The sequence below is a fragment of the Lactuca virosa genome, chromosome 5, assembly GCF_052849685.1.
Source record: "Lactuca virosa cultivar CGN04683 chromosome 5, Lactuca_virosa_CGN04683_v6, whole genome shotgun sequence".
Lineage (NCBI taxonomy): Eukaryota > Viridiplantae > Streptophyta > Magnoliopsida > Asterales > Asteraceae > Lactuca > Lactuca virosa.
Genome location: NC_136430.1, coordinates 353,975,082 through 354,047,170, shown reverse-complemented (window position 1 = coordinate 354,047,170; position 72,089 = coordinate 353,975,082). Strand labels below are relative to the sequence as shown.

At 34.0% G+C, this 72,089-nt stretch overlaps 1 protein-coding gene and 1 pseudogene across 2 annotated transcripts; one reads left to right on the top strand and one right to left on the bottom strand.

Annotated features, from left to right (window-relative positions):
• Positions 1 to 20,134: 20,134 nt before the first annotated feature.
• LOC145115762 (palmitoyl-monogalactosyldiacylglycerol delta-7 desaturase, chloroplastic-like) lies at positions 20,135 to 44,816 on the bottom strand. 2 transcript variants are annotated; one of them, XM_079052121.1, is made up of 5 exons: positions 44,195 to 44,816; positions 43,665 to 43,805; positions 43,436 to 43,576; positions 20,529 to 20,638; positions 20,135 to 20,437 (listed from the first exon to the last, which is right to left on the bottom strand). In XM_079052121.1, the coding sequence occupies exons 1-5, from the start codon at positions 44,702 to 44,704 to the stop codon at positions 20,233 to 20,235; spliced, it is 1,107 nt and encodes a 368-aa protein (XP_078908247.1). In that variant the 5' UTR covers positions 44,705 to 44,816; the 3' UTR covers positions 20,135 to 20,232. The 2 variants fall into 2 exon arrangements, with proteins under 2 accessions (XP_078908247.1, XP_078908248.1); XM_079052122.1 differs by having other exon boundaries at positions 20,529 to 20,635.
• Positions 24,670 to 27,240, top strand: LOC145115340 (inorganic pyrophosphatase TTM1-like; annotated as a pseudogene).
• Positions 44,817 to 72,089: the final 27,273 nt, after the last annotated feature.

The following is a 72,089-nucleotide window of genomic DNA, read 5'->3' as shown; positions in this document are numbered from 1 at the left end:
ACATTACATATACATTATTACAGTTATGTGAGCCACGTAACGGGGCATGGCACCACCTGCCATGACCGTTTTGTATCCAGAATCTCCTTAATTGGGGAGCGTATGAGTTTGTGTATAGATCTATACTGGATTGACTATCCTACACCTTGCTGCTCGCTACAGTGGGACTTGCAAGTCTACGGGTGCCAAACGTCATTTCTTACGACGTCTTACATCGTCGTTTTTCTATGAGTCGGTAGCAGGGTACAGGCCGATCACATGGTACTTTAAATAACAATTGGTTTAAGGTAGTTAGTACAGCAGTAGTTACTTAATACAACACTACAGTACTATTCCATTTTCCCATTACATTCACTTTGTGAACATTCACACAATGAACAGTAATGTAAAAACTATATTTTTGGTTAATGATAGTCAGATTTGGGAAAATACATACTCCTACAAGAGACACACACACAGACACTAGATGCCTTGGTAGAAGGCTACTTTTAGTAGGAAACATAGGGTTTTCTAGGAGAATTCAAACTTTTACAAATTTATACAAACATCTTACAAACATCTTACAAATGCTTTCATACAAATACAGACACTAATATACTTATGATCTCACCAGCTTTAAAGCTGATAAACTCTTTCAAAATAACTTGTATTCTCAGGTCACCAGTAGACAGGTACCGGTGCCAGGTATTGAGAAGATGGAGCTCGTTCAAGACTCATCTTTTATTTTGATACACATTTTTGGTGTCTATTTAACTTGACAGAACACACTTGTATGAAATTATATTATTAATGCAATGGATGATGTTGTTGCTTGTTTACTACTTTGCATTGTTGTGATACTGTACATGACGTCCTCCACCCCCGAACGTTTCCGCCATTCCGGTTTTGGGGTGTGACAGATTGGTATCAGAGCATTGTTTATAGTGAATCGAGTGTATCAACCCATAAAAGATATACGAACTATAAACACAGCGGGATTAAAATACTCTGATAAAGAGTTTATACTTTTAAATAATAAAATATTTAACCAAGTATACATACCTGCATTCATACTAGAATCAGTGTCACTAGGACAGAACAAAAGTATTACGATTGTTGGGCAGCACAAGTAGACTTAGAGACATATGGTCAACCCTGGGAAGATGTAGCCTGATCAACTACATTATCCGAGGAGTGATTAGCATGTGCCTAAGTGTGGTTGTGAGGTTGCAACAAGTCTAAAAACTTACCAACACTACTACAATGAGAACAATAGAACAGAACATAAACTTAAAATACTATAGGAGTATTTTGTGTTACTTTAATTACTTATCGGAGAACTAAAGGCTTTTATTAGTATATCAATAGTTGCTGAGTGGATACGCTAAGGTTATATGTATCTAGGATATCATAGACTTAGAATCTGTGATCTTTGCTTTACTTCCTGTTCCTTGTTTGGTTGTGGGCTTAGAGTTAGGGTCACTTATTCGAAGGTCTATCCTGTCTTGGTTACATATGACTCGTATGCACTACGCAAATGTTGAAGTAACTGATAAAGATCATCTTATAATTATCTAATTAGTACGTCTATTTAGTTATTTCTTTATCCCTTTTCTCGCGTAGATATCATGGCCGGATTCCATATCCCCGGAGACCCGTACTACCCCAACAACGGCAATGCAGGATGGCTGGGAGAGGAGCCAGAAGATGATCACCCAATCCCATTGGATGATCACGAAGCTGAAGGCTTTTCTGATGATTCTGACTCGGAGCCAGAAGTCAACAACCAACCCCCAGCTGCTCAAGACCTAAACCCAAACCATCGTCCAACATTTCAAGGACCCACACCTCTGTAGGCCACAAACTTGAATAGATGGAGTCAAGAACAGGGTCAACCCATTCCCTACAATGGAGACAGAAGCTTCTACAACCTCACCGAGGGAGGTTCAGCTGACAGGGTCCTACCCATCATAGTTCGTAGGATTGCTCGGAACACCGAGCAAGGTCGAGCGACTATCGACCGAGTCGTGGAGATTGACGCCAACTCTGGCGTTAACACAGTCCGCATTCGCCGACTAGAGTCTGCTCATGAAAGGACTCAGGTCCGCAATACAGTTCTACAGAGGGAACTTACTGAAACCCAAGCTGAAGTCAGGGAACTTCGAGCTCAGCAGACAAGGTCTGAAATGCGTATGAGGGGCATAGAACGTCTTCTGTCGGATTCAAGAACTCACTCTAGTAGTTCTTGTCGCCGATAGAGTCTCATCGACTTCTCTTTTGGATATAACTTAGTTTATGTAAAAACTCTAGTTAATTTCCTACCTTTATAAAACTTAGACCTGTTAGGTCTTGATTAGGTCGTAGTGCTGTCAAAAATTTCCCCATCTTGGTTGATGTAAGACCTACTCCTAGGTCATTTTTCCCGAACTCATTACATCTGTAATTCCGGTATTATTGACAGATATCTAATCTCATGGAAATTATACCCAAATGCTTTCATCTACAATCAATCGTGCTATTCAATTGTGCTATTGGGCTATGGAGAGTTAGTCCATGAGTCATTCTCATCAATTTTCCTATTAAATCCTTAACAATATCTTCATATTTCTAAACTTATAGTTAAAAGATACTTCCACGTCGATCAACAAGACGCGATCCTCCAGCACCAACACCACCTGCTCCTCAAATCGATACGGCAGCACTAAATGCTGCAGTAGCTGCGGCTGTGGCAACGGCCATGGCTCAATATCATTCGTCTGGTTCCACTGGAGGAGGAACTCCGGTTCAATCTAATCATGGTGAAATCCATGTGCGCTTGAGAGAGTGCTCCTACAAGGACTTCTCCAACTGCAAGCCAATGTCCTTTAAAGGGACTGGCGGAGTCATTGCCCTCTCGCAATGGTTCGAAAAGACGGAGTCGATCTTCGAGATTTGCTCCTACTCTGCAGCGAGTAAAGTTAAGTTTGCTGCTTGCACTTTCGAAGGAAAAGCCCTGACATGGTGGAATAGCCATGTCAAGTCACTAACTCTTATAGTGGCAAACGACATGGGCTGGGAAACTTTGAAAGACCTCATGATTGAGGAATACTGCCCGAGGGGCGAAATCCAAAAGCTAGAGGAGGAACTGTGGAGCCTAACCATGAAGGGCTCCGACATAGTCTCTTATACCGCCAGATTCTGCGAGCTGGTGGCCCTATGTCCCAACATGGTTCATACATAGGGAAAGAAGATTGAAAGATACATATGGGGGTGGTGCCTCCATTCCAGGGAAATGTTTTGGCTTCAAACCCCACTACATTCGGCAGTGCCAAGCGATTGGCACAGCGTCTCATAGACCATGGGGTTCGTACCCCGGCCGCAACAACGACCATGGCCATCTCAAAACCCGCCAAAACCGCTGATTCCAAGCGGAAGTTCTGGGATGACAAAAAGAAGAAGAAGGCTGCCAAGAAGCAGCGGGTCGTGGCAGTTCATGCTGCGATAGCACCTGCCGTTGCTGCTCCGGTAAAGCAGTACGCTGGAAGTTTGCCTAAGTGCAACAAATGCAACTTCCACCACGTCGGTGCCTGCCGGGAAATGCAGTGTTTGAACTGCAACAGGAAGGGGCACATAGCCCGTTTCTGTAAAGCTCCGGCGAGGCCAATGAACCAAGTCCCCGGCACAGGAGTGGGCCAAGCTTGCTACGGTTGTGGCGAGGTAGGCCACTACAAAAGAAACTGTCCGAAGGCAGGGAATGCCGGTGGAGTGGCAAGAGTTCTGGCCATAGGCCACGAGGAAGCGGTTGTCGACCCCACAATTGTCACTGGTACGTTTCTCCTCGACAACTCTTATGCATGCATACTATTTGATAATGGAGCGGAGAGGAGCTTCGTGAACCAAACATTTGCTCATTTACTTAAGCAAAAATCACGAGCACTTAAAGAACCGTTCACTGTAGAAATGGCTAATGGAAAGACGGAGAGCACTAGCAGTATATTCATAGGGTGTACCTTAACACTAGATAGCCATTCATTTTCAATCGACCGCATGCCGGTCTCAATTAAAAGTTTTGACGTCATTATCGGCATGGATTGATTGAGTCATCATCGTGCCGACATCATGTGTTATGAAAAGGTTGTTCGCCTTAATCTGTCGTCTGATGAAACTCTAGTAGTTTATGGCGACAAAACCGGCATGAACCTTCGTATCATCTCGAGCATTCAAGCTCAAAAATTCTTGCGAAAGGAATGTCGCACATTCCTTGCTCATGTGGTCGATGTGAGCCAAGAAACGAAATCCATTCAGAACATTCCAGTAGTACGCGACTTTCCCGACATCTTTCCAGAAGAACTCCCAGGATTACCTCCGCAACGTCAAGTCGAGTTCCGAATCGACTTAGTTCCAGGGGCTACCCCCGTAGCCAAATCGCCCTATCGTCTAGCACCTGCAGAAATGCAAGAACTGTCATGTCAACTTAACGAACTGCTCAGCAAGGGCTTTATAAGACCAAGCTTCTCACCGTGGGGAGCTCCAGTCTTGTTCGTTAAGAAGAAAGACGGATCGTTTCGTATGTGCATCGACTACAGGGAGCTCAACAAACTGACCGTCAAAAATTGTTATCCTTTGCCTCGTATTGACGATTTATTTGACCAACTTCAAGGGGCGAACTTCTTTTCAAAAATCGACTTAAGATCCGGATATCACCAGCTACGAGTGCTAGGGGAGGATGTTCCGAAGACAGCCTTCCGAACTCGTTATGGGCACTACGAATTCGTAGTGATGCCGTTCGGATTAACAAACGCGCCTGCTGTATTCATGGACTTAATGAATAGGGTGTGTCGTCCTTACTTAGATCAGTTCGTCATCGTCTTCATCGATGACATACTTATCTACTCTCGTAGTAAGGAGGAACATAGTCGACATCTGCGCCAGGTCTTAGAAACACTTCGTTCGAAGAAGCTCTATGCGAAGTTCTTGAAATGCGAATTTTAGATCCGACGAGTCGAATTCTTAGGGCACGTGGTTAGCGAGGAGGGAATACACGTGGACCCTTCCAAAATTAAATCCATTGAGACCTGGTCAGCACCGAAGACGCCTACAGAAATTCGTCAATTTCTAGGCCTCGCTGGCTACTATCGCAGGTTCATTCAGAACTTCTCCCGCATTGCGAAACCTCTTACAACACTGACCCAGAAGGGCGTGACCTTTGACTGGGAAGAGAAGCAGGAGAGAGCATTCCAAACGCTCAAAAGAGCCTTGTGCACCGCACCAATACTATCCCTCCCCGAAGGGATAGAAGACTTCGTTGTCTATTGCGATGCGTCAAATCAAGGACTCGGATGTGTTCTAATGCAGCGAGGTAAGGTCATCGCCTATGCCTCGAGACAGCTGAAGACACATGAGGTCAACTACACTACCCACGATCTTGAACTAGGAGCAGTTGTGTTTGCTCTGAAGATCTGGAGACACTACCTGTATGGTACAAAAAGCACTATCTTTACAGACCATAAAAGCCTACAACATATATTCGACCAGAAGGAGCTCAACATGAGACAACGACGGTGGGTCGAACTACTCAGTGATTACGAATGCGAAATTCCTTATCATCCAGGTAAAGCCAACGTAGTAGCTGACGCCCTAAGTCGGAAAGAATATTCTGGTCGTAGAGTCAAATCATTGACTATGACTATCCAGTCACACTTGTCCACGCAAATTAAGGAGGCTCAGCGACGCTTTGAAACCTGAAAATATGGCGGGTGAATCCCTGAGAGGGATGGATAAGAACTTGGAGGTCAAGGGTGGCAGAGCATATTATTTCATGGATCGGATCTGGACCCCGAAACTCGGTGGTTTCAGAGACTTGGTCATGAACGAGGCGCACAACACTCGTTATTCCGTCCACCCAGGTTCAGATAAGATGTATATGGATCTTAAAAAGTTATACTGGTGGCCTAACATGAAAGCAGAGATTGCTACCTTCGTGAGTAAATGCCTTACTTGCGCCAAGGTCAAGGTCGAATACCAGAAACCCTCCGGTCTTCTACAACAACCGGAGATACCGGAATGGAAGTGGGAGCGGATCACTATGGATTTCATAACCAAGTTGCCCAAGACAACGGGTGGACTTGATACCATATGGGTCATCGTCGATAGATTGACCAAGTCCGCACACTTCCTGCCTATCAAGGAATCAGACAAGATGGAGAAGCTTACAAGAACTTACATTAGGGAGATTGTACGACTGCACGGTGTTCCCATATCCATTATCTCAGACAGAGATAGTAGGTTCACTTCGAGGTTCTGGTAGTCGCTACAAAGTTCCTTAGGAACTAGGCTGGACATGAGTACAGCCTACCATCCACAGACCGACGGGCAAAGTGAGAGGACTATCCAAACCTTGGAAGATATGTTGCGAGCCTGTGTGATCGACTTTGGGAAAGCATGGGATACTCATTTATCCCTTGTTGAATTTTCCTACAACAACAGTTATCACACGAGCATAAAGGCCGCTCCATTCGAGGCCCTCTATGGTCGAAAGTGCAGATCCCCTCTGTGCTGGGCTGAGGTGGGTGATACTCAGTTAGCTAAAGGACGAGTTCCTGACAGCACTCTCACGGGTCCGGAGATCATTCGGGAAACGACAGAGAAGATCGTTCAGATTTGTGAACGATTGAAATCCTCTAGAGACCGACAGAAAGGCTACGCAGATAAACGAAGGAAACCGTTGGAATTCCAGGTGGGCGACCGTGTTCTATTGAAGGTCTCACCCTGGAAAGGATTGATACGCTTCGGAAAGCGTGGAAAGCTAAATCCAAGATACATAGGGCCTTTCGAGATTCTCGCGAGAATCGGCCTTGTAGCTTACAAACTTAACTTACCTCGTGAACTCAGTAACGTACATTCTACTTTCCACGTCTCGAACTTGAAAAAGTGTCTGTCCGACGAGACTCTTGTAATCCCACTCGACGAGATTGAGATCAGCGAGAGCCTCAACTTCGTGGAAGAACCTGTAGAGATCATGGACCGAGAGGTCAAGCAAACAAAGCAAAGTCGTATCCCGATAGTGAAGGTTCGTTGGAACACCAAGCGAGGACCTGAATTCACTTGGGAGCTAGAGGATCAGATGAAACTGAAATATCCTCATCTTTTTGCTTAGTTATTTGTAACTACTTAATTGCTTAAACTCTAATTTCGGGACGAAATTCCTTCTAACGGGGGGATGATGTGACAATCCGAAATTTTTATCTTGTACAACCATTCGATTCAATAGAAGTCAGAACAGTTTCTTCTAACTTTCAAGCTTTTTGGAATAAGTTTGAGTGTTTTAAAGTTAGTACTTCAGGAGATAACAGGAGAGAGGATGCCCTAGGGTTTATTGTGCGACAATAATATCCCAAAACTCCAAGACTTTGGAGTTTACGGCCTAAACAAAGGTGTTTACGGCCGTAAACCCTAAAAGGGGGTATAAATATGACACTTAGTCATTATTTACCACTTTTCACATTTTCAAGATCCAAAACCCATTTCTCTCTCAAGTATCATCCGACTTTTCTTCAAGATCTTCAACTTTGTAAGTGTCTCTATCCCTAAAAAGTTGATATCTTACTTAATCTAGTGTTCTTACATGATTCCATCCGTGAAATCATTCCAAAAGTGTAGATCTTCAAGTTTCACCAAGAACACCAAGAACACACACTAGTGTTCTTGGACTTTTAGCACCTTTTCAAGCTTCTACCTAGTAAGTACTTCTATGCTAGTGTATTATAAGACTTGTTACACTTTTAATCATCAATAAAACACCCAAGAATCAAAGGATCAAAGGTGTTTACGGTCCAAGAACACCTTGGACCGTAAACCCTAACAAAGGGGCCAAAGTGGCCCTAGTCCCTTACCAAGCCTTGGAAACAAGTCTAGACCCCTTCCTTGATGTGCTAGGAACTCAAAGCAACAAAACGACCATAAATCATTTGGGTTTATGGCCGTAAACGCAAAGAGAAGTGGTCCAGGGACCGTAAACTCCATAAAGGAGTGAAATGGTGCCCTAATCACTTCCTAAGGCTTAAACATGAAGTAGGAATGCTTCTTATGACCTTTAAGGCTTCAAAACACAAAATGGTCAAAGTACCATGAGTTTACGGGCATAAACTCATGGGTTTACGACCGTAAACTCAATGTGAGTTGGTCCCAAAACCGTAAACTCCAAAAGAGTTTACCATTGGACCCCAAACTCAATAACCAAGTCCTACAACCCTTAGATGCAATCCTTAGCACTTATAAGCACTTAAATCAAGTGTTTTACATGTCTTAGGATGTCTTAACTTGGTTAATTAGTTGATTAATGACTAATTGGATACATATATGTGTAATTATATGTTAACTAGGATCCTTGTGTGTGTTCAAGTCTTCACTTGACACTTAGCATCCTATACATTCCGTTCATCCAAACCACTCACTACAGGTGAGTTCATACCCCTTAATTAACCTTTTAAATGTTTTAAATGCTTTTATGGGGGGATACAAGTTGAACAATTATAGTTATTATATCAATCACATGTGATTAATAACTACCAAACAAGTGGATTTCTTACTTTTCAAACTGTGTTACCAAACTGTTTTACTTCAAACTGTTTTACAAACTCTTTTTCATACCAAATGCTTTTGTCAAACTCTTTTACATGTCAAATACTGTTACTTAAACTCTTTTAAACTTATATTTTGTTAAAAGTGTATCTATATAGATATAGTTATATAAGTAGGATTGAAAGGACTTAGGACTGATAGCTCACCTTACTTCCTGTTCCTTGTTTGGTTGTGGACTTAGGGTATCAGGGTTATTTGTCCGAAGGTCGTTTGAATCCTAGTTATATATTATGTATATGTATATAGATATAGATATAAAAGGTTATTTCTTTCCAGTTCAATACCTTTGGGTAGCAAGGGTATACAAACATGTTCATACATACAAACAACATTACTAGTAAACTATAATAGGTATAGTTTAGGAAGTTACAAATCTATTACTAGACCAATGAAACATACAATGAGTCAGTTCATACATGTGTCATAACTTATAGTGATGAGAAACAAACATAACTTATAGTGATGAGAAACAAACATAACTTATAGTGATGAGAAACAAACATAACTTATAGTGATGAGAAACAAACATAACTTATAGTGATGAGAAACAAACATAATACATAGTGAAGAGAAACAAACAATAACATACAGAGAGAACATACATACAGGCTAGACAGAGGAAGAACACACAATACAGCTAGCACATACATTACATATACATTATTACAGTTATGTGAGCCACGTAACGGGGCATGGCACCACCTGCCATGACCGTTTTGTATCCAGAATCTCCTTAGTTGGGGAGCGTATGAGTTTGTGTATAGATCTATACTGGATTGACTATCCTACACCTTGCTGCTCGCTACAGTGGGACTTGCAAGTCTACGGGTGCCAAACGTCATTTCTTACAACGTCTTACATCGTCGTTTTTCTATGAGTCGGTAGCAGGGTACAGGCCGATCACATGGTACTTTAAATAACAATTGGTTTAAGGTAGTTAGTACAGCAGTAGTTACTTAATACAACACTACAGTACTATTCCATTTTCCCATTACATTCACTTTGTGAACATTCACACAATGAATAGTAATGTAAAAACTATATTTTTGGTTAATGATAGTCAGATTTGGGAAAATACATACTCCTACAAGAGACACACACACAGACACTAGATGCCTTGGTAGAAGGCTACTTTTAGTAGGAAACATAGGGTTTTCTAGGAGAATTCAAAATTTTACAAACTTATACAAACATCTTACAAACATCTTACAAATGCTTTCATACAAATACAGACACTAATATACTTATGATCTCACCAGCTTTAAAGCTGATAAACTCTTTCAAAATAACTTGTATTCTCAGGTCACCAGTAGACAGGTACCGGTGCCAGGTATTGAGAAGATGGAGCTCGTTCAAGACTCATCTTTTATTTTGATACACATTTTTGGTGTCTATTTAACTTGACAGAACACACTTGTATGAAATTATATTATTAATGCAATGGATGATGTTGTTGCTTGTTTACTACTTTGCATTGTTGTGATACTGTACATGACGTCCTCCACCCCCAAACGTTTCCGTCGTTCCGGTTTTGGGGTGTGACACGAATTGCTGCCCGATTTTCATTAAATCAGGTGACTGTGTAGTTACTTTCACCTTACACGTAGATATGAAGTATTTTACATAAAATACATGTTGTGTGAATATATATTGTTTGTTTATTTGAGATGGGTGTTGAAGGAATGATTTATACAGGTTTTTAAATAATTTAAACTGTATATGTTTTTTTATCTACGAAAAATATTGGGTAAAACATGGGTAGATGAAATAGTGGGTGTGATGAAAGGTGAGTTGAATAAAGGAGATGATCAGTAATATTGATCATGAGTTGAGGGTGAGTGGTGAAATTTGAGAGAATCACTTACCCAAAATGTTGGGCCCCGTCATTCAGCAGAGTATGGATGACAACCCTGGACTATTCTAGACAGTCTGTGGAACACTAGCAGGCCCGCAACCTGTAGGTGTAATGAACTATATGTTCATTTGATGTACTCTAAAAACCCATTGACATGTATTGTAGGGGGGGGATACCTGTAAATAATACTGTCGATAAATGAGAGCTATGAATTTAGCACCTGTTGTATAAACCCTGGTGATGGTGTGACCTTGTACCTATTCCTTAGGATGAATCCTTAGGAAGGAGTGATAGTTGAATCTTAGGGTAAACCCTTAAGAAATTAATAAGATAATGGGGTTGGGGTAATTTGGTTGACTGATTGATGTTTAAGCATAATAAATTTATGTATTGTGGATTGAAAACCCTATATGCTCACCAAGCTTCCAAGCCTGACCCACTCAGTTTTTTTTATATTACAGGTAGTGGACCCCGAGCATAGTCGGATGATGATGATGAGTGATTTATGGATTATAGGCCAGTAGTTATGAATAACTGTTGTAAGGCTTATAATGTCTTGTTTATGCTTTTGATCTGTATCGGAACATGACATCCCGAGGTTTTAATATAAAAGGAAATTATACATTTCTTAAAGAAAGGTTTTGACAAACTTTTATCATGTTTTGTTTTTGGGGACCAATTCCGCAACATCTTTTAAAAAGATTCTCTGATTTTATTTTAAAAAGCATAAATTAAATCGGTCTTTTCTGGCCGAGAAATTAGGGGATGTCACAGTTGGTATCAGAGCATTAGTTTAAGCGAACTAGGAAATTTGTAGGATTTCTAGATTTAAACTTAGAATGCTAAGCGATGATTGTGAGTTGAGTGTGTCTATTATATTTTAGGTAGTACACATAAATTGACACGAGCACTAGTTTATTTTAGGAAAGATGCCTAAAATGCTTTTATGTGCTAAATGCTATATGTTTGCCATATATGCCATTATTTGTTCGGATCTATGGTCTGTTGCCGACCGGATCTGGAAACCTTATGTGTGTAGGATTCTAAACGTATGACTACGATATTAGAACTAACATATAAACGTTTCGGAGTAATAACAAAGACTTAACGTCTAACGAAAATGAAGATCTAAATTCACCTACGATTGGTGTATAGATCGAAATGACGAGTACTCAAAGTGGGTTCGGAAGCGATAATCCACAGCCTGAGCCAATCACGATGGCTGGGGTGCAGGCAATGGTGCGTACGATGTTGGATGAACAGATGGAAGAAACAAAACGTTTACTTCAACAAAGTAAGGATGAACTTACTATGCCAGTATGTCAGGCATCTGTTCTCGAGGCAACTATCAGGGTTGCCAAGTCTGTTGAAGATATGATCAATGACAGGACCGCTAACAAGATTGAAGTTGGCAAGAAGAGGAAATTTGAGGGGTCTTCAAGGCCCAACAAGAGCAATATATCCTCAAAGTCTGGCAAAAGAGGAGGTAAAGGAAAATGATGTGGGAAGTGAAAAAATAAACACTCTGGGGATTGTGACAGGAAGGTGAAGTGCTTTAAGTGTGGAGAAATAGGGCATTACGCCAATAAGTGTACGATTCCCAAGGAGGTGTGTTATGTATGTAAGGAAGAAGGCCATATTTCTAAGGACTGTCCGAAGAAAAATGAAGTAACAAGGCCAAGTGCACCATCAAGGCCAAAGGAATTTCAGGATATCCTTGACGAAGCAATTAATAATGCTAGGAAGTAGAAGTAAAGACTTGATACCCGAAGATCAAGTTACGAAGTAGTAATGTGAATAGTAACAAGTGGTTTAGCCTATTAGAGGCATAGTATAGGGTAAACTTGAACCTTTGTGTAATCGTTTCAAGGAAATAATATAAACCCTGGTTTTGTCATCTGATGAATGGAATGGTTGGTGTAATTTTTGAAGTTGTCCCAATCGTCTGGAATTTCCATCACCAACCAAGTTGAAGCAGAATTGATGATTGAAGATACGCATGGAAGAAGTCCTAGTAGAGTCTAGGAAAATTTTATGATTAATTGGACACATTCGTATGTGTTAAATTGTTTTGTGATTTTAGGACTTGGGGACTGGGAGACCGTACTTGGGACGAGTATGAGTAGGTGTGAATAGTAGTAGAGATCTATACTACTGGAAGCACAGGACTCACACTTGGACCAGGGAAAGTCACAAGGTTACCAAGGAGCTATTATTTGATTCTGTCTTGTTCTAGTCTGTCGTTACCATCGTTTCGGTAATGACTAAGAAAATGATTGTTATTCCGACCTTAGAGGTCATATCGAATCGAGTCCGATTAGGATAAGTTTATTATGTGGTTCATAGAACCAAGTTCGATGTAGCGTTTGACTTAAGCCAGAAGATTGAAGTGAAAGATGATCAAAGCGATCAATAGAAGTATCGCACTCATTGATTAAAGAAGTTGGTAGTTAGATATGATACATGTTGAACTGTGATTGTATCACATTAGAACATGAAGGAAGGTATAGTTTGTTCCGAAATTTGTCCCTAGGAGATTTGAGTCTAAGTAGTGCAGTATACAATGAGAGATCATTAGAACATGACCCATCGGTCTGTTACAATAAACGAAGGAAAATACTTATTCTAAGAAGAAGAAGGAGTCCTCAATAAGGATTTATTTTGTAACTTGAAGGTTACGATTGAAAGTCCTATGGAGATCTGAAGCTTTTTAGGATTAGCTGGATATTATCGCTAATTTATCCAAGGCTTTTCTTCGATCGCGACTCCATTGACAGCTTTGACCCACAAAGGAACTGTCTATACTCGGAATGAGAAGCATAGGAAGCTTTGAGAAGTTAAAGAAGACGTTGTGTGAAGCACCGATTCTTTCGTTACCTGAAGGAGTTGATGACTTCACAGTTTATAATGATGCCTCTCGAGTTGGGTTAGGTTGTGTTCTGACCCAAAAGGATAAAGTGATAGCGAATGCATCAAGGCAATTGAAGGATCATGAAAGGAACTACCCCACTCATGGTCTGGATTTGGTAGCGGTAGTGTTCGCCTTAAAGATATGAAGAAGGAATTGAACATGAGGCAACGGCGCTGGCTAGAATTACTCGAGGACTACGACTGTGGGATACTTTACCACCTTGGTAAAGCAAATGTTGTTGTTGATGCTCTCAGTCGGAAAGTAAATCTTGAAAAGAAAAGGCCAAGAGCGTTGAGAATTAAAGTTGTCTCGACAATTGTGAAAGCTCAAGAGGAAGCTTTATAGAAAAATGACCGGAAGGAGGAACGTTTGGGTAAAACGTTGGTGTTTGATACAAACGGTCAAGGACTGAAGGTATTCAAAGATAGGATTTGGGTACCTAAGGCGGGAAGAGTAAGAGATCTTCTGATGGAAGAAGCTCACAAAACCATGTACTCGATTCATCCCGGCAGTACGAAAATGTATAGGGATCTAAAACCCTATTACTAGTGGCCGACGATGAAGCTCGATGTTGCTAAGTATGTGGACGAGTGTGTAACTTGTGCTAGGGTTAAGGCACAGCATCAGAAACCGTATGGGAGTTTAGAACCTTTACCTGTACCCATGGGTAAATGGGAAGATATCACTATGGATTTTGTGACTAAACTGCCCAGAACAAGGAATGGTCACGACATGATTTAGGTGGTCGTTAATCGCTTCACTAAGAGTGCGCATTTCATAGCCGCTAACGAGAAATGGTCTATGGATAAACTTGCGAATTCTTATGTGAAAGAAATTATGAGGTTTCACAGTGTTCCGTTAACGATTGTATCCGATCGTGACAGCCGTTTTACCTCAAGGTGTTGGAGCAGTCTGTAAGAGGAATTGGGTACCAAGTTGTGTTTGAATACATCTTACCATCCGCAAACCGATGGTCAGAGCAAATGAACGATTCAAACGTTAAAGGATATGCTGAGAGCATGTACCCTGGAATTCCAAGGTAACTGAGATGAACATTTACCTTTAGTAGAATTTTCCTATAATAAAAGTTTCCACTCGAACATCTAGATGGCACCTTATCATGCTTTGTATGGAGAAAAGTGTCGAACGCCATCATGTTGACTGGAAGCTGGGGAAAAGCAGCTTATGGGACTTGAAATAGTCCATCAGACTGCTGGAAAGTTGAAAGTGATTAGGGAAAGGATGTTAGCTGCTCAAAAGAGCTATGCTGACAAGAAAAGACAATTGATATCATTCGAAGTTGCAGATTCGGTTTTACTTAAAGTCTCGTCATGGAAGGGACTTATAAGGTTTGGTAGAAGGGGAAAGTTGAGTCCAAGGTCTATTGGACCATTTAAAAGTTTTTCAGAGGATCGGGAATCAAGCTTACAAGCTAGAATTACCGAAAGAACTAGAGGGTATTCATAACACCTGTCATGTGTGTTATTTGAGAAAGTTCACGGGAGGTGTGCCCGACATAATTCCCATTTCTGAATTAAGGTTGGATGAGAGCAAGAGGTTAATTGGAGAACCTGAGGCAATCGTTGACCGTAAGACTAAAAAGTTGTAACGTAAGATAGTCGATTTAGTGCTTGTGCGTTGGAAACATATAAATGGGCCAAATCCCACCTGGGAAACGGAGAGTGACATGGTGCGTCGCTACCCGTAGTTGTTTGTCGTTGTGTGATTCCGGGGACGGAATCATCCTAAGGGGGGAGAGTTGTAACGCCCGTGTTTCTAGGCTAGGCATTAATATTGACATAATGGTCTAGGTTAACCTTTGTAACTCATTTAGAAGAAATGAAAAGGAATTATATGAATTTTATGTGAATTATGTGTTTTATGTTTAATTATTAGGATTTAATTAATTAAGAATAAAAATGAGCGTCAAAAATTAAATTTTAGATAAAGCCGATATCTATTAAGAAACTTGTAGTGGGCGTGACAAGGATTACGGATATATAAAGAATGCCGAAATCCGAGTTATAACGAAGAAGTTATGATCTGTCGAAGTTTCACGATAAACCGGCACGGTGCCGAATGTCGTAAAAAGTGAGTTTTTGATAAACTACTTTTTAGCCTTAGTAATGTAAATGAAACTCGTAGTATTCGTTAAACCGATAAGTTCGATAAAAAGAACGCCCAAATCTGACTTCGTATGAGGAAGTTATGATTTTTCGAAGTTTCAGCTTAGCAGTAGACAGCTAAAAACTCGAATTTTAGATCGAGTGATTTTTAGCCGACACAACCTAAACGAGAATCGAAGGTCTCGTAAATAGTAGCACAACGGTAAAGAGTCTGACGAAAACGGACGTCGGATGAAGAAGTTATGAATTTTTAACGAATTTCCTGTCCCGGTCTGTTAAAAATAATAATATAAAAATTAAAATCAAAATTATCCGACGAAGTCTAAACGGAAGTTCTAGAGCGTAATTTTACCTACGCGTGCATACAAAGAACGTCAAAAACGGAACTCGTATGCGAAAGTTATGGATTTTAGAAGTTTTGGCGCGAAAATCGAGGAATAATGCCAAAACCGGGAATTTTCGCACACGTGGACTTCGGCCACGTGTCCTCGCTTCGCAATCCGACGCGTGTCCAGAACCTGCTGAGTCACCGTAGCCACCTGGCGAGGCGTGTCATGCTCTTCGCGAGTCCGAGGTTCGGTCCAATATGAGGCTGCCCCGTGTCCGGTCTCGGTGTGTCATCAGCAGCGTGTACGAACCATAGAGCGGTCCGAAGTGGTCCAATCAGAAGCCTCCAGCAGACCCTTCGCACATGCAGTCACGTGCGAGCCATTTCCCTGCGAGCCTTCGGATCTGCGACGCGTGGCTCCTTCTCAACCATCGGATCAGGAGGCTCGCCCCTATAAATAGGAGGGTGCGAGACCTCCCGGGTATACTTTGAAAATTTGTCATTTTTAGCCCTTTTTCAATATTTCTTTCATTCTAACTTCCCCCAAAGCTCCGGTATCAATTATAAGCCTCGGAATACGCCACGAAGTGCCCGAGAAGCCCGGAAAATTTATCTTTTCGGTTTTGAAGCCCGACCCTTCGTAGAGCCCGATTTCTCAATAAAACTCTCGGTTTTATTAGAAACGATCGTTTTAGGAAACGAATTGCTGCCCGATTTTCATTAAATCAGGTGAGTGTGTAGTTACTTTCACCTTACACATAGATATGAAGTATTTTACATAAAATACGTGTTGTGTGAATATATATTGTTTGTTTATTTGATATGGGTGTTGAAGGAATGATTTATACAGGTTTTTAAATAATTTAAACTGTATATGTATTTTTATCTACGAAAAATATTGGGTAAAACATGGGTAGATGAAATAGTGGGTGTGATGAAAGGTGAGTTGAATAAAGGAGATGATCAGTAATATTGATCATGAGTTGAGGGTGAGTGGTGAAATTTGAGAGAATCACTTACCCAAAATGTTGGCCCCCGTCATTCAGCAGAGTATGGATGACAACCCTGGACTATTCTAGACAGTCTGTGGAACACTAGCAGGCCCGCAACCTGTAGGTGTAATGAACTATATGTTCATTTGATGTACTCTAAAAACCCATTGACATGTATTGTAGGGGGGGATACCTGTAAATAATACTGTCGATAAATGAGAGCTATGAATTTAGCACCTGTTGTATAAACCCTGGTGATGGTGTGACCTTGTACCTATTCCTTAGGATGAATCCTTAGGAAGGAGTGATAGTTGAATCTTAGGGTAAACCCTTAAGAAATTAATAAGATAATGGGGTTGGGGTAATTTGGTTGACTGATTGATGTTTAAGCATAATAAATTTATGTATTGTGGGTTGAAAACCCTATATGCTCACCAGGTTTCCAAGCCTGACCCACTCAGTTTTTTTTATATTACAGGTAGTGGACCTCGAGCATAGTCGGATGATGATGATGAGTGATTTATGGATTATAGGTCAGTAGTTATGAATAACTGTTGTAAGGCTTATAATGTCTTGTTTATGCTTTTGATCTGTATCGGAACATGACATCCCGAGGTTTTAATATAAAAGGAAATTATACATTTCTTAAAGAAAGGTTTTGACAAACTTTTATCATGTTTTGTTTTTGGGGACCAATTCTGCAACATCTTTTAAAAAGATTCTCTGATTTTATTTTAAAAAGCATAAATTAAATCGGTCTTTTCTGGCCGAGAAATTAGGGGATGTCACACAACTTACGTTCAACTTCAAATTTGATCTTTTTTAATGGCACAACATGCTTAGAATCATGTGCTAATATCATGTTCATTGACTCTGTCTGACAGTCATAAGAAAAACGGGCCAAGCAGGTGAAAAAGCTTATGCATAGAGGACTTCTAGGTCTTGAGAAGGTTGATCCCTCCTCACTTTTCCTAGAAACTGCAGGGATCACTTATTCCCAGTACAAGAATTCTGAGAGGATTCTTGGAAATACATTTGGCATGTGTATACTTCAGGTAGATTACAATTGACATTCACTTTAAATCAAGTTCCATGGTATCTTCTACATGTTTATACTCAAATTCCCCCATTTCCATAGGATTTTGAGGCTTTGACTCCAAATCTTCTAGCAAGAACCATAGAAACAGTGCAAGGTAGTGGGTTGGTTATTCTATTGATTCATTCTTTGTCTTCGCTTACTAGTCTATACACCATGGTCATGCTATGATCCATAATTCATTACGCCAGTTGCTTTAAGCAAAACTTATCATGTTCATGTTGTGATTCAGAATTATCTTTTACAACCATTTGCAGGATGTTCATGACAGATTCCATACAAAATCTCATTCTTTAGCAACTGGATGCTTCAATGAACGTTTCCACCTTTCACATGCATCATGTGGATCATGTATAGTTATGGATGATGATTTAAATATCTTACCAATCTCATCTCATATGAGGTCAGTCACACAAGTTCCAGTAGAAGAGATAAACTTCTAATCTCTCAAGCATTATAATTTATCTTAACACAACAAATTTCATACTTTCTAAAACCTTTTTTTTCCTTCATATTCAAAGGACTCTGAAGGGATCTCAAAAGCAGAACGTGACTTAAAAGATCTAAAAGAGCAATTAAATGATGAATTTCCTATTGGCCCATTGATTAAAAGGTGTTGCACATTGGACCGGGTATTGACTTTTTATATTAGTACAAGTTTACCAGTTCCATAATTTGTAAAATTTATATGAATTTACTCAGGGAAAAATTATGATTACTTTTATTGATGCAATTTTGGACAAAACACTTCGTAGCAATATGGCTTTACTTGTTGGTAGGGTTAATTAAATTTATTTATCATAAATGGAGTTAAGAAGGTTAATGAAGATAGTGAAATTAATGATAATGGAAAAGCAAGCCTTTTCAACTTAAATCACATGGTTTATAAGAATAGAGTAAATCAAAGGGTAATTATTTCCTGAATCCCTGAGCGAATTGTCCAGATATCATATATATTTTCATTTTTTGGATTTTTACAGTATATATATTATGTCACGTGGTGTAGAATGAAAGTTTTTTTTTTTGAAAGGGAACTTCCCTAACGAGGGTTTTCGGGCCAGATTTCGCGCACCGACTAATCCCCCGCTGCAAACATAAAGCTTTGTCTCATGCCCTGGAATCACTGCAGGCGAACCTCCATGGCCACAAGGGCTGAGTGGTGCCAGGATTTGAACATGGGTCAATAGGTTATCCACCATATCTTCCACATGTCTTACCAAGTCACCACAACCCAAGTGGTTTGGTGTAGAATGAAAGTTACAGTCCACAAAATTGAAATAATTATTTCCAATCATATATCAATAGTATCTACAAATGCATGATTGTCATTTGAAATTTATTGGTTGGTATCATGGATGTTGCAGTTTATTGGGAATGTCCAAGGAGATGAACCTGTAGCCATGAATTTCTCTTATTTCCAGTAAATTGGAGGTGTGACTATCATAAGAAGGATCCCTTGGTAACGTTTTGGCATATATAAAATTTAGAAGGTGAATAGATAACTGACATTTGTATTTATAAGTTTTATTCCTGGATTTGACTTGAGTTGATTTGGGATTGACACTGATTGTGGAAAATGTCTACCTATTGAATTGTTTTAAATTGGCAGCAAAATATGAGTCCATAACGACCACATTGTATTAGTTATTTATTTTAGCAAAGTTATTTACTTTTCCAATGGTTTGAAAGAAAAGAGATCAGCACACGATACTTTCATTTTTGTTATACCGATGGCCTAATACCATAAATAGAAACGTACTTTCATCTATCGACTTTTTATTCAACGACTCTAAAAAACTTTATGCTATGCTTTCTTTTATAAATAGCTTCATGACACTTCATAGCCAAATTTTGTCCGGACCCATCCAAACCCACGCCATCGACACGAGGGGTCTTCCTCTTCCATTAGTTATGTATTAATCTTTAAATATTAGTGTTAGAAAAACTTGTTTTTTATATCAAAGTTTGTACTAAATTTATTTCGCACATTGCTTCAGGAGAAAATTTATTTCGCACATTGCTTCAGGAGCGTTGCAAGGGTTTACAATATGTCATGAACTTAACATGCATTCTAAGATAATAATGTCATTTCGCTCCCGCAACATTTACAATAACGAAAAGAAAAGAATAGTAACACAAAACATGTATAAACATATATGTTCTTTATTAATTCAATAATAACAACTAAATCAATGTGTTTCAATAAGAGATAACTATTAAAAGACTCAGTGTACCTCTAAATGTTTTTTTAAAGTTAGATACAAAAGAACTACAAATAAAAAAACCTGTTAGAGGACTTCCATAACTAAAACTAGAGTAAGGGTGATCAGGTTTTGTAACAAACTATCCTTCTTTGAATATCAATTTGGTATGGTCGTTTAACATCAGTCGCCACCCCGATAGTTTCAAGGAGACGTATCACATACCATGTCATATCAATTTGCCACCATTCTAAACCAAACTTTGCTGAGTACTGAAATGCATGATGATTATTGTGCCATCCTTCTCCAAATGATAGTATTCCAATCCACCTATTTAGTGTTTATGGTTGTTGGTTATCTTTACAAGCATATATAGCTAAAAATGAAATCATGGTTACTTTTAATAGAAGTTATTGTTTACCAAATATTCCGAGAAAGATCAGTTGTGGCCCATGTCTGGTGTCCTAATCCATGACAAACGGCGTTCACCAACCATGACATATGGTACAAGCATACTACCCTCATAGCCTGCTATTGAATAATATTTGTCACTAACAATTTCATTTTCTATAAAAAGAACTTTAAACATTGTTAATGACAATTAGGTATGACAATTAAATCTACATAAACCAATGAAAATCTATTTTTATTTCATAAAACAAGCATTTTAGTCGAGATATGTTGAGCTCAATTTTCGTTTTATCATGAGCTCAAGCTCGGGAGGTGCAAGGTGTATGCTTTGTTGCATGAGCTGAGTTGATCTCAAAAGCACGATCTTCGAGGACAATTTCCCTGGTGGTGTTCCAAGGAGCACTTGGTGGCGGCTTAAAATTGTATCTTTAGGCTATGTTTGACGTACTAGCTGAAAAGCTAGTTATTAGCTGAAAAGTTGGTTGATAGCTGAAAAGCTGGTTGTTAAATAAAAAACTAGCTGATAACTAAAAAGTTAGCTGATAAAAAACGGCGTTTGGTAAAACTAGTTGAAATATATAAAATGACATAAAATGACATTTAAATGAATGTGTTTCTATAATTAATTAAGGGGTATATTTGAAAATTTTAAAAAGAGCTCCTAAAATGCTAGTTTAAGTAGTTTTTTTTAAAAAGTCGTCTTATAAGCTGCTTTTTGATTTGTCAAACATAACAACTTAAAAAAACTCGAAAAATAAGCTTAACTTATCAGCTGGTTGTGACATGTCAAACGCAACCTTAATATAATAAATATATTCACTTATATATTATTTTTTCGAAAAAATCAACTAATGCGTATGGTAACATATGCAACTTTTCCTAGCAAAGTAACCGAAATTAAACGCCTATTCCTATATGAATACGTTTCGATTTGAAGAAGACTAGTTTTTCCCTAAAGGTTTTCTATAACTTTTTCTAAAAAGACAAAATAAAGCAATGTATAGTTGTATATTATGTTTTTCTCTTGTTTTTGCTGAAAATCAAGAGAATAGTTTTTTGGTATCCCAAATCTAATTTGTGTAACCCTGTTCTTATAGTTCGTAATTACATATTCAAAAAAAAAAAAAAAAAAAAAAAAGTAGATACACAATTCTAGAAATATATATCCGAGATTCGTTTGATATTTATTGCCTTCTTTTGTTGTAAAATCTCATTTTTCGTAAACTTTTTCAAGATGTACTAATGAGTCATACACAATTATTTACTTTTTAACTTATATTTCACATAAAAATTATGAGAAACATTTTCAAGGTTTATCAATCCACGACTTTCGTGAAGCTAATAGTTAGATACTACAAAATTAGAGTCTATTAATAATATTTGGTTGTTTTATATGTATTTAAGTTTGTTTAACAATCGGCACCACAAATATTTTTAGATTTAAGGGGTTAAATGATATTACTGTTTATTTGGGGGCAAGAACGAAGTTTTGAGAATTGGGTTGAACATATTTAAAATTTAAATTATAAAGAAAACTTTAAAAATCTTTTTTTTTTTTACCTTTTTTATAAAATTAAAAAGACAATCATTAGCAATAATATAGAGTACTACTAGTCTTATTTTGAGTTGTGGTCTTTTTAATGATATAATTTATTTTTATTTTTAAATACTTTGATATATTAAATTAATATGATAATTATGATTGGATATCAATTGAAATATTGAAGAGAAAGGGATGAAAGGTTAAACAAAAGATGAAATCTACTATAATAAATGAAGATAATTTTGACACTTGTCAATTTTTAATAAGTTTTGACACTTGTCATTTATGATATTTTTTAAATAAATAATATCCATATGTCAATTTATGGTTTTTTTCAATTTTTAAAGTTAAAAATCCATATAATACTTATATTTATATATGTAAATTATCAAATTTATAAATATTATGCTAAATTGCAATTAATCTGTTTTTTATTTCAAAATTTCATTCCTTATTTCAAAATTTTATTTTAAAAAATAAATATTATTTACATTTTAATATTTTGTTTATTTTAATCAACCCGTATAATACACGGGTTTTACACCTAGTAAAGAATATATAATGAAAATTAAAATTCAGGTCAATACTCCAACTCTTTTAATATTTCATAATCGATCCATTTATATGGACCGGTTCATTTACACGTGAAAAAAAAAGAAAATCCTCGAACATTAAATATTTTAAAAGAAAATAATTTATAAAGATAATCAAATATTATAAATATATATAAAAAAATAACATTAAGCTTTTCATTAGATATGTATTATCAGCAAATTATGGTTTTATATACATTTAATCATTAAAGTTTAAAGTTTATCTTCTCCTTGAAAAATATATAATTGAGTATAATAGGGTATCAGCCACACACATCTCATCCCATATGGCATATGACATATGACATATTTTAGTGTTGATGGTGTATATATTTTTACTATTATATTTTTTTTTTTTTTGTACAAATTTAACATTAAATTTTTTCATACATATTTACTATTAATCTTACACATTTTGATTAAAAATTAACATTTCATAAAGTACATATATTTTAATATAAATGCGTATTTTTACTTATAGATAAAGTGTTTGTATGATAATTTTTTTGTTTGAATGTCAATTATTGGTCAAAATATTTTATTTTATCAATCTAGATAATCTACCTCAGTTTAGAATATGATATAACAATTTTTTGATTGAATACTCATCATTTATGCAAATCCAACACATAGATGGAATCAAATAGTAATTAAAATGCGAGGTTTTTGGCTTGTTTTCTCAAGTGAAACGAAACAATTGGGTGACAACGATTTCCATTTCAAAAGTGATTCACGATTACTAAAATTCTAGAGTGTGAAGTACATTGTGTGACTCCTATGACTTTATTAAAATTTAGTTTTGGTGATTAAAGGCAACTCCAAATTTGTTTATTTGCTCATTGTAAATTGTTATGTTTTCGATTTGTTTTGGTGTGTGGAATCTCTTTATGAATCAGTTTCATATAAAGGTGAAGTTTCATGTCGCATACCAAGTGTTTGATTAAAGACATCAAAGAAATTAAATGTGTTCGTAGATGAAGAGCATAAGCTCATGAGCATTTTGTATACATCCATGTATTTGGAAAACTTCACGCCTAAGTATAAAGAACTGGATACCACTTTGTATCAATATTTCATACAATCGTGGGGAGAAAACATACAGTGTACGTGTGAGTTCTCCAAGACATGAGGAAGCAATAGTATGAGATTTTTTAAGGGTGTTTTAGTTAGTAAATAATTGAAATTTTGACCCCACGATTTTGGCTCCAAAAACATGGGTAAGCCACAAACATTTTTTTTAATATCACCTTTATTAGGGACAAAACTTCGATCATTGCTGACTAAAACACTTTTCAAAAAATGTTTATATTGTGGCATTCCCTTGGAGGACTTACACCTAAACAATATGTTTTTTCCCTACATCTGTATGAAATATCGATACAAAGTGATCTCCCTTTCATTATACTTAGTCGTGGGGTTTTCCAAATACATTGATATGTACAAAATGCTCATCAGCCTATGCGCTTCATCTAAGAACATACTTCATTTCTTTGAGGACTTCAATGGTGTGCGACATGAAACTCCACCTCTAACAACATAGCAATTCACAATGAGCAAACAACAAAATTGGACATATCAAGTTTAGTAATGAAGACTCACTTGTGAGTCTTGATCAAGAAAACAAGCAAACAACAAAATTGAGCAAACATAGCAATTCACAACGATTGCAAATTCTCTATCTAGTTTTATGTAACTCAACATATCCTTCTCATCAGCTCATTTCTCGTATTTTTTTCCCAGTAACACACATTTTACGGTTTAATTGTTGACCTAAACATCTAGTCATTAAATGAACTGATGAGATGAATATCTACTTTACGGTGAACATATCATTATATAATTCATCATATCCATCTCATCGGCATGAAACATGTAAAATATGTGTTATAGGGAAAAAAAAAGGTCAAATCATTACTTTTATCGGTAATTAATGTTTTTTCGTAAACAAAATTTATTTTGAGAATTATTCATAAATCAGGGTAAAATAATGAGACTTTAATGTATCAAGTTTAGTAATGAAGCCGATAAACTGGAAAAAAAATGGTCAAATTGTTATTTTTACCGGTAATTCATGTTTTTTTGTTAGCAAATTTTAGTTTAAGAATTATTCGTAAATTTGTGTAAATAATGAGACTTTAATGAAGATTTCTCTTAATATTTTTTTTTTATCAAGATATATAATAATTTATAGATATCTTTATTTTTATTATATATATTAGCTATAAACTATAAAATAAACATGTTTAATTGTTTGATCATATTTGACTTATAAACATAACGTTAATATGATTAAATTATTTTACAAAGTTGTAAAAAACATTCGACGTTAGCTAGTCGGTGAATTAGGGTTAAGGGATTACTCGACTAGGTGGAGATTAACCGGACGATTAAGTGGAGACCCTAAATGGCTAATTCGATGAATTTAAAAAAATTAAATATGGCTAATATCATAACAAGGTTCGTAAATACCATTAATATCATAACACAATAGGTTAATATGCTTAATACAACACTAATCATTCATTAAATAGTTCATATTGAGATAAAACTTCTCTAAAGTTTTGAAATTTCATCGTTTGTTACTGTTTCGTTCATTTTGTAGGCAGAGGTTAATCGCTAAATTCCTTTTAGTCGGTTGAGAAGCGTCTAAGGACTAATCGGCGATTAATCGTGACCTCGTTGATATGTTTACATCACTTCTTATTTAAAATAATTTCATTAAGGTGAAGGGGTGTATATCTATCACATTATGTGGTGGGTTGAAGTGGTTGGTGTCGGGCATAGGGAACACCACACCTAGTGGAGTGCGGGTGTGCGGTGAACCGCCTACACGAATTGATTCCATTGCAGTTCTCTCTATTTCCATGCTCCTTATTATTGTATAAACATCTTATTGTTGTATATTTTAAGGTGAATGATATGTGACTATTTCCTAGCAGTGATGGGGTGAGAGGAAAATGTCGAGGAAAATGACATTGCGATGAGTTGACAAAAAAAAACAAAAATAGGGGGTGATAACCAATACCCTCTGGCCTAAATAGTAAATAGCTTCAACTTTGGGCTACTTAGGCATTTCTAATATATATATATATATATATATATATATATATATATATATATATATATATATATATATATATATATATATAGGAGTAGGATCAAATGAGAACACCAAAAATGTTGAGAACGCGAGAATAGATTTGAGCTCTTCAAAAATTACGATCTAAGGCTAATATAATTTATAAAAGTCATGAGATGAAATTGTAAATTTCTAAAAGTCAATAAGTCATGGGATGAAATTGTAAATTTTTAATAGACTAAAGGGTAATATGGTTATTAAACGTTAGCCTATTTTTGTCAAGTTGCTGGAATCTCTCTTTCTCTCTCCCCTATCTCTCATTCACATATCCTTCTTGCTCTCACTCTCTAAATACAAGTTTCAAACCTTTAAACCCTAATTGAGCCGTCACCACCATACATCCCTTCCCCGACCCTTCTGTTTACCTGCTTTGATCGTCGTTACTTAAAGTCGAAGTTCCTTCTTCTCGGATAGTCATTATAGAAGGAATTTATGCACTGAGTGAAAAGCTACGACCATTGCTAGATCTTCGTGTCTCTGTAACTGGTGGAGTATACTTTGATCTTGTCAAGAGGGTTTTAAGGGACATTCAACGTGTTGGTCAAGAACCTGAAGAAATCACTCATCAAATCTCTGAAACCGTATATTTCAGTTTGATTATCTTTATAATCAACTAATCATATATCTTTTCGAGTTTTGTTCTCTATATGATTCAAGCTATCCTTGCACTCAGGTATATCCTATGTACAAAGCTTTCATCGAGCCTGATCTACAAACTGCACATATAAAAATTATAAACAAGTTCAATCCTTTCTCCGGATTTCAGAATCCCAGTTATATTTTGAAGGTTAGCTCCTCATTTACTGTTCAAAAGGGAATTTACAAGGCTCATTTTAGTGACTGGTTTTTGTTTAATTTTGTACTTTAAAAAGTCAGTGACACCAGAGAAAATGAAAGCAGTTCTTTCTCCAGATCATCAAGAAAGAAAAGAAGAAACGTATGACATTTATCTTCTTCCACCTAGTGAAGACCCTGAAGCTTGTCAATCATATCTCAGGATGAGAAACAGGGATGGAAAGTACAATCTTATGTTTGAGGTATGTATCTTTTCCAAATCTTGATTTTTTTTATATTAAAAGATCAGTTGTAAGGATAAAGTAATTTGTTATTTGTAATTTTTTTGGAATGGGTGTCTGATAGTCCATTCATTATATCACCTAGAATCACCTTTGAAGTGAGTGTGTGTCTTCTTGGTGGATTAATGGCATTAGGATACACTATTGCTGCCATTCTCAAAAGAAGTAGCCATGTTTTCTTTGATGAAAGGTCTGCGTGAAAACCGATTGGTTAGAGCAACTTAATCGCACCTATGTTCAGGTATCTTATTGGAACACCATCTTGTTAATTTGGCAAAAAGTTTTTATTTTTATTTTTATTTTTCCATGTTCCTTTATTTTGATTGGCTAAGGTGCAAGGAAGAGACCGTTGTTATGTCAAATATAAATGAAGCTAATAAAAATATATAAATCAAGTTATATGAATAAGACTTTAATCATATATAAATAAGACTCTAATCATATATGAATTGAATAATATGATTTTTTTCATTTATGATTATTATGTATTTTCGTCTTTGTCTTGTATTTTATTCCTTTATGATTAAAATTGTAATAGATTTATGTTTCTATATTTGTACAGTGAAATCCAAGATCTTCTGGAATGTAATGTTGGAATGGCCGTGTTCAAGAAAACACTATAAAGTGGAAATGTTGAAGACTTATTCATTTATGATTATCGAATTCAACCGAACACTACAAAATGACTTATTCATTTATGAATTATAGAATAATAGTTAATTATTGTATTCAAATTTTTGTTTGAGTTGTATTAGTTTTGATTATAGGGAAAATAGTTAATTAGTATATTGTAATTTTGTTTTGTATTATTCATTTATGATGAGATATATAATCTACTTATTTATGCAATGTGTTTTATTCATTTATAATTATGATTTTATTGAAAGCTTTTTATATAAAAGTTGTGTTTTATTCATTTAAGATTATAATATGATTGTATAGAAATTTTTTATATCCAAATTATGTTTTATACATTAAAGCTTACAACAATATTCATATATGATTATAAATGTGTTTTTAATATGTCGTTAAAAATATTCATGTGTGTTAAAAATATTCATGTGTCGTTAAAAATATTTGGATAATATGATATATTCTTCAATAATTTTAATATGTCGTTGGTAAATAAAATATAAAATAAAAACATTTTTTTTAAATCATGTTAAATGATATTTTATTAATTTTGTTAACTAAAAAATAAGTTAACTACATTCCTAATATTAGGGAAAATAAATGCATCACATAATTATAGAAACTAATTAATTATCACAACTTATCCATATTTAATTACATTTGTCAAATTCATTTATGCCCTTATGAAATGATTGGTCCATAATTGTTCTCGCGTTCTCAACCTTTTAGGTGTTCTTTGATCTTTTCCATATATATATATATATATATATATATATATATATATATATATATATATATATATATATATATATATATATATATATATATGGATGGGATTTAGAACCGGAAAACCGGACCGGAACCGGAAACGGAACCGTTAGAACCATAATATATAGAACCGGTTCCGGTTCCGGGTTTAAAAATTGGTTTTATCCGGGTTCCGGGTAATTCGAGTTTAGGTCCATCGGGTCCGGGTAAACCGGGTCTCAAAACCGAAACCGATGTTAGGAAGCGGAACCACTTTCAGGGCCAGAACCAGTTTTTTGTGAAACGTTTAAAAGATGCATATCTCATTTGTTTCAACTCCGATTGAAATGCAGTTTTTCCCAGCATGTAGCTTAGAGTTTGTACATGATTTCAGACTATAAATTTGCCATATTTAGTTTTATATTCATTGACTTACAGTTCCCCAAAGTCGAGATATCAAAGCTGAAAGTTTTTAGTTTTTCAGTGTTTTTGTATTCTGTGAAAGTTTTAAAACACGCATATCTAATTAGTTTGAAGTCGGATTGACATATGCTTTTTTCCAACTTGTAGTTTAGAGTTTGTACATGAGTTTAGACTATAATTTTGTCATTTTTGGTTTAATATTCAATGACTTACAGTCCCCCGAAGTCGGGATATCAAAACTGAAAATTTTCAACTTTTCAGCTATTTGTTTTTGTACTTTGTATTCTGTGAAAATGTGAACACATGAATATCTCATTCGTTTAAAGTCGGATTGACATGCGATTTTTTCCAGAGTGTAGTTTAGAATTTGTACATGATTTTAGACTATAATTTTGTCAATTTTTGTTTCATATTCAATGAGTTACATTCCCCCAAAGTCGGGATATCAATATGAAAATTTTCAAAGTTCAACCCACTAAGTAGTAAGTAATTACCAAAAAATTCCGATTTTTCTGGGTTTTCCGGTTCTAAACTCACTTTATCTGGTTTCAACCTACCTACTTTATCTGGTTCCAACCTACCCACTTTGATGTTTCCGGTTTTTCTGGTTCTAAAACCACTTTATCCAGTACCGTACCCGGAACCGAACCGGATCCGGTTCCTATATACCGGTCCGATTTCCATTCTACAAATCCAGTTAACTGGTTCCGGGTTTTCCGGGTCCGGGTCCTTCCAGTCCGGGTTTGGACTCACTTTCATATATATATATATATATATATATATATATATATATATATATATATATAGGTTCAAATGTTTCTCACATCTATTGTGTGCTACAATGCACCAATAGGAATTTAGTATTAATTATATGTATATTAAATGCTATCCATACTTATAACTCATTTTTATGGAAACTAATTAAATTCGTCATTAATGTCAACAATAATATTCTTTCAGAATAAATTCATTTCTAGAAGAATGAGAGTGTATTCCAGCAGAATGAGAGTTTATTCTAGTAGAATACACTCTCTTTCTTCATATTCCATGTAACTTTATTGTATTTTAAGTGAGTGAGTCCTGAAACAAAATACGAACTCATATATAAAAACCTAGATGCGAATTCTGAAAGAATGTTATTGTTGACATTAATGACGAATTTAATTAGTTTCCATAAAAAGAGAATTATAATTATGGATATCATTTAATATACATATAATTATGGAAATCATTTAATATCTATATTTATTTAATTAAATAATTATTTAATTTACTAAATTCCTATTGGTGCATTCTAGCACACAATAAATGTAAGAAACAAAATAACCTAGCTCTCTCTCTCTCTCTCTATATATATATATATATATATATATATATATATATATATGAGATGAGTACTTAAAATTTATATTTATTGGTTTAATTTGATGGTTGGAATTTGAATTTTCGTTTTATGGTAGATTTTGTAATTATCTTATAGAATTCTAGAATTTGCAAGAAATTGTGAATTGTTGAGGGTCAAACATGTAAACACCATAAACTGGCTAGCCATTATATAGAGTAAATTACACGAATGGTCCCTATGGTTTAGGTAATTCGCACGCTTGGTCTCTAACTTATTTTTTTAACTCGGGAGGTCCTTACTATTTTTTTTTGTTACGTGATTGGTCCCTACTATTTGTTTTTGTTACGCACTTGGTCCCTGTCTTACCTGAAAAGACTATTATTTAAATAAGGAAAAATGGTGGGATAGGTAAGGTAAGGTGAGGGGTGTGAGATTGTGGGTGTGTTTATTTAAATAAATTAAAAAATCAAGGACAAAAAAGTCTTTTTAGGTAAGATAAGGACCAAGTGTGTAACAAAAACAAACAGTAGGGACCTTCCGAGTTAAAAAAAATAAGTTAGGGACCCCTACTGTTTTGAAAACCGTACCGGCCGGTTCGACCGGTTCACGGTTGAACCGGTAGGTTACCGGTTTTTTAGTCCTTGAAAACCGCTTTTATGGCAAACCGTTTTAAACCTCCGGTTTTTTATGAACCGCGGTTCAACAGTACCGGTTCAACCCCTTGAAAACTGTGGTTGGGTGTTTTCAACTGGGGTAAGCCCATTAAATAGCAACTCATCGGTTTTTTAGTCCTTGAAAACTGCTTTTATGGCAAACCGTTTTAAACCTCCGGTTTTTTATGAACCGCGGTTCAATAATACCGGTCCAACCCCTTGAAAACCGCGGTTGGGTGTTTTCAAGTGGGGTTAGCCCATTAAATAGCAACCCAACTGATTGGTGATATAAAATATTAAGTTGGCAAATGTTTCTTGTCCCACCCGATGTGGGATAGCTTAGAGTTAAAAGGATATGAGCAATCCTTTTGTATAGTTGAAATTGATGTATATTTTATCATGCTAACAATGTGGGACAGTAGGAGTTCTGGTAAATAAAATATTAATTGTCGACGACAAGTTTCGAACTATCCAACAATGGAAATAGTTCAACTAAAGCCAAGCAACTTAGCCATCCATCAATCCAAGAAGCTGTTTGTTATATGATACAAATGAATTTCTTTATAACAACTTCATATAAAAATCTACAATATTATGAAAAACAAAAAAACCCTAAAAATTATAAAAATGCATAAAAAAATACCAAGACATCACTAAACTTTTTTTTGAATTTTTTTATCAAAAAATCGCAGCTATTTTTACAATTTCGGTGAAAAAAAAAATAAAAAATTAATTTTTTTTTTTGTAAAAAAAAAGAATTTTTCAAAATTTTTTTTCAACGATTTTGAACTAAAAGTTGCGATTTTTTGATAAAAAAATTCAAATTTTTTTTTTGTAATCTCTAAGTATTTTTTTTATGCATTTTAATGATTTTTAAGGTTTTTTTAAGGTTTTTTGTTTTCCATAGAACTTAAACCTATATATATATATATATATATATATATATATATATATATATATATATATATATATATATATATATATATATATATATATATATACATACGGTTCATCCGGTTTTTGGGGCCGGTCCTACCATTTGAACCATCGAACCGGTAATACGACCGGTTCAATTCCGGTCCGGTTTTCAAAACATTGTTGACCCCTTTACACTTGTTGACACTTGTCACCTTCTTATTGGCATATATTTTTCACTACTTTGTTTTTGAAAACCAAAGTTATAAAATTCTACTATCTACAAAATGAACATAATTAGGGATTCTTTAAAATTTAATGGATGCCTTTTCTCGCTATATTAGTGATTTTGTAAAAAAAATGTAAATAAAAAGTTTTTAAGTTTTCTTACTTTAATTTTAAAAAATACTAGTTTTTATTAAATGTAACAGAATTTTATTTTCTGCAATCTCAAAAAATGAAGTTTTTCATATTACTATTTAATGGCTTTGTAAAAAAGAAATTTAAAAATGTTGTTAACTACGTTTTATTTAAAGGAATTGAAGTTTTTATAAAAACAAATATGTGAAAATTTTCGTTATCTAAATAAAAAATCATTTTAAAGGTTTGTTAATATATATATATATATATATATATATATATATATATATATATATATATATATATATATATATTATCTTAGAATACTATAAAGTTGTTAGACTTCTAAGTGTGTTAGATGGTCGATAAGCCTCAAGGGCAATTTCGCCATTTTCCTTGTATAGTTTGTTGTGGTAGTTATAGCTTAGCATGATGATTTGTGTGTATATATATTCGTTCAATCTTCATATCCAGGTTTAGTTAATGGAAAATATTTGAAAATCATTCTTTGACTCTTTATTTCACAACATTGTATCAAAGAATATTTTTGTCATTTGAAGCAAACTTGGAGAATGAAAAATACTTACCTTCATCAACCATAGCTCCTTCTTTTATTGAGGAGTTCACTTGATTTGTAACTTGAGATTAATTGATGTTGTTGACATTAAGAATTTGTAGTAAGTGTGCATATTGTTTTGAAGAGATTGTAGGTGCAATCATAATTGTAACATTCTGAATAGTATACTTCACATCATCTCTTTTAGAATTTGTGAATTTGAAATTGGAAAGAAATCCATTCAATATGTAATATTAGGGCTTAGCGTGACCAGTCTTCTTATAATGATTGCAGACTAATGATTTCTTGGAATTATTCGAGTTGTTATCACTAGAAACGTGCATGGAAATAGCATCAGGGTTAAGGGTTAAGGATTGGAGATATTGTGATACATCTTTGTGTTTCTTCCTGAAGGATCATGGATTAAGTTGTAGAAACTAGGGTAAAGTCTTCGTCATGAGAATTTGGTCTCTCAAAACTTTGAAAGATTTATTGAGTCTCATCAATAGTCGAATTAGACGTTGATCTTTAAGGAATTTGTTAATAGAAACATCAGAAGCACAAAAACATGTAGGAACATGTTGAACAATTCTTAATTTGTCCCAAATTTTGCTCAATTTGGTGAAATAAAGAGGGAAAATCATCAGATCCTTGTGCATTTCAGTAAAGTTGTTGTTGAATTTGGTTTAATATAGCACCATCAGACTCTTCATACATATGCTTCAATTCAGACCATATTTCACAAGTTGTTGGAAGAAATAAAAGACTATCAACAATGTTCTGGTGGATTGAGTTTAAAAATCCAGCGTATAACTATGGAATTTGCACGAAACGACTTGAAATAGTTATGATCAGATTCAAGAGTTTTAACGATTAATCCATCAATAAAACCAATATTATTCTTTGTTGCTAACAATATAATCATGGATTATTTCCACGAATTATAGACAACATTAGTGAACAAAGTGGAAATGTGAATAGAATTGGGTCTATCGGATGAATTAATGACACAATGTTTGGAAGAATTGGGAAAAAATAGATCTAATGAACCTAATTCAGACTGAGACATAATCGAGATGAAATGAGAATGAAATGAATAAACTGATTGTAGAAGATCGAAACAACAAGAAATGAATTGAAAGATTGGAGAATGAAAGATCGAAATCACTTAATCTGATACCGTGTTATAATAAACAGGATCAACGAATGATTTTCAAAATAGTCTCCATTAATTAAACTTCAATATGAAGACTGAAAGAATATATACACACATAAATCATCCAGCTAAGCTATAACAGCCATAACTAACTATATAAAGAAAATGATGAAATTGCCCTTGAGACTAACTAACCACTAACGACCATCTAACAGACTAAGAAGTGTAACAAAAGGAAACATTTATCCTTTCACCACATTCATTTGAAACTTTCAACTCTTCATATATATTTCCACATAATATACTTAATTTATTAACTTAAATATGCTGTTAATTATAAACATTATCATAAATGAAATATTTGTTGAATTATCAATATGATATACTTAATTTGGTTGACTTCAATATAGTGTTAAATTCATAACCTAAATTAATATATCAACCTATTTATTTATAATAATTAAAATTCAAGTAATTTGTTTTTAAATTAATTTATAATAATAATAATAGTTAAAAATAACTTGGTTGACTACAATATAGTGTTAAATGCATAACCTAAATTAATATATCAACCTATTTATTTATAATAACTAAAATTCAATTAATTTGTTTTAAAATTAATTTATAATAATAATAGTTAAAAATTACATGAAGTTATAAATTAAATTATGTTACATTATAAACAGTGGTTGATAACTTCAATAATCATCGTGATGAAATTAAAACATCGTCAAAAAATTTTAAAAATTATAAATCATAACAATAGTTAATTAAAATAGTTAAGAAATATAATTAACTTTATATACATGTAAAATGCGAGTACATACCATTAAATGATTTAATTTTAACCAATATTATTTTATCTATTTTTCAAATTTATTATAACTTTACATCAACTAAATGTAATAATTGTTATTTTATAGTTAATATAAGTGACAGAAATATTACACACACACACACACACATATATATATATATATATATATATATATATATATATATATATATATATATATATATATATATATGTAAGGTTCGTGAAATTAAATTCACAACATCATTTTGATATCAAACCTTAATTTTAAGAAATATTAGTTTTTATAAAATATTACATAATTCTTTGTCTCCAAATTAAAAAAAAAAAAAAGAAATGACATAGTTCTTTATCTTCTATTTTAGTGCGTTTATAAAAAAAATTAAAAAAATAATTGTTAGGAAATCAGACGACATTTGTGAAGAATCAGAACAAATCTGATGCCATTCGCCAAGATTCGATGACCCTTGTTAGGAAGTAATGAGGATAACACATGAAACCAAAATCACACAAAAACATAGTATTTACGTGGTTCAGTCAGGATGACATACGTCCACAGGTGACAAGAGAGTATTCTTATTCATAGAGTTCTCAAACAGATATTACAATTAGAATCAGCACAAATTCTGTTAGATTAAGGTGTCTAAGCCAATAACTAAATTAATATATTATTGAATTAAGAACAAAGTCATTTTAGGGTTGCCCTCGTAATTAGTAACTAAATAGAACGACTTTTGGAAAGAGATGGTGATTTATTAATTTATTATATGATTACTAATATAATTAGAAATAAAAATAAATAACTTATTTATATTTTATGTGATTAATATATTAATTAGAAATTATATTTATTAATTAAGAATTAATCGAAAATTAATTAGAATTAATTTTGTGATTATTTATATTAATTGAAAATACATGGACTGAAGGTGAAAATGTTCAAAAGTTGAGCATTGAAGGATTTCAGGACCTTCCCACATAGGGGGGACGGTTTTGGAGGTTTCTTAGAGTTTCTAGGGGCGTTAGGGAGGAAGAAAAGGGATAAGAATTATCTAAGGATACTTGCCTTATTTAAGCTTCCTTACTTACCTATATAAACCCCTTGATGGTTCCTTGTTTTCGTCCCATGCTATCCCATTATACACAAGAGCCGAAAATTTGTTATCCTCTCCCCTATCTCAAAGTCTTCTAGTTGCTAGGGTTTTGGGTACGTACAAGACATTAGAGGCATCTAAACTTTTGGTGCTTGCTTTCCAAGGAAGTCAAAGGAGATTTTACTTGATTAATTGCTATATTAATCAAAAGGTATGTAACCCTAAACTCTTTGTAAATTTCGATTATACTAGGGTTTCCTAGGGTTTCTTGATATTCATAGTTAGTTGCTATCAATAGTGAAAACATAGATCTTTTCTAGGTTGCATGTGAAATTAAAGGTTTAAGAGTTTTTCCTCCACATGAATTTTTTTTATAACCTAGAAAAATCATCAGATTCAACCTACTTACTAATAGAAAATACACTTTCAAATTATAGCAGTCATCCTTATTTATAGACAAGTGATCAGAACTAAAACCCTAATGGGCCAAGATCATTAATCCATAGGCCCATGAAAGGTATCAACCAATCACATTCTGCCATACAGTAGCTTCTGGAACATTCATCCTTGATATACATTGCATGAGCATCAACAACACAGATGATAGAGCATCATGATCCATAGTGGCTCATCATGATGCAAGAGTGGCACATCAAGATCACCATATCTCATCAATCATCATGGTGGCACATTTAGCAATAATCCTTGAGCATCTTCAACTTTTGAGCATCCTAAAACAATCTTTAACATCATAGAGGACATCACAACATAAGTGGCTCATCAGGGATACTATGAATCATCAAGGAACTAAATGGTGCATCCTTGCAACAAGATGGTGCATTAGACATGTGGATGGCATATCTTGATCAAGGGATGACACATCTTGATAAAGGGATGACACATCCCCTCCTAGGGTGGCACATCCTCATCACAAATAACATATCTCTTTCATAAATGACACATATTTCTTCTATTTGGCACACCTCCTTCACAAATGGCACACTTCCATCCCAAGATGGCACACATTGCTTCTAAGTGGCACATCCATGCATATGATGGTGCATCTTGATCATAGATGGAACATCCATACACGGGGATGCTCCATTCCACTCCCAGGTGGTCCACACCCGCATTTTCGAAAATCCTTTCATTTGTCACTTGCTTCGTTCCTTTTCAAATGATCAATTCCCTTCTCAGATGATCCGTTCCTTTGTCACATGCTCCATGAACCCCAAGTGCTCCATTGAACTCAATTGCTCCATGAGAATGCTCTAAATGCTCAAGTCACATTTAACAATCTCCACATTGACTTGAGTATCCTCTGAACTCCACCTAAAGTCAAGAACTTCCTCTCCATTCCTACCATACATCCCCGAAGGGACCTAACTCATGCGAACATCAACCAAGTCCAAGCAAAGCTTTAACTTCTCTTTGGAAAACGACCTTGTCAACACGTATTCGGGATTCTCCTTGGTAGCAGAATTTTGAATATGAAACCTGTCATAGAACACAATAGGTTTTTCCACTTTCAAAACAAGACTCTAAACAAGACCAACCGCCAATTATCTTCTTATCTACAGATCACCTGCATGGTCTGATTCGATTGATCCAACCAAGTCTGTATGTCATGTATCAGCACCATACACTAGAAAAATATCAAGTGTTCCATTCAAATACCTCAAGATCCACTTGATCACTTTCGAATGAGCTTTCCCCCGATTGCCTCGAACCGCCAAAGAAGTACCAACAAGTTTGGCCTGATCACAATATAACAATCGTAACATTTTCTCGATGTAGTGAGAAATGTATAACCATCCCGCTCTTCTATCTCTTCGAATCTCCATCCCTGATATCTTCTTTCAGCTCCTAAATCGTTTATCACAAACTCTGTCTCCAAAAGCTTCATCAATTTGTCTTTCACAACATCAGCATCACCGGTCACTTCTTCCTTGGGTTGAACAAGGGATTAATCACATCTATGTTGTTCCATGACACCCTACCGTTCCTCATTTATCACAAAAGTCTATAGGGTTTGTATTGCAAACTCCAACTTATGGATAATATCATGATCGTTCCTTGCAACACTTTTACCGCCTCCTCTCTGGTTACACATAGCAAATTCAAAGGTCACATCTCTGCTAAAAACGAATTTACCGTGAAAGCCAGTTTTTGTTGAGGTTGCTTATGGCATCTACATACACTTCCACTTATCGAAGAAAAGTAGAAGAAGTCTTTTGGATGGTTGAGTGTGGAGTTCTAATAGCCTCGTATATATTGATCTAAGGTTATTTTGTTCAACGAGATTAAAAAAAAAGTATGGAGGGAAGGGTTTTTTGACGAACGAAAAAGAAGAAGGGAGTGAAACATGTTTGATTTAGGGATTTATGCTAACTCCTTTAAACTCTTAATGTGCAAAATCATATGTCCACGTGTATCTAATTTACTAATAGAGAATAAATGTGGCACTTTCATTAATGACATGGAAAAAGGGATGACCGGTTTAGCCCTTCACAAAGTCAAAAAAGACATTTTAAACCGGTCAAGGAAAATAAGTTTAAGGATCATTTAAACAAAAACCAATAAATTGGTTGGACAAGAGTAACATTATTCCTATATATATATATATATATATATATATATATATATATATATATATATATATATATATATATATATATATATATTAAACAAGTAAAATATAGAACTATATTTATATGCAATGTTGCAGAAATCGGGATTAATCGCTTGATGTTCTTCAACCGACTAAGATTAGGGGTGCCTGACGGAAATTAGAGATTAATTGGGTTTGGCGGGATTAATCGGTTTTGGAAGGCTTAATCGGTCAACAAAAGTTAAAACAAGTAAAAAAAAAATACAAAAAAGTCAAAAAAAAAAAATTCAAAAAATCAATTTTTCTTTTTACTCCAAAATTTTTAAATTTTCAAAATTTCAAATATTATACTAAAATGTTCATATTTTCTTATTTTCAAAATTTCAAATTTCAAATTTTCTTATTTTCTAATTTTGAAGTACTTGTTTTTTTAAGATATATTAATCTTTGATTAATTTTAATATTTTATTAATAATCTATGGTCCACGATCAATCCCCGCCAAAACCGATTAATCCCTTAATCCTAGTCGACCTTCGAGCTACCGTCAAACGATTTTTACAACCTTATTTACAGTAGGAAATTAGAAAACTTTTTTTCACATATCATTTTGACACCAAATTTCACATTTGCCTTATGTATGGATCGTGTAATGGAATTTAAAAAAAATAAATTATGTGGTGGTGCATATAAATTTATAAACATTTATTTTTTAACATTTTCATTTGTGAAAAAAATATGAATATACACAGTTTTTTCAATTTTTTTCAAAAGAGATAGACAACTTTTTTTCAAAAGAGAGGACAACCAAACACCACCTCCCCCAAACAAATTTATTCAAACTTTAAAAATTAACCAGACGAAACAAAATAAAAAACAAACGCCAACCCAAAAAATAGAACACTTACTTTAAGACATGCCACATATTAAGTGACTTATAAACTTAATCACACAAATGATGTATAACACCAATCTCCACACCATCAAACCCGCATATTATTCGTTTTTTTAAAAAAAAAAATCAAACCCGCATACTAAGGAAAGTTTTCAAAAGGGATAATGACTTGAGAGAGTAACGTACTTTATCTTTTGGTCACATTTTGTCACTAAATTATTTTTCGTGTTTTATTAACCATTGAAATTGAACCTGTTGAAACGTGTACATTATACCAGTATGACCGGTAATAGTGGGTTTTATCGGTTTCCGACATTGTTTCCGGCCAAACATGAGTTTTCCGATCATCTTTTCCGATAAAACTCGATTTTCCGGTGTTGTTTCCGATGACATCCAGTCAACCCTTAGCTCCTTCACAACCTTGAATTACCCCACCAACACCTTTGGTCTGTTGCTGTTCTTGTGTGTGTATGTATTCGTTTAATAAAAAACCCAAAAGTTCATGTGTGTATGTATCGATCTACAAAAACCCAAAAGTTCATGTGTGTATGTATTGATCTGCAAAAACCCAGAAGTTCATGGATCTGGGTTTTTTTTTTATCCAAACTTGTGTATCTTTTTTTTTCTGTAAGTTGTTTCTTCAAATATTAGATTAACACACACACACACACAATTATCTTCAAGGTTTGTAGATCTTCATCGTGGCCATATTCTTCCCAAATATGATGTTCAAGCATGTTCATATTCTTTCCAGAAACAATTTCCAAGAACATATAAGAAATCGATTTTGTGTGAGCTGGTTCAAAGGATAATGCAACAATGAGCTTGCACATTGTGTTGCATAGTTTCTACTTTGTTGACTTCCAAGAACAAAGAAGATAACACAATGAAGATGATGAAAATCAGATCTGGAAAAACTTCGATTTCAATAACACAATATGTAAAACATGATGATCCATGACATATTCGTCATTTCAGATTCGTCATCAGAAACCCAGAAACTCAAAAAAAAATTGTTCATTGTATGTGTGTGTGTCTGTGGAAATTGTTTTATTTCTCGGAATCATTTGATGAAAACATACAAGATGAAATCGAAGTCGAAGTGATCTCGTCTGGGATTTCTCCTGTGAGATCATCGTTTCCTTCTTCTTCTCTCAAAATTGATTATAGACTTCCTCCCCCCCCCCTTCGAGTTGCAGGTTTGATGGATGACCGATGGAGAATGGTGCGTTAGTTTGACCGTGTTCAAAGAGAAATCGAGTTTGACCGGACAAGATGACTGGAAAACTCATATTTGGCCGGAAACAATGTCGGAAACCGACAAAACCCCACTATTGTCGGTCATACTGGTATAAGGTACACGTTTCAACAAGTTCAAGGGTTAATAAAACACGAAAAATAATTTAGTGACAAAATGTGACAAAAAGATAAAGTACGTTATCCTCTCAAGTCATTATCCCTTTTCAAAAAACAAAAATCAGTGCACCAACTATATACATAACTTTATGTACTTATGTACCATTTCATGTGTATGTTTTTTTTTTTTTTTAATTTCTTCGAAAATTTCATAAACTATGGCCTATAATTTTTTTTAAAAAAATTTATATATATATATATATATATATATATATATATATATATATATATGGCTAGCTTCATGTGTTTCTTAAATTTATTGTGTGCTAGAATGCACCAATTGATATTTTGTAAAATTATATAATTATTTAATTAAATAAATATAGATATTAAATGATTTCCATAATTGTATGTATATTAAATGATATCCCTAATTATAATTTTTTTCATGGAAACTACTTAAGTTTGTCATTAATGTCAGTAATAACATTTTTTTAGAATGAATTCGCATATAAGTTTTTATGTGTGGATTCGTGTTTTGCTTATGGACCCACTCACGTAATATATAACAAAGTTGCATGGAATATGAAGAATGAGAATGTATTCTACTAGAATACACTCTCATTCTGCTAGAATATTATCTCATTCTTCTAAAATAGACTCTCATTCTACTAAAATACACTCTCGTTCTGTATATTCTAGGCAACTTTATTATATTTTGAGTGAGTGAGTCATGAAATGAAATACGAACCCATACATGAAAAACTAGATGCAAATTCATTCTAAGAGAATATTATTCTTGATATTAATGACGGATTGAATTAGTTTTCATAAAAAAAGAATTATAATTATGGATATCATTTAATATACATATAATTATGGAAATCACTTAATATCTATCTTTATTTAATTAAATAATAATTTAATTTTTACTAAATTCTTATCGGTGCATTCTAGCACACAATAGATGTGAGAAACATTTGAACCTAGCTCTCTCTCTCTCTCTCTCTCTCTCTCTCTCTCTCTCTCTATATATATATATATATATATATATATATATATATATATATATATATATATATATATATAGGTTTGGGTTCATTTGAGACCATGTTAATTTAATGAGACCATGAGACGCAATCTAAAAATAATTTTAAAATACAAAATAAAAGGAAAAATCTGAAATTTTTTTTTAATTATTATTTTCGTCATTTTATTTACCTAAAAAATAAAAATAAAAAAATAAAAAAAATTACCGTTTTTTTAAATATGTGAAATATTCTAATAGAATATTACACTGTAAATATTCTAATGTGATTTTTATAATGTTAGAATATTTTAATATTCTACTAGATTTGTCAGATATGTAGAAATTTCACAGATATTCCAAAAAAACGGTAATTTTTTTTTTCCAAAAGTTTTCAATTATTTTTCATTTTAAAAATATTTTTTTTATCTAAAAAATGAATGGCTAGCATTACGTCTCCCCGTTTCATAAAATCTAGTGGTCTCACGTGAAGCTAACTATTTCTCTCTTTATTTATATATATATATATATATATATATATATATATATATATATATATATATATGTTAATGCATAGGCACCCGCACACATATGTTCCTTTACAAAAATCAAATTTTTTAGATGTGTCATATACTACATATTATGTGAAACTTGGTGTCAAAATTCTATAAAGGTTATATAATTTGGTTATTAGTTGAATATATATATATATATATATATATATATATATATATATATATATATATATATATAAAGAGAGAGAAAGAGAGAGGGGGTTTAAATTAGAACATAAATTTCCATGAAAAAGGTAAGAAGGGAACTTTTTTTTTTTAATTTTGTTTTTATTTTTATTTATTCACATTGATATGGATACTATTTTTAGATAAAAAAAAGGATAAACTTTGAAATGTTTGCTAGTAGTTTTTCAAAAAGATTATAATTTATTTTTTAATAATTAATATTTAAAAAAGTTCCAGTGATTATTTTTAAATATATAGTTACATATAATTATTTGCCCGCTTTTAAAACATAAAAATTATTATACTTTGGTATTTTGGTTACTACACCATGTTTCTGAGTTCAATTTAACGAGAGAACGGAAAACAAATGAGGGGAAATGGGGAAAAAACTAAAAGAAATTAGTGTTTCCAATTTTCATTAAAGGAAAGAAGTGAAAAAGTAGATGAGTCATTTTCTCTCTTAATTTTTCCTTCTGATTTGGAAGAATTTAGAGAGAAATAAGAAAATGTTTAATTTTCTTTCATTTCTCTAAAACTAGAGAACACAAAATACAAATTTATTTCATTTTCTTTCTCTTCTTTTCTCTTTTTTTTTGTTTTCATTTTCTTTTCTTTGCTAAAACTTGGGGAACTAGGCGTAACGCATAAAGAATGATGAACTTTGAAGTTTTTGTTGGGGAGTAAAAGGTAGGGTGATGGTGGAAAACTGGATTCCTTATGAATCGTATAAGTTCACTTTCCGAACTGATATTTCTATATTATGTCTGGGTTACAGGAAATCCAGTCTAGGATAATCCAAAAGGACACTTGCGTATATAGGCGCAGAAACACAAACCAAATCGCCAGAGAATTCTGAGTTTGTTCAAAAAGAAGAAGAGCTGAGAAGGGTTCTGTTTACGGATCAAAAGAGGAATCGTATATATACATGACAGATTATGGTTTAATCTTCTAAATTAGTTAGAAAAATCTCAAGATTAATAGAATAATCAATGGTTTCAAAAACTGACAAGATTTGTTAATATTACCATAATCAACCACTAAAATTCGATTATAATATATACATTGAGGTTACATGACTTATGTGAGTATGTCGTGTCAACCTTTTGAATAATGTAAGATCATAACCAAGAATCAGTAAATTATTAAAGTTGCTCATACTTTTCTTTTGAACTATGAGGCACCAAGATCATATTTCACGTAGAAGTTTATAATAATTTAAAACAAAAGAATAGAAGTATCATACCACTCCCCATACAATAAAAGGAAATCCTCCACGTGCATACAGAAGAAGAGCAAGTGCTAGCGGATGTAAGATGTAAGTTTTTCGTAGAAACCTATAAAACGGTTGTTTGTCCATCTCTTTGATAATGTTTGGGTCACCACACTACAAAATACTACTAAATAAATAAATAACTCAAAGGTAATTATATTGTGAAATTTGTAATTAGTTGTATATAAACATAAATTCATACCATCTTTGCAATCCTATCGGTGTCAAACAACCAATCCATGTAACTAAACCACAATCCTTTAGTAGGGGTATGTGGGTCTCTTTCTGAATCACAATATTGATGATGGTACCAATGTATGCGCACCCAATCCGTTGGGGTTCCCTTTAAATATAAAAACTCCATAATGATATGTCATAAATGAAAACATATGCATCATGGTTGTTTGATAACTGATGGTCGAGTAAAATCTGATTAAATCAAGGTTTTTAAGTAAGATTCAACTATGAATCTACGGAGTGACAGACATTTCAAAGAAGCCATTACCGAATCTCAGATTTTTAAATATTATATCGAAGAGTCTGAATTTGATCGAATCAGACACAACCTTTTATCAAACTCAATAAAAAATATATCAACATCATAATTTTATCATTTCTATCAACTATAACATATTTTTTAAATCATTTCATGTAACAAACTTATTATATTTCTATTATTACGTATAAGTTTGCTCTAAAAGTATTTTGGATTAAAAAGGCTAATTAATTCACCTGAAGGGCATGAACTCCACAATAAGCAAACGTGTATTCAAGCCATTTCGGGATCTTGAAGCTTTTATGTGATAAATGTCTATGGAAGGAAAGACTAATTCCGAGAAGCCCAGTAACCATAAACAACCCAAACGCCAGCCATAAAGCTCCCCAACTGAAAGTAAATGGAGCAAAAACACATAGCAAATGCATTCCCGCCACCACTCCGGCGGTGGTGATGTCCAAAGCATTCCATTTCCTCCTACCCGTCAACACCTCTCTTGGCTGCTCTTCCACCACCTCCGATAACAGAATACTACTTCCCTCCCTATCGCTATCCGGATCCGACGCCACATTTACAATTCTCAATTCTTGTCGATAGTCGTGGGTGGTGCTTATGATGATACTAGTTTTTGATTGTAAAACCTTTCTTCGGTCGGTGTAGAGGTGCGATGGTGAACATGGTAGAGGGTGACGGTGGTGAAGTTTCTGGTGGAATGCGATGGTAGGTGGTGGCCGTAACAGCGCCATTGGTATGTTATGCTCTGTCTAGTTTGGTTTGTGTATAAAGATGCGTCTTTATTATCCCCATCTTGAATTAAAGTTTGTCATTGGTAAAGACGAAGACGACATCAAAGTCATGCGAATCATACCCAGAGCAACAAACACGTAACGAAAACCCATGTGGAGATTATGTTGATCATAAGGTTGTGATTGGTTTATTTGTAACGTAATTTCATCCAAGGAGTTCTCAAACGACCCATAATTCCTTTGTTTAGTTTTTGTTATTGTAGCGTTAATGGTCCTTCTCTTGCTGAGTTATGTTTAATGTAGAAATGTCTACAAGTTTATTTTTAGCTCTCTAATTTTTAATATTATATATATATATATATATATATATATATATATATATATATATATATATATATATATATATATATGAGATAGGTTCAAGTGTTTAAAGTAATTATTGTGTTTTTTTATGTATAAATGTGACCAATCAAAATTAAAAAAAATTTAAATAATTAAATAAATAAACAAGGGTATTTTAGTAATTTGATAAATAGTGTCCACCAATAGTCCCTATAATCATGCTAGAATTAACTTTTAACCTAATTTATTTTCTTATATACACAGCCGCCGATCAATACCATCACCCACCACCAAGCTACCATCGCCCCCATATGATCGACTAAAGTAGGAACGAGAGAATGAACGACATAGAAGAAGACTTTGGTCAACACCACCAGATTCTTAGGGATTGATGTTGTGATTCTGGCAATCGTTTTTCACTCCTCCGCCGAGAGCGTAATGTCGGGAGAGTTAATCGACGATTGGTTCCCGATAATTGGTCATAGTGGTAAACCGGCAAAACCTAACACCGCAATACGATTACGGATCAAATTCACATCTTGTGATGATCGAAACAAGGAAAAATCAATTGCTACCGATGAGTTATTTGGCCTGAAGGATAGTTATTTTCCGGTGAGACGCGGGGGGAATGTGACGCTGTATCAGGACGCGCACCTCCAGGAGGGGCAGTTACCGGAGATCGAATTGGACGGAGAGAATCAAAACGGTATGAATTTCATCTCAAATCCTTTGTCTAACATCTGTTTTTAATTCATCTTCATTGTTTCTCTTTTATCTAGACTTCTAAATGCTACCATTCCCAAACTCTAAAGATTTCTGAAAAGTTCCAAAATGATATACACAGGTGGTTGGGACCCTTTACACCCATCATCAAAAATGTGTTATAGTGGACACACAAGCCCATGGAAATTATAGAAAGATCTCTGCTTTTATTGGTGGTTTGTACCTCTGTGATGGATGCTATGACACACCAGAACATCGTTTATTTCGTGATCTTGATACAGTATTTGAAAATGACTACCATAATCCAACACTTCCTGTAAGTTTATATACTATTGTATTATTTTATATAAATTCATACATGTTACCTTATTTAATGGACAAATTATCCACAATAGCCAGGTATAAAAGGTCCAAGAGAACCCTGGAGTATAATTCTGTTGGAAGGTTCTTGATTTATGTACATGCTAAAGGAATCACGAATTCCAATTCTATTGGAATGGAATCATGAATTATAATTCTGTTGGAATGGAGTATGCATGTTCTACAATTCTTGGTTATTGGTTTTGGTGCAATTCACAAGTCCACATATTTTTCCAAATGAATTTAGTTTTTTATTTTTCATTTGCTAATGCATTATTGGAATCTAAACTACAATTTGGTTTTGTTTTCACAGAAGTTGATGCTTGAAGAACGGACCACAAAATTGAAAGTGATTCTAAGCAACATTATTCTTTTAGAATGTATTAATTCTTAACAATTGTTACTCATATTCTATAAGAAATTATGTATTTATTGTTTTTATTCTTCAATTGATCAAGAATTTGTTATTCTACAAGAAGTTTTTAAAGTCATGATCAAGAAATAGGTTTAAGAATATTTTTATTATTTATGGTTCAAGAATATTTTTATTTTTGAATATACTCATACACATATTCTGTCAGAATGTCCGAATTAAAAGAATTATAATTCGTAAAATCAGATTTTTAAAATTAATAGAATCTATGATCCCTTAAAATATGCAATTTTCCTTTATTAAATCTATATTAATTGACTAAAATACCATTGTAATTAAATTAGATGATTTTTTTCAATTATATTTAATTCAATAATATATATTAATCACTTTCTTAAAATAAGTAAAATTGATTGGCCCACATTTATGCATACAATAACACAATAATTACTTTGAATAGAATAACCTAAGCCATATATATATATATATATATATATATATATATACATATATATATATATATATATATATATATATATATATATATATATAATTTCCATGTTATAATATTAAATTTTAGAGAGCTAAAAATGAACTTTTGTGTGTGTTGATGAACACCAGTGTAGAAATGTCTACAAAAGATCATTTTTAGCTCTCTAAAATTTAATATTATAACATGGAAGTTATATATATATATATATATATATATATATATATATATATATATATATATATATATATATATAGAGAGAGAGAGAGAGAGCTAGGTTCAAGTATTCTAACTAATTATTGTGCAGATATCGTATGCTATCAGAATTACTAAGAGAATACATTGTTTACCAATGCGAATACGTTCAACCTTACAAAAATATCGTCATTTTCATGCATTCTCGCTAATTATTATTTATTTTGGTTCACACACATCGTTTTTCACTCATTTTCATTCTGACAGAATACGACCCAATAAACGTTCTGACAGAAATAAGAATAATAATAATAAGTGTATAATAACCTTATAGACGAATTAATTAGTGAGAACGTGTGTTAATGACAATAGTTATGTAAGATTGAACGTATTTATATTATTAAACAACATATTTTCTTTATCATTATCATAGCATACGATATCCGCACAATAATTAGTTAGAATAGAATAACCTAAGCCTATATATATATATATATATATATATATATATATATATATATATATATATATATATATATATATATATATATATATATATATATATGGGAAAAGTGAATATACCCTTAAGAGTATATAAGCTTAAGTACCCAAACTCACCGTACTACGTCGTTTTGTGTCATATATATACATTGTAATCGGTCAATGTTCTTATAATTCAACTTCTAACTTGATTTTCTTCTAACATTTTTATAAATTTCACAATTATCTTCCTCTTACATAAGTTTTATTTTCACGTATAATATATATAGTTTACTAGGTGTTCAACAAAAAGATGTGATATAAGAGGAATATAATAGTGAAATTTCAAAAATTTTGAAAATAAATCAAGGGTTGAAGTTTAAGAACGTTATAATGTATATATGATACAAAACGACGTAGTATGATGAGTTTGGGTACTTAAGCTTATATACCCTTAAGGGTATATTCACTTTTCCCTATATATATATATATATATATATATATATATATATATATATATATATATATATAGTTAGGTTATGTGAGAACATCATATTTTGTGAGACATGGGGACGCAATCCTAACCATTCATTTTGAAGATAAAAAAAAATATTTTTAAAATGCAAAATAAATGAAAATATTCGATTTTTTTTTAAATATTAATTTCGTCATTTTTTTATCCAAAAAAAAAAAAGAAATAAAAAAAATTATTGTTGTTTTCAAAAAAAAATACGTGATATATTCTGATATAATATTATACTGTAAATATTCAAGTCGAATTTTTATAACGTTAGAATATTCTACTAGAATATTAAACTATAAATATTCAAAAAAATTTAATAGAATATTAGAATATTCTAATAAATCTAAAAATTCAAGTAGAATATTAGAATGTTTTAACATATTCATCAATTTTAGTAGAATATTAGAATATTCTTATATTCTAAAAATCCGATTTGATTATTTACAGTGTAATTATTTATAAGAATATCTCACTCATATTACGAAAAAAACGGTGATTTTATTTATTTTTATTTTTTTTGGATAAATTAAATAACAAAAATAATATTTAAAAAAAGAACTTTTGGATTTTTCCTATTATTTTGCATTATAAATATATATATATATATATATATATATATATATATATTATTTTTTGATCTCCAAGATGAGTGGCCAGGATCGCGTCCCCATGTCTCATAAAATTATCATGGTCTCAAATGAACCTATATATATATATATATATATATATATATATATATATATATATATATATATATATATATATATATATATATATATATATATATCATAAGGTGATTTGGACCTTAAAAGAAATGCCTTGATTTCTTTTAAAGGTTAGATGTTAAGAAGGATATGAAAGTGTGATAATACGATGTTATAAGAACTCATAACACTCTGGAGGTTGAGTAAGAACAACACGTAGTGGTTGGAATTGTGAGGGACACAGATGAACCAAGGATACAAGATTCAGAACTTCCAGGTTATGCAACCTGATGACGCGAACCAAGAAAACTCAAGTACAACTGAGTACTAGGTTTGAGTATTAATGCTAATATGGATTTGACAACCAGACAAGAAATAGGTGGACTTATGATAATGAGATCTTCTGTTATGAATCCGTATATGAGATAAAACCCTGACTTAGAGCATTATGGGTCACTTTAATGTTACTAAAAGACACATGAATCAATTGTTATAAAAGTTGGTTATGTATCCATAAGGAAGGAGCAATAAATAGAAAGTTGTAAAGTATGATACATGATAAGTTAAACTAAAGATGTGAACAATGGAAAAGCCGGGTACTCAATCAACAATATTAAATGAGGTATGAATGATGAAAATCATCTTTTAATTTTACCTTAAAAGAAATGCCTTCATTTCTTTTAAGGGGTAGATAGTTGGGAAGAAACAACTTACAAGTGATGAGATCATTCGTACCCAACAAGATTTTGAAAGTTGAGTAGAAAATAACATTATGTGCTTTAGAGCTTCTTATCATGGTGTGCTTATGTTTGTAGACCTAGGAAACACATTAACTCATGAGATGAGATTTTTTTTTGACAAGTTAGTTAAAGTGAACGAAAGGAGATAGGGACAAGGTTCAGGAAGTATATATAGCCTCAAATGGTATGGTACATGTCGGTTCAAAGGTAAGCAACATTAGATCATCTTGTTGATAACACTGAAGGAAAACAACATTAGTATAAAATTGACTTGCGTATCTTGTTGAGGGTAAAGTGTCATTTTTATAAATATAAAGCAAGACATTTGAGAAGAAAGGTACATGTATTAGTAAGAGTTAAAGTGATAAAATAGGATGGAGTGAAAGTTTAAAAGTAAACTTAGTTTGGAATGTGTGATGTACTATGGTGCAAGCATCTCATATTATGCTTAAGAGCATAATAGAACATAATGAATTGATAATTATTAGTATGGAAAATAAAGAAATAATATTGGCATTCCTGAGCACGAAAGCATGTACTTAAGCAACTTAGAACGCCTAAGTGTAGAAATGGCCAAATGATGACTTAATGAATAGAAGGACCTGATAAAGTTTCATAAATAACTTAAAACTTATTGTTGCATGTTGGGATGTAAGAATAAAGGTTGGATAACCTTATTGCATGATATCGCTTGAAAGCTCAAAAATAGATAAAGGGTAAGCGTGTCCAAGAGGGTTAATAACCCATAATTGTGTATTATTGATTTTTAGGCAGACTACAAATGTGACACATTGAAGAAGGTGATATGGTTATCGAATAAATTGAAAAGTGACAAGTTGATGTTCTAATGAGATGACTTATAAGGTGATTCTGAGGACGGAATCCTTTTAAGGGGTAGATAATTGTAACATCCTAAAAATTTAAGACCGGGTTCTTAAATTAATAAAGTAAATAAATGAAAAATGATTTAAATAGTTAAATCAGCAATGGATAATCATATCATTAGTTGATATGATGTTTAGAAAGCTATAATTGAAAATAATAACAGTTTTGAAAGTCAAAGGACTAAGAGTGTCAAATTGGAAAAGTAGAATGAGTTGACCAAATGGTTGATCCAGTTAGTGGAAAGGAATGTAAAAGTCATATGATGGATGGAGAAGGACTTATTATGTCAAAACTTAAGTTAATATCACAAATATTGAGGCTTGGTGGGTTTTGGCAAAAATGCTCAAACTAGAGAGACAAAATGTGAAAAATGGAAAAATAAGATGCACACCCTCTCATTTCATTTCCCAGCTTCGTGTTCTTCATCCTAGAGACTTCTCTAATGGTGATTTGCCATCCTCTATCATCTAAGGTTCAAATCAAGTGGTGAATTAAACAACCAAGCAAATGAGAGAATGATTCAAGGCTTGCAAGGTAAAAAAATCTCCTCCCCACTTAGCTTAAAATTCGAAGTTGATGAAGGGGATGAACCCTAATGTCGAAATTAGTTTGATTAATTGATTAGGGTTTTTGTTTCTAACCTCCCTTGAGTAGTTTTGGTGATTTCCAATCTCAATCCAATCACTATATTGGTAGATTTGATGATTTGGGTGAAAACCCTCATGAACCCTAGAAATTCAAATTGAGGATTTCATGTTTATATGTTGTATTGGAATGGATTCAATGACCTAGATGATATTTGATAGCAACTAATCCAATTAGAATGCTCAAATTCATCCATGATGGTAGAATGCTGCATAAACATGGGTTTATGGATTTGGGGATAATATGATGAAACAATGGAATCATTTGAATATGAGCATTTGATGAGTATATGATACTCATAATCATGAGTTGATACTAACAACATGATTTGAATGCAAAAACTTGGAGACTTGAATGATATATAGTTGAATTTATGGAGTATTTGGCCATAAGGGCATTTTGGGAATTGTATAGATTACTACATAAAGTTTGACATATAAGAAGTGAATGACATTCATGAATGTTAATTGACACTATAGAGATGATATTGGAACACAAACATGAAGGTATGCTAGTAAGGTTCTAGCTTTAGCGATTGTTTTGACCCAAAGGGTAATTTGGGAAACATGGAATGGAATTGAGGATTCCATGGTTAGTATAAGTACTTGCAATGAGATAAATTGTGGTTCTATGTACATAACAACACCCAATGATTTATTAAATGATTTGGGAATAAGTCATATTGGTTCAAGAGTGTTTTTGGGCAACTTGAGATCTTAACCCTTCATTTGAGTTTTTGTAAGCATTATGAACTTAGCATTTTGATTGAGGACTTAATGAATTAAGTTAAATGTTTTGACATGATAAAACATCCTCTAGTAGTGCTTGTAAACCTTTAAAATTGTTACAAATGGTTACCTAAAAGACCAAAACTACCCAAGCAAGTTTAGGACTCAAAAAGTGAGTTTTTAGGGGTGTTTGAGCTGCTACGGTACGCGACCCGCGTGGTCATGCACGCGGCCCGCGCACATACAACAGATTGCCCGGCTAGATGGAACTTTAGTATTTTCCTCATAACTTTTGCATACGGACTCGGATTTACATGTGGTTTTCGCCTACATTCATATTTTTACATATGGAATAGTATGAAACAATAAAATTTAGTAATGGAACCTTTGAGGGGTATTTTGGTCATTTTAATGACTTGTGTCCATGTTATATAGGTGTTGATTGAGAGTGTTTCTATAAGGAAAGGAACTAGAAGAAGACTAGCTAGCCTACGTGTGATTGAGGTGAGTACGTGTTGGCATTTTCCCACTTTGGGGTACATGGCAAAATGATTTTATGATAATGAAATGCAATGCTTTGATATGTGAATTGTTTTGAAACGAAAGCGTCAAATGTTTTTGGAAAGGGTATTTTGAAAGAGTGCCTTAAAGGCATGAATGTTTTTGAAAGAAAAGAACGTTTTGGAAGATATAATGTTTTGAAAATGTGATTGAAATGTTTTGAAATATAGATGCTTTACTTTTGAAATGATTTTATGATACTAATGTATGAAATGTGTAAAGCATGGAAAGTAATGAAAAGGAATGGAAAGTAATGAAAGGAATTGGAAAGTAATGAAATGAAAACTGCTCGGGCCATGATACCTCGTAAGAGGCACTGGAGGAATCTATCGGGGTGACGCCTCCCCTTCGCGAGATAGATGTCATATTATGATACCTTGGTGGATTGATTTGTTCTTTCCACCTTGGCCTTGGAAATGATGCCTTGGTGGATTGATTTGTTTTCCACCTTGGTCTAGACTTGGGAGTGGTTCCTTTATTGGACGTAGACCCTAAGTATAAAAATGGCAACGGTATAATACCTGAATTAGCCCTTAATGATAAAAGAAAATGAAATATGGAAATATGGCTTTCGAAATGAAATAAAAGGAAATGGAATGAGAAGATATGAAATGATATTTATGAAATGTATGAAATGAGTTTTCCTTGAAAATGCTTGAAAATGTTTTATGGTCTAAAACTATGTTTTGCAAGGATGAAACGTTTTTGATGAAAATGTGATAAATGTTTTGGGTCTCAAACCCACGTAGCTCACGAGACATTATTGTCTTACGTATCTCTTTTTTTAATGCCATGTATCTCAGGTTACACTTAAGAAGAGAAAATGATAGATGGAAGCTAGAAGTCAAGTGATAGAGAATGGAGTGGAACTTGTTAAGTTCCTTATTAATTGTATTGATCTAATTCTTATTTGCTTGCTATGGTTGTATTGATGCTTAATGGTAACACCCATTGTTTTAAGTTTGTAAATGTTTTTTGTGGGACCGGTTTTTGTTAAATGTGGGTTAACTCCCAAATGTTTTTAAAACCATAGCATATTAAAGTTAAAATAAATTGGGGTGTTACATCCCACCTCATTTTTCACCGCTTTTTTAATCCAGGTATAACCACTGCCATAGCTTTTCAATCGACTCCTCCCCTTTTGCTTCGTTTTACTTCTACCTATGTCTAATTTCGGAGTAGCGGGTAATCCTTACCATGAAGTGGGTGCTCTCTCCTCCTCTCTACCCCACGACCATTACTGCTAATAGTTGTTCCCAAAGCAGAAAAAAGGAACCCACAAAAGCATCTATCATTACCGTCACACTGATGGGTTTTATACAAACAATCTTATGTGTGCATGCAACCCTAGAGTTGGATCTATGTTATCACTATTAGTTATACAACATTATGAACACATAATAAAACCCTAAAAGGCTTCTAAGAATTTCGAAATTAACCAAAAAGGTTAGATTACATACCTCTTGTTGTTATATTGTAATAACAACTTAAATCTTGAATCTTCTTGTCTTTGAAAGCAAGTACCACAAGTGTAGTACCTCTAATGGCTCACAAACACCACAAGCAATTGGAGATGATATAGAGAGAGAGGAGAGGTATAAAAATTCGTCCCTAAGAAGCCTTGGGAAGGTATATACGAATTCATGAGCCAAATGGGTGTTTATATAGGTGTAAAGATTAGGGTTTCAGTCCTTATCCTTATCTAGTTGCTTGCCCACCAAGCAATCATAAGATAAGCCTTGAAATCCCTTATCCTTTATCCTTTGGACGATTTCAAGGATCCTTATCTCCTTGAATTCGTTCAACCCATATTTAGGATAACCATTACCATATTTTGTAACTATCACATAATTACAATTCAGCCCCTCTAGTTTAATTAATTACACTTGATCACAAAATTAATTCCTAATTAATTATTGACCAATATTAATTAAACAAATACGATTTCTCCTTTAATATATTATTCTTATAACATATTAATAAATCATAATAACCTCTTTCTCTATTATTTCTCCAGTCAAGTTGCTTTGGTGAAGGCAACCCAAAAGGACCATGCACAATCGGGTCAAGTACTTACCAAATATGGTTACAGGCTTAGACACTAATCCAACAGTCTCCCACTTGGATAAGTCTAGTAACCACAAATGTAAGTACAACTCGATTAGCAATCGTAGCTCTCAAAGACGCTGTCGAACTCTGATCTTATCAGTAACCTGTCCTTTAGATAAGGGATCATATATTCCTCCATTCTAGATATCGTATAGACGTGAGACATGGATTGAAATCATTCTCTCAGTCTATGTGTTGTTTCCCGATTTCCGATTTACGACGACTGACTAATTGAACAAATCAAATTAGCCCTAGCCCGGCCGAGCATTTACGTTTGTCATCACTAAATCATCGAGGGGCCCACAGATATCGCTTTTATCCCACTTTGGGTAAAAGGAACGGATAAACTTCGACTCAATGTTTGCTTGCACTCACTCACCAAATCACACACAACAATAAGTTTTATAACACCAAGTTACTGGTGCGTTTACATATTATCAATGTGTAACCGATTCGCAAGATACAACTCACACATCTCGGTTTCAAGAATACAAGATATTATCGTCTCACCAATCGCTCGTGATAAAATCCATGAAGCGATCCAAGTGAGAGTGGGTTTAATCCAATTCTCAAAATCATATTCATAAGCACTCATGAACGTTGCAGCAAACCTTTGCTATGTCTAATACACTTTAGACAATCTACAAACCAATTCATGACAGTCTTTATTCATACCTACTTCCAACATATGAACGACTGCGGACCGTTTGAATAATTCGATTATTCTTAATAAACTCAATTATTCTGGAAGTCAAAACATGCAAAGAGAAACACAAGAATAATACTAATCCTATATGGTCTCAAACCTTTGAGTATAAATAAAACACCTTTTATTTATCACCATATTGATTACTCATTATCCATTGTTTAATGTTTCAAATAATCAACTTTATAACTCGAATCATAACCACAATTGTCCCATGCTCAAAGCATGCACACTTTGGTTTCCTATGGTCCATACTTTGTGAAATAGATTAATTGAAACTTTTCAAATGCAACTCATTTCACAATCCCCAATCCTTATAATTAGTGTAAGAATACCAAATTCTTGCCACCTTTTAGAATATGTCAAATTCTAATATTTTATGCAATGATCCTCTTGTGAAGTCACGGCACAAAAATCACAAAGACTCGGCCAACGAAATCACAAGGTACTCTATCAAAATTGTTACAGAACAATTCTATAGATGTGATGTCTCTCACTCAAAGTACATTCCTTTGAACATCCTTTTGCATAAAATTTTCTAATCATGTAAATTCTTAATTTCCAACTCCCAATTATGGAAACATTTCCATATTTACCATATGATAACTCATTCTTAATAGAATCTTATCTATTCATAATAATGTCGATATGATCCATTCAATACCATACTTCCAACTACTCACAAGCGACCAATCCTCATGGAACTTTTGGGTCGTCCTTTGATAGTTGTTTAATTATCTTAGTCAATACCAATTCTTGTCCTTTTTCCTTCTTAATGCGCTAGACATTTGGAAAATTTTAGAATGGTAAAATATTATAGCAATTGCAATCGATCCTTTACCCGAAGCGTATGGGACACGATGCATAACGTCTTACATAAAGATACGATACTCTATCAATCTTCTGCCATAATATTTTATGTGTCACGTTCTTACAATTCGAACTATGAAGAGGGATACCGTAATCATAATCGAAGTTTAAGAAGATATGTATTCTTTGACTAAATTTATTAAAATTTCTCAATCTAAGCTTTAGATTTGAAATGAAGCACAATATTCTCTCCCTTAATTATAGCAAAACAAATTTTCAACCCTTACAACTTTGCAAAGTATAACTCTTGTTTTCTATAATTAATATTGCTAACTGGCAATACTTACCATAATAATCATGCTCCCACTTACATGATGATTATTTCTTTACCAGCATAACACTTATGCTCCCACTAGCTTCGACATGTATTCAGAAATTAGCTGAACTTCTAGAAAACAATTTCTTAAGTTCATATTTCTAATACTAGATGCTTTGATAAGACTTTATCTAAGCTTCTCAAACTCATACACTTTTCCTTGGACAACTCATATGTATATGTCTAAACGATTCTAGGACTCATATCAACAAGTCTAAAATGTTCAGACCCATTTGCCATTTCCCACAATTGGAACTATGAAGAGGAATGCCGTAATCATAGTTGAATTTGAGAAACCCAAATTACATAATGCTATCTTCAAAATCTCTCTTAGTGAAAGCGTTTCCTTACAATCATTCTTATGAATGAAAGAAACCTTATGACACTTAGATTTTGTGGTGTATTCGTTCTTATCCATGTGAATTTGTCATAACCATAGTCACAAGATAATGTTAGTGACAAATCCAAACTCTTATGGATAGAACTTGTTCTTCTTAATTTCTTGCCATCAAGGGTCCACCATTACTTCCAAGTTATTGAGCAGCTCACCCCTTCGTTTCAATGTACTTTCCATTGAACAAGGTGTCTTGCCCCTATACAATCCATTGAGAACTCGTAGAACTCACATGCATAATTAACTCGATTGGAATGGCACAGAAATAAAATTAGTGTCAACACGATAGGTTGTAAACCTCAAGTCGTGTGCTAGTGATGAATGATAAGGTTTATTCTTGATTTGTTCTTGAAACCTTTCAAGACCATTAAGACTCCCACTGACTCCTTGACATATAAGATTCTCTTGTCAATAAACATTTCTCAACAAACAAATATTCAAGAGTTAGTGTAGCTTTTATCAAGACAAAACACTTCACAAAATTGGTCCTAGTTGGTCTTTGTCTTATCCAAGACATCACAACTTTCCACATTTGATGAATGTTATAAACCTTCTTAAGACTTGTCACTCAATGTCACAATCTTAACTCTAAGACTTGTTTTTGGAACGAAGTATGATTGACTTCTTGATTTAACCATTTCTTCAATTCTTGATTCCTCTTCTCAGACATACAATTGCACTAAGACTCACTTAGAGGATTAATTGAGATATGGTTCTTCATCATTAAGACCTATCATAAAACATAATTAAAAGGTACTCTCCCTTCTTCTTAGAATAGAGAAACTTTTATCTTTCTGCTTACTTGATTCTTCTTATTCGTTCTGCTATTGATTGAAGCTCTTTCAATCAACTCAGAATTACACTTAATCTTATGAGTATAATCATATTTACTTAACCTTAGTAAATCATGACGAATATCTTTGTTACTCTTGTGGTGGATTTGATCAACACACAACTTTGTGTACTCGATCTCCTAGTCCTACACTTGACACTTTGTCAAAGAATTTGTCTAAATTTCCAAATATGAAATTTCTCATTCATCATGCAATCAAGTTGTATGATTCCAAGTTTCTATCCAATTGAAACTTGGGCGATGAGAAACTTTCCCTATTTGGTAAATTCTTGACCTTTCCACAAATAATACATTTAAGAATCAAATCCATTATTGCTAATAATAGAAACTTACAAACATCAATTTTTTCATACACGCCATTTCAAGGATAAATAAATAATATAAAATCAAAATTTATTTTATTGCGGAAAAATTTGTCCTTACAATGCAATTTAATTGAAAAAATATGTTAATACATATTTCATAGCAATCTATTCTAACTCCAAGTAGTAGCTCAAAATTCTAATCTTCAAGCAATGCAATCGAAATCCATTTCTTCACGATTAGATTCAGCTCACTTCTTCCCTTAAGCTTCCTCTCTTTTCTTCGATTCATCAAAATGTAATCTTATTACATCATGTATTAAGAATCTAGAATAGGAACTTAAAAGAGTTAGTTAATGGATTTTACCTGAAGTAGAGCCATGCATCTTGACTCTCCAATCTCTTATATTTCTCAGGTAGTTAGGGCAGATTTGTCTCCAATGTCCCTTCTCTTTGCAATAAAATCAAATGGACTCCTTTGGCACAGCACATCGGACAATCATAGACTTAGTTCTTTCTAGACTTCCGATGTTGCCAGTGCCCATTGCAGTTTGGGAGTTTGACTCACCAGACAAATTTGCTTGACCAGCACGCCAAATCATTGCTGATTCAACAGCTATAAGCAAATAGGTGAGATCAATGAGGGTCACGTTGTGATGCATCATATAGTACTCTCTAACGAACTCACTACATGATTCAGGAAGTGACTAAAGGACCCAGTCAACAGCCAGCTCCTTACAGACAACCGATCCCAACATTCTTAACTTATCAATGTGTGACTTCATCTCTAGGACGTGTGCACACACTGACTTTCCTTCTTCATGTTTACTTGCCAAAAGGACTTGAGTGAGTTTGAACTTTTCAATCTTTTGAACTTGTGGGTTAGGGAGAATAATAGGAGGAGGTGGAGGAAGTGAAGCATGATCTCTTGTTCCCCGATCGAATCGTGGAATATCATTTTCATGTGAAAAGCTTGTTCCACGGGATTTGGGAAGACCATAGTTGTCATACTTTGACATCTACAAAACGGGAGAAAAATTCAAGTTAGTTGATTGATTGAATCCTTAATAAATCACCCAAATGAGATATTAAGGCTAGGACCCAACACAATACTCTACAATTTGGGAGAGGGATGCCGTAACCCAAATTGCAGAACATTTGAAGGTAAGTGAATGACGATTCACTAATTTCCACCTTAAAAAAAACGAAAAAGAAATTTAAGTTTTAAATCTATTGAAAATTCCTAGATCTTTTGAGATTCATTGAACTTTTCAATGGCATGTTTAAATCTCGATATGCCCCTCGATTTGTGACTGGGATGCCGAGGATCACAAAACAGGGTGTGAATAACCATGCAAACTTACATGGTGCCCCCAATGTTACAGTCGCCTATTCGATGTGCCGGTAAACCACACACGCTCCATCGAACTATGACAAACATTGAGTCACCCTTTGCCACCTTTGCTTAGAACCAATTAGTGTGCCGGTTAACCACACACGCTCCACTAACTTCTTAGTAAGGGTGCAAAGTGTAATTTCATGGGATTGCATCAATTTCACTTTTGCCTAAAGTAACTAGGATTGGGAATTGCAAAAGCGTTTAGTTACTTTACATAGATTCATTATACTTATTAATGAAGAGAGGATTGCCCTATCTTACCCTTTCGGCTAACGACCCTCCACCAATCAAGGGAGCGGTGGGTGAGAGTGGACACCCATTAAACGACCATTTTATAGGCCATAACCTTATACCCCCCTTATAGATCGGCTTTGTGAATGAGGCCTACTAACGGTAAGACTAGCATTTTAGTTATACATATATAATATTAGACTTTCAATGTTATATATATAGTATAAGGGTGTATTTTACACTTTTAAAATACTAGGTGGTTTAATTTTATAAATTACACTTTTAATTTAATTAAATATAAACCATATCATTATGGATTTATTAACTCTCTTTTAGTTATACACTTAACTAATTTAATAAAACCATAAGGGTGTAATATGAATTTTTCAAAATTAGGGTTTTAGAATTTAGACTTTTTCAAAATTAAACCTTTTAATCAAACAATTTAAATTCCAAAACTTGAGGGCAAGTTTTGAAACTTTTCAAAACAATTAGGTTTTAATCTCATTTTAAAATTTTCGAAATTTAATACTATTTAAATTAAAATTTTAAATATTAAAACTCTTGATTTAATAATTATCTTGAATTAAACTATTAATTTAAATTATTAAATCATAAGGGATTATCTAAATCATGAAGGATAATTACCAATTAAACAATTAATTTATCCTAATCCTTTTAATCCCTCTAAAATTCGAAAATCATGGGATAGGATAATTCAAAATCTTTAATTACCATATATAACAATTAAAGGATAATTACAAGATATGGGATAATCCAAATCCCTAAAATTTAGGATCTTATCTTGGGGAGGAGGCCAATTTCGAAAATCAAGGGATTAAGACAAACCCTAGATTTCGAAATTTAAAGGTTTAAGGAAAGGGTTTGAAAATCTTATTCAAACTTTTGCAAATTAGGGTTTGCAAACCCTAATCTCGAAAATCCTAGCCTCCCAGGGTTTATTGGCAATAAACCCTAATATGTCAAGTTCATACAATTGAATAATACTAATTGAAAACAAGTTAACCAAAGGCTCTGATACCACTGATGGATTTTATACAAACAATCTTATGTGTGCATGCAACCCTAGAGTTGGATCTATGTTATCACTATTAGTTATACAACATTATGAACACATAATAAAACCCTAAAAGGCTTCTAAGAATTTCGAAATTAACCAAAAAGGTTAGATTACATACCTCTTGTTGTTATATTGTAATAACAACTTAAATCTTGAATCTTCTTGTCTTTGAAAGCAAGTACCACAAGTGTAGTACCTCTAATGGCTCACAAACACCACAAGCAATTGGAGATGATATAGAGAGAGATGAGAGGTATAAAAATTCGTCCCTAAGAAGCCTTGGGAAGGTATATACGAATTCATGAGCCAAATGGGTGTTTATATAGGTGTAAAGATTAGGGTTTCAGTCCTTATCCTTATCTAGTTGCTTGCCCACCAAGCAATCATAAGATAAGCCTTGAAATCCCTTATCCTTTATCCTTTGGACGATTTCAAGGATCCTTATCTCCTTGAATTCGTTCAACCCATATTTAGGATAACCATTACCATATTTTGTAACTATCACATAATTACAATTCAGCCCCTCTAGTTTAATTAATTACACTTGATCACAAAATTAATTCCTAATTAATTATTGACCAATATTAATTAAACAAATACGATTTCTCCTTTAATATATTATTCTTATAACATATTAATAAATCATAATAACCTCTTTCTCTATTATTTCTCCAGTCAAGTTGCTTTGGTGAAGGCAACCCTTGATTTCTACCGGCTATCGATTTCGATTTGGGCGTTCGGTAAGATATATGTGCTATGTACATCTCCACACTTATCTGAATTTATGGCTAATGCCTTGTTTCCCATCATTACCACATCTAAAGCCTGACATCTAACCAAATTATTAGTGTTTGCAATAAGAGGAAGGAATCAGTGCTTTATCAGACTGATTGACTATTTAACGTCAGAATTCCAATCTTCACAATCTCTTACTACATTCAACAACTATGGCGACATAGATCCATCTGATGGTTAGTATTTTTCTTTATTTCTTCATTTTTAGTTGTGGGGTTTTATTGTTTTTCAGTGCCGCCTATGAAAACCTGTCTAATTGATTTTACTGTAAAAGGTTTTTACGATTTTTGTAGCTGTTTAAAGGAACATGTAACCGATTACGATAACTCAATTACACACCCTCTATACAACCGTACTCAAATTCACAATCAACTAACAAATTAATCAAAGTAATTGATTCAAGTTTCAAACTTCATGTGCAGTCTCTGCCCTGGTAGCCATGTATCAAAGTATGAATCCGCCGGGACAATTAACCAAGTGGAGTTCAAGCGGCGATGATCCCTGTGGTGATAACTGGAAAGGCGTCACCTATTTGTGTGCAAGAGTCACAGAAATGTATTTCACAGTTTTCATTGATCATCTACTCATTTGAATGTATAAAGTCATCATAATGTGACATAAAACTCATAACATTTGTATCCGATCAGAAAATTATCCAATCTTGGGCTTTCAAGGGGAATCAGATTCTAGCTTTCAAGTTTGACATCACTAACTGACTTGTAAGAACGATAAATTTCTTTAATCTCTTCATTTGTGGCTTCCTTTTTGACACATATAAACCTAGCATGGTTTAATTTGGTAGTGCAGTGATGTAAGCATGCAAATATTGAACCATGCCAAGATACCTTATAGCCTTCCTCTAAGCATGCAAAGATTATATGTTTATTTATTTATTATTTGTCACACCCCCGGCCGGTGGCGAAAACGCCAGGCTATGCGACGTAGGGACATTGAATCACGGTAGCAGGTATAATGAACAATACAAAAACGTATAACACAGACATTACCTTTATTTATTATAAATTATTTTAGGGTTACATTATTTGGAGTTCAAGCACACATCCTACTCATAACTAAGCATAAAACAACTAAAAACAATTTCCAACAACTTACTTGACGAATTCCTTCCTTCCACATCTACTCTCCACACTCATCTTCCTGAAAATACATGTATATTTTGAAAATGCCAACATAAAGTTAGTGAGTTCACAAATTTTTATAGTTTTCTGCTTTATCCTTTTTATTAAATTTGGATTCCTTTTTTATTTAAAAATCTTTCTTTGTAAAACATAATACCTAGTCTAAACTTTAAATTTTTTTTATTGAAATCCTTTTTAAATCAAATCATACAAGTACTGAAGGCATCCCTCTAGCAGTTAGGTTAAGATTTCCCAAACAACATTACCATGAGCCCCTATAATTGACGTCGTGGACCGATAAATAACCCCAACACGACACTTCATCGGACGTTGAAAAATATTACTTTTATAATTAAGAAAGTTATCTGCTAGGATTGTAGCTAGCAATCGCAGGTGGGGGTGTCAGCCCCATATAGATCTATACATATCTTTTTGGCTCTCGCAAGATTAACGATTACAAGTTCGGGGTTTAGCCGAATTTAATCATGTCATAGGATGAATAATAACAGCTCATTAACACGTGTTTGCCTAATCTTATGTATGGTTATTGTTTTATCGTTTCTTTACTTAATCTTTCTTTGATATCATAATTATTCATATGTATCCTTAATCATATATAAAATAATCATACCAACAATAGTCACATAGACGCATACATAAATGAGACCTAATGTCCTATAGTATAGTGAGAGGACTCACCTCGTAGGTAGCAGCTAAACCACAACAGCTCTCACGCGATGAAAATTGATACTATGAATACCCGATCAACAATAAGGAAGTAACCACTCATTCTACACTTCATAACCCCTAATTGACTTGTAACATCCCAAAGTTCAAGGCCAAACATTTCATTTTAATTAAGTTAATATAAAAACCGATAGTATAAAAACATCCATAGTGTCATCCCATATCAAAAGCAATATGTCAATAATCAAAACATGTCATAATGAAACATCATCAGAGTATAATCCCAAAGATCTCATAAGCGGAAAACATAGTGTGATGCGCTGCGATCATGCCATCTCCTTTCCTTTTGAAGAAGAAGTACCTGAAACCAAAACTAAAAACCGTAAGCACGAAGCTTAGTGAGTTTCCCCCATCATACTACATACCATATAATAACATACTGCCGAGCATATCCGGGTGTTGGCCTACCCCTTTGGTCTCTTTCAACCGGTAATTTCCTAGCATATCAGGGTGTTGGCCTACCCCTTCGGTCTCTTTCAACCGGTAACTATCTAGCATATCAGGGTGTTGGCCTACCATTTCGGTATCTTTCAACCGGTAACTGCCTAGCATATCAGGGTGCTGGCCTACCCCTTTGGTCTCTTTCAACCGGTTACGGGGACTATTTCACACCCTACCACTACCACATAATAGCATACATAATCATATTGCCAGGCATATGGGCGCCCGACCTACCCCTTCGGTCTTATCGACCGGATATGGGGTCTATTTCACCCCTACCACTATCACATAATATCATACATAATCATACTGCCAGGAATATCTGCGTGCCCGACCTACCCCTTCGGTCTTATCGACCGGATACGGGGTTTATTTCACCCGTACAACTATTACATAATATCATATCATACTAGCACATAAATCATAACAGATAGTGGCATACCAGACAATTATCACAAAGACAATCATCTAACTATAAACAAATACTAGTGGGCCGACATTGGTGCCTTCGACCCACTTCTACAGGAAGGTAACTCACCTCGCACTGATGAAGTCTCGCAGATAAACTCTAGCTGCTGGATGACAGATTCCCGAACTGTCAACATCAAAACAACACCCAATTAATAATTGGGTTCCAATACATAACCATAAGTCCATGCTTAGGGTAAAAGACTACTTTACCCCCAACCTAGCTTGATTCAAGCCCTAGGCCCAAACTCATATTCTAAGCCCCAAAAGTCAAACAATGAATCAAAGCCCAACATATGGCCCAATTTTCCAAATTGGGCCCAAACCTCTACATAGCCTTACCCTAAGGCCCAACCATTTATTCTAGTCCCAACACTTAGCATTGTGATGGTCTAATATCTCATAATCATCAAGGCCCAATTATGGCCAAATTTTCCAAATTGGGCCCAAGCTTTTCCAATGAGCCTTATCCTAAAGCCCAATAATTTCCTTAGTCTATAAACTAGTTCCCACATGGCCCACGAAGGCCCACAACATCTTAATCCAAGAAATGGCCCAATAAGAACCCAAACCTAATTAGGGTTTTTCATATAAAATGACGATTAGGGTTAAGTGTTCTCGCTTAACCCATTAAGGACTTAATCCATTAAGTCCATCACTCTACTAGGTCAACCATACAATGTGGTCGGGATTATGTAACGCCTGGTTCCTGGCATGCATTTAACTTTATTATTTATTCATTTTGGAAGGGCTACTCGACGAGTTGGTGGCCCTAACTCGTCGAGTAGAAGGAAGAATATGTGCGGGTTTTAAGTGAGCTACTCGACGAGTCGAAGTCCTGACTCGACGAGTAGGACAGTTTGGATGAAACCCTTGTTGGATTAGATGACTAAGCCCATAACTATTATTGGTATGTACTTGACCCGAGAGTAGCATGGTCCATTTGGGTTGCATATCATCAGGACAATTTGTTAGGATGGACTCTTGAGAGAAGGTTATTTATGATTTATTAATATATTATAAGTTCTAATATATTAATATGAAATCATATGTTTTGATTAGTATTGATCAAGAATTAATTTGGAATTAATTTTGTGATCAAAAGAGACTAATTAAATCTATGGGGACTAATTATGGTAATTAGTTATATTTATATGTGTTGGGCTTATGATCCATGTTGGACCAAGTTTATGTATGGATACATAAAGAGTTGGGCCACATGAACCATGGATCATAACACCCATGGATATGGATTTAGGTTATACCCATGACCCTTGGAATCGACCATATAAATAGGTTGCTTCATGACCAAAAACGTGTACTTCAAGTTCTTAGAGAATCATGAGGGTTTTTGGGTGCATGGAATTCTCTATCAAGTTCCACCTTTGTTCGTGATGTGTTGTGACTTCATTTGAGGCTTCCACACTATTTGGGCTAAGCTCTTAAGGCCAAATACATCAAGACTTCAAGCTACATAAATGTATGTTACTCTAACTAGTATCTTATATGGTTTATGTCAAATGCATGCTAGTTATAGGTTTAATGCCTTGGTAACCATTTGCATTTATAATTAGTGAAAACATAGATCCAAGGTATTTAGGGTTGTATGTGCACCATAGGATGTTGTAGTATACAAAACCCATCTGTGGTATCAGAGCCTAGGCTTGGTTTTCAATTATACTTGATGCAATGCTGTAACAATCGAATTTCTGGCCTTTTAGACTGTGGACTCGCCGAGTCCACTGGGGGCCTTACCGATTCCAAGAGTAAAATCATCCTACTCGTCGAGTAGGTTCATACACTCGGCGAGTAGGAGGCACTAAGTGCAGATTTTCGACTTTTAAGGCTGGAATTGGACTAGAATCATTACCCTAAGCTGTTTTTGAAATTATAAACCTGTTTTTGATGTTGTAATGATCATATAATCCAATTCAAAAGATAATTGTCAAAGGTTTCATGTTTTGTATTAGTTTGATGGTTAGGCTAATTACATGAAAATTGTTTGATTTGAATTGTCTTGTTCATATGAGTTTAATCTAGATCATAGTTTTTCTTGACATGTTTGTTTGTTTATTAGATGATCTAAATGGCCTTTAATGGATTCCATAACTTGTCCTCAAGTCATGGAAAACCAAAAGTCTTTCTTGTTAATGAGTCTTTAAGAGTCATGAGTTATGTTTTTGAAGAGTTTTTTCCCATAAATTGTTTTAAGACATCCATAACTTGTCCTCAAGTTATGGATTTTCAAGAGTCTTGTCATTAAAAGCCATATTAAACTCATATGTTATAGATTCCAAAAGTTTTTGAATTGTTCAGAACTTGCCCTCAAGTTTTGGAATTTGTAAAGTTTCCCCCATGAATACTTTAATTCCAAGTTAAACCCTTAGAATTTTAATAGTTTAAAATTCAACCCTTATATTATTATAATATTATAGGTTTAATATTTATATATATGTATAAGAGTAAGTCAGTCTTACCGTTAGTAGGCCTCATTCACGAAGCCGGTCTATAAGGGGGTATAAGGTTACTACCTATAAAATGACAGTTTAATCGGTGTCCACTCTCACCCACCGCTTCCTTAACTGATGGAGGGTCGTTAGTCGAACGGGTTTGACAGGACATTAATTCTCCTTTCATTAAAAGTATAATGATAAATATAAAGTAACTAAACTTTATTAAATTCCCAATCTTAGTTACTTTAGGAAAATGTGAATTTGGTGCTAACCCATGAAATTACACTTTGTACCTTACCAAGTCGTTGGTGGAGCGTGTGTGGTTAACCGGCACACTAACATGGACTAGTAAGAGTGGAAAAGGGTAACTTAATTTTTATCATAGATTGGTATAGCGTGTGTGGTTAACCGGCACATCGATTAGGTGATAAAGTTAAGGGTACCAAGTTAATTTGCATGGTTATTCACACCTTGTTTGTGATCCTCGGCATCCCAGTTACAAACTTGAGAGGGCACAACCGAGATTTAAACATGCCATTGAAAAGTTCAATGAAATATCAAAAGATCTAGGAGTTTCAAACCAATTAAAACCCAATACCCTATTAGGTTTTCATGGTGGAAATTGGTGAATCGTCATTCGCGTACCTTCAAATATTTTATAGCTTGGATTACGGCATCCCTCTTCCAAGTTATAAAATATTGTGTTGGGTCCTAGCCTTAATATTTCATATTGGGTGTTATATTAAGGACTTAAATCAACTAACTTGAATTTCTCCCATTTTAGATGTCTGGTTCAGACAACTATGGTCTTCCCAAATCCCTTGGAACAAGCTTTCCTAATGAAGATGGTGTTCCGCAATTGGATCATGGAAATCATACTTCTCTTCCTCCACCACCTCCAGTTATTCTCCCTAACCCACAAGTTCTTGAAAAGTTCAAGGTCACTCAATCCCTATTGGCAAGCAATGTCTATATGTGCTCACATCTTGGAGATGAAGTCACATATTGACATGTTGGGAGAGTTGGGTGTCGAAGTCTCAAGGAAGTTGACTGTTGACTGGGTTCTTCAATCACTTTCCGAGTCATATAGTGAGTTCTTTAAAGGACTACTATGTGACAGACCACGACATGACCCTTAATGATCTTACTTATTTGCTTGTTGCTGCTGAATCAACAATGATTTGGAGCACTGGTAAAGAAAATTTGATTGGAAAATCTACTTCCCAAACTTTCATGGACATTGACAATGGAAACATTAGAAGTCCATAAAAGTCTTCTCTTCCCAATGGAAAGGGATCGGCCATAGTCAACCCGGTTGACCAAATGGTAAGGAGAAAGGCTAAGTCTGAGATAGTCTCGTGTACCATTACTAAAGAGTCCATAAGTTTCTATTGCCAAAGAAGGGGCATTGGTTGCGAAGCTGCCCTGTTTACCTGAAAGTTCACTAGGATGGTAAAAGTCAATAATTTGACTATGCTTCATGTAAAGTCCATTATCTGACTCTATTAAGTTCCTGTTTGGAGATTCTTATGATGTGACTAGGTCACATTTTGATGTTTTGTAGAATCAAATAAAGGAAGCTTAAAGGAAGAGTAAGCTAATTCTGATCGTGAAGAGATAGATTTCAATCGCATGATTTGAAGATAAGAATTTTGAGCTACTACTTGAGAGTTATGATATATTGCTTAGGAATAGATAACAACATGTTTTACATATGCATTTGCATTGTAAGGATAAGTTTTTTCCACAAGTTTTAAATAAAAGAAAAGTTTTGATTTTATTTATTTTAAATTTCCTTACAATGGGATTTGTAAAAATTGTTGTTCGTATGATTCCATTGATAGCAATATTGGGAAATAGATTTGATTCTTTCGTTTGTGGTAGTGTCATAATTTACCAAATAAGGAAAGATGCTCATCACCCAATTTTCAGTTGGATAGAAACTTGGAATCATGCAACTTGTATTGTATGTTGAATGAGAATTTTCATCGTTGGGAAATTAAGACTAATGCCTTGTTCACATGTATATGCGAGTCAAGTGAAGGACTAGGAAATCGGGTACACTTGGTTGTGCGTTGATCATGTCCACCACAAAGAACGATAAGGCTATTCGTTATGATTTACTAAAGTTTAGTAAATATGGTTGTGCTTACAAGTTTAAGTATAATTCTGAAACATTAGAAAAGTTTCAATGTAAGGCGGGACGAATGAGAAGAATCAAATTAGGCAGAAAGATAAAAGTTTCTCCAATCTGAAAAGATGGGAGAGTACTTGAGTATCTTGTTTTATGATTATCTTGGTGATTATGAAACCATATCACAATTGATTCTCTAAGGACATCTTAGTGCATTTGTTTGGCTAAGAAGAGGAATCGTGGATTGTTGAAATGGTTAAAATCATAAAGATGAGTCATACTTCGTTCCAAAACAAGTCTTAGAGTCATACTCCAAGATTGTAACTTGAGTGACATAATCCTTAGAAGGTTTATAACACTTGTCAAATGTAGAGTAAAATGTTTTCTTACTCTTGTACATTTGAAATTGGTAAGTCGTGATGTTTTGGATAAAACAAAGACCAACTAAGTCCAATTGTGTGAAGTGTTTGTCTTGATAAGAATCCGCACTAACTCTTGAATATTTGCTTTGTCAAGGAATGGTTCTTGACAAGAGAATCTTATATGTCAAGAGGTCAGTGGGAGTCTTAAAGATCTTGAAAAGTTTCAAGAACTAATCAAGAATAAAACCTGTTGTTTATCACTAGCACACGACTTGAGGTTTATAGCCCATCATGTTGACATATTCTTGTTTCTGTGCCCATTCCAGTTAAAGTTGACTATGCATGTGAATTCTATGAGTTCTTACTTGTTTGCATAACTACTTGGAAGCAATGGTAGGCCCTTGTGCTGCCAGGTGGCAAGAAGTTAAGATTGAACAAGTTCAGTTCATATGATTTTGGATTTGTCAGTAACTTCCTCTTGTGGTTATGACAAATTCACATGGACAAGAACACATACACCGTAAAATCTAAGTGTCATAAGGTTTCTCTCCAATTCATGAAAATGATGGTGAGGAAACGCTTTCGCTAAATAGATTTTAAGTAGATAGCAATTGTGATATTTGCATTCTCGAAGTCGTTAGTGGAGCGTGTGTGGTTAACCGGCACACTAACATGGACTTGTGAGTAATGGCAAAGGTCTAAATAATTGAGACTATGATTACAGCATCCCTTTTCATAGTTCTAAAAATTGTTTAGACACACATGTGAGCTATCTAAGGAAAGGTGTATGATATTGATAAAGTCTTATAGAAGCATCTCGTATCAGAAATCTAAACTTTGGTAAGAAAGTCAATAAAGTATTGATTTCTAGAAGTCCAGCTGATTTCTGAATACATGTCAAAGCTAGTGGGAGCATAAGTGTTAAGTTAATAATTATCATGTTAGTGGGAGCATGATTATTATGTTAGGTGTTGCAAGTTAGCAATGTTAATTATAGAAAACAAAAGTTTCAATTTGCAAAATGTACTTTGCAGGGTTTGAAAAGTTGTTTTGCTATAATTAAGGGAGAGGAAATTATACTTCATTTCAAATCGGAATAGCTTAATCAAATTTGGTCATGATTACATTATTTGCGTTCTAAAATTCGATTGTGATTACGACATCCCTTTTCATAATTCGAATTATGAGAACATGACAAATTATAAGAAATATTGTAGCAAAAGACTGGTCAAGTATCACGTCTTTATTGGAAACATCATGAATCGTGTCCTATATGCTTCGGGTATAGGATCGATTACATATGCTATAATATTCATCCGTTCTAAATTTTCCAAATGCCTAGGGCATTAAGAGGGAAAAAAGGACTAGAACTGGATATGAGTAAAATGATTAAGCAATTGTCGAGGACAATCTGAGGTTTACCAAAGATTGGTTGCTCATGGACAATTGGAAGTATAGTGTTAATTTTGGAAGGACCATATTGGCATATTCTGAAAGGAGGCAACTCTTGTTCAGAAGTGATAGTCAAAATAGGAATGTGGAAATGTTTCCATAGGTGGAAGTTATTCATTAAATCTGTGTAAGATTAGAAAACTTAATGCAAGAAGGATGTTCAAAGGAATGTACTTTGAATTTGAGACTTCGTTTCCATGGAATTTCTCTCCATTGGAATACTTTGTAAATGTTTGTTGCCAAGTCTTTGTGACTTTTATGCATAGTCATTACAAGTGGATCAATGCATATAAGTTTAAAATCTAATAGATTTCAGTAAATGGCAAAGAATGTTGTATTCTTACATTTACAGTAAGGATTTGGGATTGTGACATAAGCATCATTGGAATCATGTTCAATTGGTTTATTTCACAAAGTAAGGATCATAGACAAACATAGTGTGCAGACTTGGAGTATGGCATAACTATTGTTTGGACAAAAATAGTGTGCATGCTTGGAGCATGGCATGACTATTGTTTCAGTTCAAGTATTAAGTTGATTGTTTGAAACATTATGCAATGAATAATGTGTAATCAATATGGTGATTAAATAAAAGGTGTTTTATTTATATTCATAAGTTCTGAGACCATATTGGATTTGATTATTCTTGTGTTTCACTTTGCATGTTTTGACTTCCCGAATAACTAGGTTATTCGAACTCTCCACAGTCAATCATACTTTGGAAGTAGGTATGAATCAAGACTATCATAAATTGGGCTTGTAGATGTATAAAGTGTTTAGACATAGCAAAAGTTGCTGCAACATTCATGAGTACACCTGGAATGAGATTCGAGTATTGGATTAAACTCACGCTCATTTGAATCACTTCATGGTTTTATCATGAGTGGTCATGAGACGATAATATCTTATATTCTTCAAACGGAGATGTGTGAGTTGTAGTTACGCGTCGGTTGCACATTGACATATGTAAACGCAACCAGTAACTTGGTTGTTATAAAACATATCATTGTGTGTAATTTGATGACTAAGTACAAGCGAACATTTGGGTCGAAGTTTATCCATTCCTTTTACCCTTGGAGGGATAAAAGTGATATCTATGGGCCCCTCGATGATTTAGTGATGACAAACGTAAGTGCTCGGCCGAGCCTGGACTGATTTGATTTGTTCAATTAGTCAGTCGTCATAAATCAGAAATCAGGAAACAACAGATGGACAGAGAGAATGATTATAATCCATGTCGCAGTCCATATGATATCTAGAATGGAGGAATATATGATCCCTTATCTAATGGACATGTCATTGACTAGGTCAGAGTTCGACAACGGCTTTTAAGAGCTACGATTGCTAATCGGGATCTTGGAGTCATATTCGCAATAATAGTTTT

Coding starts and splice junctions, on each gene's coding strand:
- LOC145115762 (XM_079052121.1), bottom strand. CDS start 44,704: ATGGCGCTGTTACGGCCACCACCTACCATCGCATTCCACCAGAAACTT. Junction 20,639..43,435: donor CTTTTATTGTATGGGGAGTG/GTATGATACTTC, acceptor ATTATTCAATAG/CAGGCTATGAGGGTAGTATG. Junction 20,438..20,528: donor GATCTTTCTCGGAATATTTG/GTAAACAATAAC, acceptor AACACTAAATAG/GTGGATTGGAATACTATCAT.